This window comes from Dromiciops gliroides, chromosome 4 (genome assembly GCF_019393635.1).
Source record: "Dromiciops gliroides isolate mDroGli1 chromosome 4, mDroGli1.pri, whole genome shotgun sequence".
NCBI lineage: Eukaryota > Metazoa > Chordata > Mammalia > Microbiotheria > Microbiotheriidae > Dromiciops > Dromiciops gliroides.
In genome coordinates this window covers 175,998,568-176,070,656 of record NC_057864.1, presented here as the reverse complement: position 1 = coordinate 176,070,656, position 72,089 = coordinate 175,998,568, and the positions used below count along the sequence as shown (strand labels likewise).

Genomic DNA, 72,089 nt, shown 5'->3' with positions numbered 1-72,089 from the left:
ACTCCTGGCGGCGCGGCACAGACGGTCTCCTTCACTCCAAAGGTGGCCTTTTTCGGTTTGGTGAGTTTTTATAAGGAATATAGACTAAGCCTAGATTTAAGACGATTTGTACTGTATTTCTATTTTCCTATCCTTCTAATCAACAACACCTTATATACAATAAAGGCTCTATCTAGAAAACCAGAAGCTTCTTCCATTTACTAGTCTGGGAGATAAATTAAGGGAAGGGTTAAGTAGGGGAGATTTATGATCTAATATCCAATTTTAAATCTCACAAGTCACTTCAGCCCTGTCTGTATAACACTAGAGAAGGAAATGGCAAACCACTCCAGTATCTTTGCCAAGAAAACCCCATGAGGAGTCAGGTAGGTGGTGCAGTGGATTAAAGCACAGGACCTGGATTCAGGAGGACCTAAGTTCAAATCTGGTCTCAGACACTTGATACGTATTAGCTGTGTGACCCTGGACAAGTCACTTGACTCTAATTACCTCACCCCCAAAAAAACACCCCAAAACAAGCATGAACAGTTGGTCCATGGGATTAAAAGTTGGACATGGCTTAGTAACATTTCAGGTACTGGATTGAGTTTGGGGAATACAAAAAGAGCTAAATCCCTGCTCTCAAGGAGCTCTCAACTAGCTCTCTAGAAAAAAGAACTCTCCCTACATATTTTTATTTCACTTATTTTAATTTTTTTCATAGTCCAAGGGTCCTTTTTATTTTTATTTTCTTTCTCTGAATAGAATTTTATTTTCCAAAATATATGTAAAAACAAATTTTGACATCAATTTCTTAAAAAAACTTTGTGTTCCAACTTCTCTTCCTCCCTCCCTTCCCACCACCCACCCACAAGAACTCAAATAATTCAAAATAAGTTATACATGAGTAGTCATGGAAAACATTCCCACATTAGCTAGGTTGTGAGAGAAAACAGTAAGAAAATAAAACTTCAGATTAAGGAATTGTCAAAAACAACAACAAAAAAATTTTTTAATTTGTTTCCATCTGTTTTCAGATACTATCAGTTCTTTCTCTGTAGATGGATTGCAATTTTCATTAGTCCTTCAGGGTTATATTGGATCATTGCCTTGCTGAAACTAACCACATGCTTCCCCGCAGATCATTTTACACTATTGCTGTTATTTTGCATACAGTACATTTCACACTGCTTCAGTTCATGTAGGCCTTTCCAGGTTTTTCTGATAGTATCATGTTCATCATAACCTGTATATAGTACCTTAAACTTGACAAAGAATTTTATTCATATTAGCCCAGCAAATAGATCCCATATGTTTTGCCATTATAATCAATCATCATAACTATTTCCCTCCATCCTATCCCCTTCCATTGATATTTACTCTATTTTCTATCTTCTTTTAACCTATTGCTCCTCAAAAGTATTTTACTTCTGACTTTCCCCTACCCTGCTCTTCATTCCCTTTTTTCACCCTTCCCTCCTTCTCCTCTTCCCCTCCTATTTTCCTTTAGGGTTAAATAGATTAGTCCTTCCTATTGGGTGTGAATGATATTCCCTCCATAAGCCCATTCTGATGGAATTAAGGTCTTAGAGCTAAATCTGTGTTCTAAATTTTTCTTCATCCCTCCCTTCTCAACCCTCCCTATGAAATCAAGCAATTTAATATGTCATACTTGTGCAGTAATGCAGAACATCTTCACCTTACTCGAAAGTGTTTTGCTTTTTACTGCTCTCTCCCTCAATCTGTCTTTCAATCCTTCCTTTCTTCTCCCTCCTGCTCCCATCTCCCTCCCCTCCCTCAGGGCAAAAATATATTACTATACCTACTTGAGTATGTATGTTATTCCCTCTTTGAACCAATTCTGATGATATTAAGGTTCACTCACTCCCCCACTCCTTCCCCCTCTTCCCCTCCCCTCTATGAGCTTTTTTCTTGTTTCCTTCATGTGAACTACCTCTCCCCAGACTATCTCTTCCCTCCATCTTACCCCAGTCTATTCCTCCTAAACCTTAACCATATTTTAAAGATGTCATAGTAGCTAGGTGGCACAGTGCACAAAGCACCAGCCCTGGACCCAGGAGGCCCTAAGCCCAAATCTGGTCCCAGACACAAGACACCTCACCCTGTTTGCCTCACAAAGAATATAACATAAATGCTTTACAGATATCAGCCCTTCATATTCAGTTCAGATCTGTGTCTTCTGTGAATTCCTTACTGAGAAAGTTATTATGAGTTTGAAGGATTATCTTCCCATATAGGAATGTCAATACTTAGATCTTCTAATATCCCTCATAAAGTCTTTTTTCCTGTTTCCCTTTTTATGCTTCTCCAGGGTCTTGTATTTGAAAGTCAAATTTTCTACTCAGTTCAGGTATTTTCTTCACAAATGCCTGAAAGTCCTCTTTGTCATTGAAGTCCCACTTTTTCCTCTGAAAGTTTTGCTGGGTACATGATTCTTGTCTGTAGTCCCAGTTCCTTTGGCCTCTGGAATATCATATTCCTTGCCCTCTAGTCCTTTAATGTAGATGCTGCTAGATCCTATTTTAGCCTTATTGGAGCTCCACAGTATTTCAATTCCTTTTTTCTAGCTATTTGCAGTATTTTCCCTTCACCTGGGAGCTCTGGAATTTGGCTATGATATTCCTGGAGGTTTACTTTTTGGGATTTCTTTCAGGAGGTGATCAGTGTATTCTTTCAATTTCTATTTTGCCTTCTGTTTCTAGAATATAAGGGCAATTTTCCCTGACAATCTCTTGGAGGATGGTTTCTAAATTCTTATTTTGGTCAGGTTTTCAGGTAGTCCAATGATTTTCAAATGATCTCTCCAGGATCTGTTTTCCAGGTCAGCTGTTTTTCCAAGGAGATATTACATATCACCCTCTATTTTTTTAGTCAGTTGGATTTGCTTTACTGTGTCTTGATTTCTCATAAGGTCACTAGTTTCCATTCATTTAATCCTAATTCTTAGGCATTTATTTTCTTGAGAGAGCTTTTCTATTTCTTTTCCCATTTGGCTTTCAAATTGTTGACATTTTTTTCATGACTTTCCTTCATTGCTCTCATTTCTCTTTCCATTGTTTCCTCCATCTCTCTAAATCTTCCTTCTATCTCTCCTACTTTCTTTTCAAAGTCCCTTTTGAGTCCTTCCATGAACTGAAACCAATTCACATTTTTCTTGGAAGCTTTGAATGTTGGAGCTTTGACCCTGTTATTATCTTCCTTCTTCTGAGCGTGGTCTACCTTTTCCCCAAAGAAATTTTTGATGGTTTGCTGCTTTCTCTGCTTACTCATCTTGCCTGGCTATTTCTTGGCTTTTAACTCCTTCTTAAAGTGTAGCACAGCTTCCAGGACACACTGTTCAAGCTACAGTGTGGCCCAGGGGGTGATTCAGCTTCTTCTCAGCCTGCCTGACTTGTGTGTAATCATGTCTGCTTTTTCTTTGACCCAGAGACAGAGAAGTCTGATTGAACTCTGATTCTCTATGATCAGAAGCTTGGCATGCCTGTGCCCCTCCCCCACTGGGCCACCACTACATGATTCAGCCCACTGGTTCAGAACCAGGGCACTTCACCCCAACTCCAGAAGAGACTGCCTCCACTTCAACACGGGCTATAGCCGAACCCCCTCATCATCCGTGATCAGAACCTCAGAAGCTGCTGGTGCTGAAGACTCTGACAGGTGCTGGAAGCACTGTCTGTTCCTGGCTGGATCTGGACTGTGCGCTGAGCTCTTTAGCCTGGTCAGTAGGTGATCACAATTGCCCTCTTTTGCTGAAAAATAGTCTCACTCAGTTCTTATGTGAATTAGGCTGCTCTGTTTTGTTGTTGTTATTGTTGTTGTTGTTTACTGCATTATTTGGGAGTGAGTGGACCAGTTTATCTGGAGCTTGTGGGAGTCACAGCCTCTCCTCTGCCATCTTGGCTCCACCCCACTCTCCCTACATTTTTAAGTTTAATCTGAATTATTAACATCTTCACCACCAGACTTTCTGTGTTTGAGCACATCACTGATTATAGAATGTATAGATAGAACTGTAGTTCAAAGGTGGATTGTCAAATCCAATAGTCTTTCACACCACACCCCCTGTTTCCTCTTGTGTAAAGTGAAAGGCTTGGTATCAATAAGCCCTGAGATTGCGTCTTATTCTAATGTCTTATGGTATAGTCCATGTTACTTTATTACTAATCCTCTTCTATTACAGGCCATCTTCAAGTGCATAATTGTATATAAGTCAAAATTTGTGCTCTATCCTATAGTCATCTTTGTATGGGGTCTAAAGAGATTAAAAAAACCAAAAGAACAAAAATGCCTAGGCTGTTGAAGGATTTATTATCAAGTTGGAGAGCCTTTTTTTTGTTTAGTCATTTCAGTCTTGATTGATTCTTTGTGACCCCATTTGGGATTTTTCTTGGCAAAATACTGGATTTGTTTGCCATTTCCTTCTCCAGCTTATTTTACAGATGAGGAAATTGAGGCAAACAGGGATGGATAGGAACTCAGGTATTCCTGACTATAGGCTTGGCACTTTATCTACTGCACCATCTAACTGCCAGAACTGAACATATAAGACATAATTACAAATTGTTGTGTAGCACACCCTTAGGGGCTACTTCCTTAAATCATATTTTCATTCATGAGTCAGGTTCCCAGAGAACAGTTGACTCCTACTCTCAATGCTTTAAGGGTAATCCTGAGAGTCTGGGCTTCTAGTACTGCTCCATCACAAGTTCCTAAATGGAGTGTTTTCCATTAGATCAATTGTAATTAACTTTAAACAAAGGTATTTATAAGATAATAAAACAAGAGCAATAGTTACACCTCCCTCCCCAGGCCTGGGGCACACTCCCAGAAATACACACAGGGCCCATAGGGAAAGTGGACAAAAGGTATTGATGCATATATTTAGAGAGAATACTTATGACAAAGGCGTAACTACCAACTCCTGAGTCCTCTTCTCCCTTTGTGGAATTTTCATGAAGTTCTTCTAAAGAAGAGTAGCTCTTTGCTGGGGTTTGAGGCCCAGTTTCTTTGTAAAATCCCTAACTGACACTTTCCTCTACCAGAAGTCATCATGCTCCTTGGAGATATCTTTTCTCAGGTGACTCCTGACAGGATGTGCTGTCACCTATTGGATAGATCTCTGATCCCAGTTCGATGTACCATTTGCTACTGATGACATGCCAATCAAAAATCTTGAGCAGAGAAACATCTCTCCTCACACAGTCTCCCACACCACTAAGAGTGATTCCCTCTCAGGCTCTTGGCTCTACTTCTTAAACTGGAATCCTCTGAAATGGAACTCTTTTTACCATTCACTGGTTTCTAGCTTGTGTTCCTGAATGGCTTCCTCTTTTTATAGAATGGCCAGGAAGTGGGGCTTGATCTTCTCAACTAAATACAAAATGCTTTCTATGTAGCTACATCTGCCTTTCATCCAAGGATGAAAACATTATAATACTCTCAAATTGATTAAGGACTCATTCATATCTAGTTTATACTTGATTGATTATTCAGTCTAACCATCTGAACATTCTTTGGTTACATTATTTGGATGTAGTGTGGTATAACTAAAACCTGATAGCCACAAAACAGAATATAATAATATACCTATAGGAATTCTAGAAGAGTGGATAGGGGATTAGCTTTGAAATCAGAGAGACCTGGGTTCAAGCCCTGCCTCTGACATACTGGCTAGGGGTTGATGGACAAGTCACTTAACAGCTCATTGTCCCTAGCAACTCTCATAAACCTTAAGTAACAGATGATTTCTATATGACCAATCTGCATGAGTAAAAGGAATTCCCACACCAAAGAACTCATTACCAATCATAGATTGTAAACAAAATAAATTGCTAGGTTATTAGAAAAGCAAACATTTCTGCAGTACTCTTTAGCTGTAAAGTGCTTCACGCACATGATCGTGATCTAATACTCCAATCGCAGTGATTCATTTTCTCTACCAAGTGCTAGGTTTTCTATCTGCCACACTGTCATGGACACTTACTGCAGAGTACTCATTAGCTGATGTGCCCTGTTGCCCAGTCTACCCCTCTTCAGCTATGTTTGACTAATTACTGTGCATCAAATACCCAGATCCAAGCTTCATGGTTAATTGGTGAGTTAACAAGCCCACTGCAATCACTAATTAATTTCTCTTTCAACACTGACATTATAAGAGACTATATCCATGTGTTTCCATTGGAGTCATCAGGGATCCTGATCTCAGAACCTGAGCCACACCTGATCCTGATCAGGGAGAGAACTATAACTATTTTCTCTGTGTTAGTATTAGGGATATTTTAGCTCAATCATCAAGTTTCAGGTAAAAAATTATAGTGTGGTCCCTTTGGTGATGTCCTTCAGAATATAAGCACAACTCTTCAAAATATGTCCCCTAGTAATAGCACATTCCCAACAGTGGTATACATTCTCATAGAATTTAAGTTCCTTGAGAACAGTCCTATTTTTTCCTTTTGTCTTTGTATCCTTGGTGTTTAGAATAGTGTCTTACATATAGTAACTACTTAAAAATATTTGTGGATTGGTTAAATACATGCATGACAGTTACTGCTTCGTGATCTATAGAAGTCACTTAACATCTGTCTGCCTCAGTTCCCTCATTTGTAAAATGGGTATAACCCAGTCCTATTTCTCAGGCTTGTTGTGAGGATAAAATAAGAGTATATTTATAAAGCATGTTGTAAATGTTAAAGTGGTATCCAAATGCTATCTATTATTATGCAATGCTTTATACTAGTCAAAGCACTGTTACATTATTTCATTTATTCTTTATAATATCTTAGTGAGGAAGGTAGACTGGGAATGTTATTTCAGATTGCAGAAAAGAGTTTTTGTTGTTGTTGTCTCTAAAATGAGGAGAGTTGGATTAGCTGGTCTTTTCTACACTAAAATTCTATGATTGAGGAAATATAAAGCTTTTGTGATAAACTCAAGTCAGAGTCACACAGTTCATTAGTAGCAGAGTTAGTCACAGGACAAATAAAAGCAGTTTGGCATAGTGGAAATATTAATGGGATGATTGAACAAATTTTAGAATATGAATGTAATGGAATATTATACCATAAGAAATGAAGAATAGTATGGAGTCATAGAAACTTATGAAGACTTGTATGAATAGATACAGTGTGAAATAAGCAGAATCAGGAAATCGATGTGCAAGACGACCAACCCCGATGATGTAAAATACTGATATCCAAATAAAAATAAGAAATGGATCCCTTGCCGGGGGCATATCGCCTTACACAATTACTTTGTATTATACTTCTACTTCTTTACCACCTCCTGGACCTGGGGTCTCTAAGTTTTGGCCCCTTTGATAAAGAAGAGAAATGTTGAAAGACTTTATTTCTGGTCAAAGAAGTGACCAGTTAGGAAATTAAAAGCAACATGCTTTCCACCTCTTGGCAGAGAGGTGATGGAACAGATGTAGAGAAGGAGACATTCATTTTCAGATATGGCCAATATTTGGTTTGAACTATTACACGTTTTTTATAAGGAATGGGGCATTCTTACTTGGGAACCAATATGTGAGTTGGTAGATAGAGGTTGCAATGCAGAAAAATTTTATAGAGAAAGAATATAAATAAAAAGATTGAAGAATTCATGGAAAACAAAAATTTCAGAAAAAAGATGACAATTGTATTACTATCTTGTTAATTTTTTTTTTGCAAGGCAATTGGGGTTAAGTGACTTGCCCAGGGTCACACAGCTAGTAAGTGTTAAGTGTCTGAGGCCAGATTTGAACTCAGTTCTTCCTGACTCCAGGGCCAGTGCTCTATCCACTGTGCCACCTAGACGCCCCTATCTTGTTAAATTTAATATAGATTTTAAATGAAAATAAATTTTACATAAGATGATTTGTATATAATTATCTTTTTTGAATATTGAAATCTTTGTTGAGTAAGTCATTAAAAAAAAGAAAAAAATCTTAAAAGAAAGAATAATGTGTTTAAATTCAAGTGTAATCATATATTACCTGTGCTATCTTGGAAAAAGTCATCTTGAGGGCAGCTAGGTGGCACAGTGGATAGAGTACTGGCCCTTGATTCAGGGGGACCTGAGTTCAAATCCAGCTTCAGACACTTGACACTTACTAGCTGTGTGACTCTGGGCAAGTCACTTCACCCTCATTGCCCCACCTCCTCCACCAAAAAAAAAAAGTCATCTCACCCCTTGTTTGTAAAATGAGGGCTTTGGACTAGATGATTTCTAAGATACCTTCTAGCTTTAAGTCTATGAACCAAAGTTTCCTGATCCTTTCTGAGTTCTCTATATACTAGACTACCATCCCTTAGTCATGTGTATTAACATTTTTTTTTCTTAATGTTCAAACTATTAAGACCGTTGAGAAAGTTTAAAACCAAGGGAAAGCTTATAAATTTTGAGAGTTTTGAAAAACAAGTTGCTCATGATAGAAAATAGTTTAAGAACCTTGCAGGGTGGTGGAAAGAGAACAATCATTACTTTATTCTCCCAAATCCAGACTGAGACTAGCAATGTGACTGTGGGCAAGTCACTTAACCTCTGTTGGCCTCAATTTCCTCACTTGTTAAGAGGGGATAATAATAGCATCTACATCCTAAAGTTTTTCTGAGGATTAAATGAAATAATGCTTGAAAAGCTTTTAACACAGTGCCTGGCATGTAGTAGGCACTTAAAAAGAACCAACCTTCCTTCCTTCCTTCCTTCCTTCCTTCCTTCCTTCCTTCCTTCCTTCCTTCCTTCCTTCCTTCCTTCCCTCCTCCTGCCATTCCTGCTTATAGCTCTACCCAGATAAATACAAATACAGGATGTAGTAAAGTAGTAGCATGTATTCAGATTTACAATGTTTGAAGTTATACTTATGTGATGAAATAATGGGATTTACCAGATACTCAAAGACCCACCTGGAGATTAATCTATACTGATTGAATCAAGTGAGAGTGATTAACTGCTGATTAAGCCTACTTCAAGTTAATTGGATTGTAATCACACCTGGCTATCCCTTAAGAAGGTATTGTTCTCAGAAACTAGACTGTGAACTCACAACTTGAGAACATCTTCAAAGCCAATGGATTTGGATGACTTGCCAACCAATCACCTTGAAGCAGTGTGTAAGGACCGCTTCTGCTCCAGAACTATAAAAAAGCTTCCACAGTCAGCTTATAAAGAGTTCCTGATTAAAGCAGGCTTGTGGAGGATACTTTGGGAAGAACCCAACCAGGCTGGAACTCTAGGCTAGGTAGGACTTCTTTTTCTTAACTCCTTGTGAATACCTCTATGCTTTAATAAATGTTTAATGCCTAAAGACTGGTGCTGAAGCTTCTGATTTAAGGCGACCACAATTTTAAACGTCACACTTACATAAGTGTGGTTACACCCCAATGGAATTATATAGTGGAAATTTTAATAATATTAATATGACCAGTACACAGGATTCATTATTTGCATTAATTGGAACATAAATATAGACAGAAGCAAGGTAGATTGTCCTTAACTATATTAAGTTTTAGGCCCTCATACTTTCATCTCTATTTTATATACAATATCTATATTGGGAGCCATTCATCATCACTTAAGAAATGGTCTTTACACCAACTCCAGGACAATTAAGTAATTAATGGAATTTCCCATTTAAATTCTTTTTGGTCCAAAGACAAGTTTTGGGAAATAAGAATTTGACAATAAATAAATACTTTGTCACATTTAGGAGGATCTGTCAGAATTGTGGAAAGCAAGGACAATAAAGAAAATGTCTCAGGGACCTAAAGGGTAACTAAAGAATCTCCAGAGTGGCTACCAAAGCTTTAGGAAGGAAGAGCTAGCAAATTCTGAGACACTTCACAGACATGAGAAAACAGGATGATTTTAATGGATTTACCTCTACACCTGGCTGCATATTACTAGAACAAGGGCAAAATGACTTTGACCTTTGATTACTAGACAAAATCCCTTGGTAGCTGTGTAGCTAAATTACAAAGTTTTAGCACACAAGATAGTAATAAACAATATGCATTCTAGGGAGGGGGAGGAGAGAAGAGACAGAAATTTGGGTGACAGGCAAGGTGGTAGTTGGGTGGGTAAATATCATTCACAGGAAAATAACTTGAAGGATGTAAAATGCACATATAGGAAATTCATCATTAATTAGCAAGCTATGGAGAAAGCTAGTATATTAGAGAGAGAGAGGGGAGAGGGAGAGGAAGAGCGGAGGAGAGAGGAAGGAAGGAAAGAAGGAAATTAGGAAAAGAGGAAAAGAGGGAGAGGGAGAGGGAGATGGAGAGAGAATATAAACATTTATTGCTTACTATTGTAAAGCATTGTGCTAAGTACTAGAGATAGAAATGGAAAAGCAAGATTGGCTGCTCTCAAGGAAGTCACATTCTAACAGAGGTTAGGGGGAAAGAAAGGAAATATAGGACATAGCATATGATCTTTAATGTCATCAATTTCTGATGTTAAACCATTTTGTAGCACCAAGAACTTTGGTGGGAAGAATTTCCTTTTCCTTGTCTTGAGTAGTTATGGCTACTGAGGAGTAAGGGGTTTCAGCACTTAAAGAGACAGGTATCACCATGAGGGTCCTATGTCTGGATGATGGGTGTGGGACTTGGCTGGAAGCAAAGTTGGTAGTATATGTGTATGGGCATGAGGGTGGCCCCATAAATTACTTGGACTAATATGTCCATTGTGGTATTGGGTGAGTGTTGGTAGTGTGGCAGAATGGAGGGCCCCTCCTCCACAGTGATTGTTATCCCCTCTGTGATGGCTTCCAAGGTTAGGCTGGAAGCAAGAGCAATGGAATGGGGCGGGGGGGGGGGGGAAACACTGATATTCTTGGGTTCTTGGGCTCAAGGTTCTTGATGGCTTCCAGGTCAGAGGGGAGGTTGTTGTTGAGGTGGTAGAAATGGTTTGTCTCCCATGACAAATGCTGACTCCTGTGCCTCCTTCAGGGTGAGTTGCTGCTAAGGAAGGAAAAGAAAGAGAGAGGAGAAGAAGGGATGGGAGATAAAAGGAAGAGAGGAGAGGGAAGATTTTTTGGTGGGCGGGAGGTTCAAATGTTTCTTCAGCAAGCCACTCTTCTTTGCCTTAGGATGATCAATACCAATTCAGTTTATAAACATTTCCCAGGCCCTCTTTCTCTCTCCTGTTCTTGTCCTCTTCTGGTCTCTGGAGTGCCTGTTAATAAAGGCTATGGTATAAAGATGACTAAGCCTAAGAACCATACCATGGAAATGACACAGAAATGGCATTAAGCAACCTAAGTCACAGAGATATGAGTTTTTGAAAGTGCTTGACCCTAGATTTCTGAGAAACATGTACTTTGCTAAGAAATACAAGAAGGGGCTGAAGAAGATGGAGGCCAAACAACCTCAAAGCCATCAAGACCTGAGAAGGGGCCAGCATGGCTCTGAACAACAAGGCCTCTAAGGCCAGGCTCCTCAGGCCCAAGATACCCAAGGCCAATTTGTGGCATGCTGGCCAAAATATGGCTGCCAAGTGGCCAGGTCCTAGGGTCAACACCCAGATGCCAGGATCACAAAATCCTACTCTAATTTTGCTAGACCCACTAACCCCAAGGCTGCCAAGCCCCCTGATACCAAGGTCACAGTCTGACACCAAAGTCACTAAGTCAGATCTCAAGGCTACCAAATCTGATACTAGGGTCTCCAAAGCCACAAAGACTTACATCAAGGTCACCAAGTCTGATCTTAAGGCAGCCTAGTCTGAAGCCAAAGTCACCAAGTCTGATCCCAAGACCACCAAGTCTGATTCTGAAGGACATGAATGCCAGTGGTTCCAAAGCTGCTAAGCCTTGGACCCCAAGCCTGTCAACTCCATTGATCCTAAGGACACCAAATGCAAAAATGCTGAGGGTAAAGCTGCTAGTCCCAAGCCTTCAGAATAGATGCTTCAGGATAGAAAGACTTCTTTAAAACCTAAATCACCATTTTGTTTCTCTCCGCTAGTATATGGTTATTCACTATTTTATACAAATAAAGGAAATGGTGAGTCATAAGGGGGGAAAAATCCCGGAATCCTTTCTGAAATCTTATGAGATGAATGAATAGGGACAATATTATTACTGTAATTAGTGCCCTAGAAACAAGGTCATTGTCTTTCTGACCTTTTCATATGCAAATGATCTAGTTAAGAATGAGGTCCTTTCTAATATGCTGAATGACTTTTTCCAAGTTGAAGGGATTCCTTTTTCTATTTTTATGTCTCTTTCTTTTAGCCCTTCCTGATTTCCAGCTTATTCTGAAGTCTCACCAGGGTTCCTTGTTTCATATATGAATAGTACTTATTTATGTAGCACTTTAATATTTGCAAATTAACTATCATCTATCTATCTATATTTCTACTGAGAGGCATTCATTGGTAAATAGTAATTAAAAGGTGAGCTTCACAGAATAAAGTAAGATGAAGCAGGAAATATCATAAGCCATACTCAAAAGGATCTGTGATCTCATTGATTTGGCTACTGCCTCAAATCATGCTGATAACAACTATATGTTAAATAGAATAGCCTGCTCATATCTACTATGTGCTTTTCTATTGTGCTGCTGTTGACACATTTTTTTTTTTATTCCTCAGAGGCTATAATGTTCCAGGACTCATAGGCATACTACAATAATTACAGAATATTGACAAGGGTATGTAGGAATTAGCTTGAACCCTAAGGTGATTGCTAGATTTTCAGTGTGAAGATTTATGTCTCTGAAATTGTCAAACACCACAAGTCAGGTCTCATTTTGTTTTGTTGATTATCTAGACTTAAGAAGCTAGTGGAGGCAATGTTAATTATTTAAATTAAACTTAAATATATACCATGTGTACATTTTTTCCCATAGAGCTAGTTGTTAAACATTCATCAGCACATCTTGAATATTTGAGTTAAAAAGATCAGTTTCTGAGGAAATTGGAAACCATCGAAGAAGTTTCATATTTCCTGAGGGATAGTCTAGCTTCAGTCATATTCCTTTTATATTTCTGGGGCCCACCCATTTTTTAATTTGAACTCTTACTGCCAGTTGTATGTGTGTATATGTGTGTATAGATAGAAAAATAGATAGATATACACACTTTTATACATATACACATTTATATGTATATACACCTCACTAATTATCAAAATCTGGACAACAAATATTCATCATCCACATAAAAATGTTGTCTTCAACAAATAGTTAGACCAAAGTATTTTGAGTGGTTATGGGCCTCTTTTAGGAGATACTCCAGTGTTTTACATCTTGGTTCAACAAGCAGGATATTATCCATAAATGGGATGCTGTATCTCCTCTATTACTATGGTCCATGCCTTTGTTAAGTTTATGTCTCCCCCTTTTTTGCCTGTTATTACTAAGGAAAGGGTCAGTGAACAAAATTATCTCTTTTGTTTTGTCTCTCAATGAATTTTGAGTAATTTTAATATATGGATTACACACATTTTATTGAGAGAGCAATTTAAAATAGAGGGCTTTTTGCCAATGTTCTAGCTTTTCTTTTATGATCAGCAAAGAATAAGCACAGTGGGATTTTGTTTTCCCAACATTTTTCAATAAATTATGTGAGAGTGAAGATGTGGTCTAGGAGGGAATACTGCCTAACAGTCCTTTAAGGTAGGAAGACCTGCGTTCATCTCAGACCTCTGAGATAAACTGAGTGACTCTGGGCAACTCACAACCTCTCAGTGCTTTAGACAACCCTCTAAGACTTTAAAGAAGGTGCTAACCTACATTGAAAAAGTGAGTTTCCTCATATGGAAGTTCTCTATTCTAATGAAGTTACAAATCTACCCTTTATCCCTTCAAAGACAGTTCAAATGTGACTTCTTCTATCAAGTCTTCTTATAGCCCTAGATTTGGAAAGACCCTCTTTTCTAAAACTCTGAGGTTCCATTTTGCATGGCTATTCAAATTCCCATAAGCTTCTGAAAGGTAGGTTCTCTATCATATGCATTTCTGTATTTTGCTAAGGGAATGTGTATGAGTGTGGGGGGGATATGCCTCTGTGTGTGTGTGTGTGTGTGTGTGTGTGTGTGAGAGAGAGAGAGAGAGAGAGAGAGACACAATAAAACAGTAAGACAGTAATAATAGATCTCTGATTGCATTGATGTCATCAGTCCTATTACCAACATTCATCATAAATCTCTAATCCCACTACTAGTACCTATTTGGATGATTGCTATTTTTTCAGCTCAAAGTATTTTTCTTAAAATGAAAAGTATTGATTAATTGCTCCCACCCAAATAAATTTATATATTTGGCAACAAATGCCTCCCCAAATGTATGATTTTATGACATCAAGGGAATTAAAAAGAATATATACCTCCAAATCAGATTTGTTGAAGGATATTTTTTATGAACATGACAGGAACACATGAATGAATGAATGAATGAATAAAAAAGCCTTTAAGTACGTGTTATCTCCAGGTTCTTTGAGAGATGCTGGCAATACAAATATAAAAATGAAACAATGCCTGTCCTTAAGAGGCTTACATTCTAACAGAGAGATAACACATATAGGAAAGAGCAAGGATAGAGAAGGTAGCTTTAGTCTGGAGAGTTCCATGGACTGTAAGTAAAGTTATAAGGCAGTGATACATCATATTTTTCCCCATTAGCAATGAGGTATAGATTTGCTTTACTTACTTTTCCTAAATCAAGAGCAAGGGGTGTGTGTGTGTGTGTGTGTGTGTGTGTGTGTGTGTGTGTGTGTGAGTGATGTGAAGAAAGGAGAAGAAGGCATTATTAGGACTGGAGATCAAGGTATGTGTAGGGTAGGGGTAGTGTGTATAGGACCCTGGAGAGTAAGGTTGTGTGTGTGCTCTGATATGTGCTTATCTGTCTTCTTCATTTAGCAGGAACTCAAGAGAAACAGCATTTTGTAGGGAAGGGCTTATCTTCGACCTTGCTATCAAATATTGTGATTTTGGATCTTTGAGCATTTGAAGAGATTGAACATACGGAGGAGGGAGAAAGGAAAACAAGGGGAAAAACTAAATAAAACAAAACCCCAAAAGCCTGATTCTCCCCATGGTTTGGTCTGAGTTGTTTTCATAAAGATAAAGGGCTTGTTGTTCATGACTCTGAAGGACTCCCCTATATGGAGGGTCAGAAGCTCAAACAAATCAAAGGTACCAAAGTTTGTTCACAGACTGAATTCCTAACTTAACTCTGAATGCCTCTGAACTCATTTCTAGGTGAGTCTAAAATATTCCATAGGCACAGCAAACAGGCCCATATACTTTCATGGCTTTTTGTTCATTACTTACTACCCTTCCAATGAAGCATACAGTATTTTACATACTGTTGCATGGGGCTGTGACACTGTGGACCTGTGTGAAGGTGGAATTGGTACCATCATTGCTTGGGGAATAATCATGTGGTTCCCAAACATTTTGAGAAGAGAAAAACTTTGGAAGCTGCACACATATTGGAGAGTGGGTTGTCCAATGTGTCTCTAATTTCTAGTTTATCTCCTTAGAGACTTTGGGTAAGATTGGAATTCTCTCTTGCTTTGAGATATTTGACTCCCAGAGAGACCATATACACCTGTGTATTTTCTGAAATATATCAGCTTAAACCAAGAGAGAAATCTCAAGACTTAAAACAGAAATTGATGGGAAGAGGTCAAGATGGTGAGTATAAGCATAGTGCTTCTCCCTCCCCTTCCTATTACACCTAAGTATAAGGGTTAGCAACCAGGGAAGTATCTTCTGAATCCGTTGTACCCCTAGCCCAGAAATATTTAGGGGTATGAGAAAATGATTATTAATAATGTATTTCTTGGGGGACCCAGAAATCAGTTTCTTAGTCCTTTCTCTTTCCCACCCCCAACCCCCAACTGCATAAAGTCCAGTTCTCCTTAAATCCGGGGGTCAAAAAAAATGGAAATAGACTCTTTTGTCTAGCTCAGTGAAAGACTGATGGGATTAAACCACAGAAAGTTATAGACTTTGCCTTGAGCAACTTCCCTGATGTCATTTGTAGAGTTCATTTTAATGTAGACCACCTTCAAATCATATCAATTAATGGAATTGAATGATGCTAACCAATTAGCTTTGATCAATGTGTAATGACCCACCTCTATCAAAAGAGGACATAAACCCTTGGAAGATGCCATTAGAACCATTTTTGCATTTTAGAGACTCTCTTGGTTCTCTCCTTTAGGACAGCATTGGTCTTGTAGGTCTTCTGAACTTTCTTGGGTCTCCTTGAGACCATGGGCTGTCTCTCTGGGAGACAGTGTGGGTCTTTGGGGGCTTTTCTCCATCTCTAGCTAATTGGCGTACTGAAGCTCCTTCCCTATTTTCTCTACCATGTGGCCTGAGACCATGAGAAGTTAGGGAGACAAGTGGTCAATTCTTTCCTGCTATATAATATTAATAAATTAAAATTTGCTTGCCCCAAACTGATAGTAATAGTAATTATTTTTTTAAAAAAGGGGGGACAAATATATGTCTAATCTAGTGTCCCTTTCAGAGATTGGAGAAACAAATGTCTAACTTCGGCTGTTCTTCCAGTTTCCCTCAAAGTAGATATTGCTATCTCCCTCGGAAAGGAAGTGTATGGAATTAATTGTGATTTGGGGTTTCCATGACCCCATTTTCGCTTCATCATGGTCAGACTGAAAAGATGTAACCTTGAAAAACCCAAGAGAAGATGGGTGTGTACTTGAAGAGATAATAGAACAAACAAAAGGAACTCTGATCAGATTTCTCATGTAATTAGGTGGGACATCCAACAAAGTACCTAAGCCCCACCTAGGAGTTCCCCCATGCCCACATGGGCCTGGCCAAATTATAATGGGGAGATCCCAGGGGGTATGTTGAACCAATTGGAGACTCAGCATAGCTAAGAACCTCCCTTCCTGTGGGAGAGGCAGGAAAAGAAAGGGAGAAATCCAGAGGGAAGGAGGAGAAAAAGGAGGAGAGAGAGAGAAGCTGGTGGTGATTGACCTTTGGACTGAACCAGAAGACACTGCACAGCTGATTCTCCTTAGAACTACAGATTCCAGGTGGTGATGAGTTCATGATTAAAGCAGGCTCATGGTGGAGGACTTAAGGAAGAACCAGACTAGGATGGGACTCTAGGATAGATAGGCCTTTTTCTTAACTTTCTGAACTCTATGTATTTTCCTTTTTACTAATACCTAGTATGCTTTAATAAATGCTTAATGCCCAAAGACTGATGCTAAAGCTTCTAAGTTAAGATGACCACACATCAGAACTTTTAGACAACATAACTAGAATTTTAAACATCACAGAAAGAAGGAAAAGGAAACAAGCATTTATTGTCTACAAGGTGCCTGGCCCTGTGCTAAACACTACAAATATTATCTCACTTGATCCTTACAACCACCCTGGGACGTGGGTACTATTATTTTCCACAATTTATAGGTGAGGAAAATGAGGTAGATAGGGGTAGAGTGATTTGTCCAGGTTCACACAGCTAGTAAGTGTTTGAGGGCAGAGCTGAACGTGTATCAGCTTGACTTCTCTAGCCATGTTAAATTAAGGGTTAATCCCTAATCCTGTGTATTAGAATAATTAAAGTATCATTAAATATTCAGACAGCAGGAGATCTTCACAATCATATATTCTAATCCCTTTATCTGTTTTGTAGATGAGTAACCTATTCCGTGAGAGGGGACCTTGTCTAGTATCAAGCAGCTAGCTAGAGACCAGTGCTAGGACTGAGGCTCCTGGGCCAGTGTGCTTTCTCTATCTCAATGGCATTCAGTAACTTGAATGCTGACTAGAATCAATTCATGAGAAAAGTAGTGGACGGCAAGTACAGTGAATATCAAGAGTATTTTGTTTCATTAGTGTTTTCCTTAAGGGATCTTGTTAGTTGAAGAGAGAGAGGGGAAAGATGGCAGGAAAATTGTTAAAGCAACCCCCTGACAAAATCCCCAGATCTCCAGAATAAGGAATCTATGTAACAATAAATACCAGATTGGGGAGAATATTGTCTAAAACCTCTGCAGATATCTAATTAAATCAGCCGAGGGTGATGAGTCAGCTAACAATATAAACTGAGTGGCTTCAGGCCCATGGAGGCAGATCCCAAAGGAGAAAAAAGACAATATCTGCTTTCAAGGAATTTATATTGCACATTGTGAGAGAAGCCACAAGTATAAAATAAAGTTAAATGTGGTTTTAAAACAAAATCTATCAGCAAGTATATGTCAACATGGTACAAACTTAGGACTAAAATACTAATCAAATGCAAAAAATAACCCAAAACAGATTAAAGTCACCTCAGAATGGTAGCAACACTATGACTGTTCCTTTGTCCATGTTGAATTTTAAATTAGGGCAACTGGGCAGTGGATAGAGTATGAGGCCTGGAGTCAGAAAGATTCATCTTTCTAAGTTCAAATCTGACTTCAGATACTTCCTAGCTGTGTAACCCTGGGCAAGTCACTTAACTTTGCCTCAGTATCCTCAACTATAGAAGAACTGGAGAATGAAATAGCAAACCACTCCAGTATCTTTGCCAAGAAAACCCTAAATGTGGTCGCAAAGAGTCAATCACAACTGAACAACAACACAAATTTTAAATAAATTGCAATGTGAGTAGTGAGTAGAGTTCTGGCCTTGGAGTCAGGAAGATCTGTTTTAAAAGTCTTCCTTGAGTGTGGGATCTTAGGAAAGTAAGTTAATCTTTTTTAGCCTCAGTTCCTCATTTATAAAATGAAGAGGTTGGACTAAAGCCAATGGGGATTTTTTACAGCTCTAAAAGATATGATCCTATGAAACCTTGGTTTATGTTGGGAAAAGTTTTGCTTTTCAGCTGGCAACAAAATGAGAATGAATTACTTCTGGTTTTTTTTTTTTCTCTTTTGATTTTGCCAGAGATATGGTAGACCACTGGGAACTAAAATTAGGATGTGGAGAGAGAGAGAGAGAGAGAGAGAGAGAGAGAGAGAGAGAGAGAGATTTAAAAAAATGTTAGGAGCTAGATTAATGTTTGTTGCTGCTGCTGCTCTTTCCCCCCCTCTTATAGCAACATTTCATGTCACTGCAGTTGACTTTTGATTCAACTTGCCTTGCCCTGTTCCATCTGCAGAACTATGCTTCTAAGCCATAACCTGGATCCAGAGTTCACTTGATGTATCTACCACTATGGGGCTTTAGGTCTCAAGGCCAGAGTTTTCTTACTTCACTTCAAATGAATTTTCCTTAAAAAGTTGATTTGAAGAAACCTTTCATGATGGTTTTCTTGCATGAGGAATTGATCTCTTTGGCTGATATATCAATGTGTGTGTGTGTGTGTGTGTGTGTGTGTGTGTGTGTGTGTGTGTGTGTGTGTGTGTGTGTCCTAAAGTGCTTTGCTTTTAATATGTCAAACCCACTAAAGTATGCAAATCTATTCTGGTCTACATTGTATGGAACTATGTCATGGCAGCAAGGTAAATAATCATGCTCTGCTTTGCTCATCCTTTCATAAGCCCCAGGGAATCCATGTTAATTGCAACTTATTTCCCATCTCCTATTTGAGACATGAATAAAGTTGTGCACAGTAAACTCTTACTCTATGTGGCAATCTACTTAGAAGGAAGAGAAAAGTCTCATATCTGGAGGAGGAAATCATCTCCAGGTATAGTTTGGGTATGGGAAGAATGGGTTCAAGTGTCAGAAGAATGCTAGGAAGTCAGACAAGCACAAGAAAGTTGTCATTCTCCACAGTTCCCTGAGGTTCTCTTTTTGTGGAAGGCTGTGAAGTCGATATGAATGTCTTAGAGTCCTGGGTGGCATGCTCAGGGCTCCCTAGGCCCTTGTAGTAGAAAGCTGCTCAGGCTTCAAAGTGAATGGCTGGATTCTATGTTTGTTGTTGGGGCACAAGTTTAGGTCTTTGGGGGAAATTGTGCATGAATGATACCTGCAGAATCCAGGTCTCTGGAGAGTCAGAGAAAATCTACACTCAGTGTCTGGTGGAAAAAATACAGGATGGCATCTGTTTTTGTAGTCTTCAATTTCCATGAGAACACATAATTGAGGGACTTATGTGGTCTCTGTGTTGCTGCCTGATGGCCTCTTCTATCACTGTATGTGATGTTCACAATGCTCCTTTCTTTTGCTTTCAAAGACACAGGACCCCGATGCAATTCCTGGGAGGTTATACAACATAGACTTCCTGAAGAGAGAGGACTCAGCATGAATACATAGCCAGTATAGTCTTTCAAATATTGGATCTTCCAATTGGCAAAAAGTTGAAGTGTATTTCTGTTTGTTGTTGAATCATTTTTCAGCCATGTCTGATTTTTTGTGACCACATTTGGGGTTTTCTTGGTAAAGATACTGAAGTGGTTTGCCATTTCCTTCTCCAACTAATTTTACAGATGAGGAGACTGAGACAAATGGAGTTAAGGGACTTGTCCAAGGTCACACAGTTAGGGAAATGTCTAAGGTTTGATTTGAACTCAGGAAAATGGGCCTTTAGACTGAGCTCTCTATCCACTATACCACCTAGCTGTCCATTCTGAAAATTAGGATGGAGAGATCTTCCTTCCTTGGGAGTTCCCCATTTTAATAAAATCACAAGGGGGAGGGTGGAGTTGGTAGAGGAAAGGGAGTGGGCGGATCGAAAATAAGTATTTACATAGAACCTACTCTTTGCCAGGCATTGTGCTAAGCACCTGACAAATATTTTCTTATTTGATCCTGCAAGGTAGATGCTATTATAATCATGTGAGGTGGGTACTGTTATTATCCTCATTTTACAATTGAGGGAACTAGGGGAAACTGAGATTAAGTGAATTGCCTAAGATCACAGATCTTATATCTGAGGGCAGATTTGAATTCAGTCCTTTTGATATTAATTAACACAAATTGGGCAGCTAGATGGCACAGTGGATAGATCACTAGGCTCTATCAAGAAGAAGTGTCTTCTTGAGTTCAAATCCAGCTGGAGGCACTACTTCTGTGACCCTGGGCAAGTCACTGAATGCTGTTTGCCTCAGTTTCATCATCTGTAACATGAGCTGGAGAAAGAAATGGCAAAACACTCAAGTGTCTTTGCCAAGAAAATGCCAAAATGGCACCATAAAGAGTTGGATACAACTGAAAAACAACTGAACCCCCTTCTTCCATTTATGACACCATAAACTCCTTGAAGGCAGGTTGTGTATCACATTAATTTCTGTATCTTTCTCTATATCTCCTCTCTTCAATGTTCTCTCTCTTCAATTGTTATATCAATCAAAAAGTCATTCTGCTCTAATTCTGTTGAGTAGCACTGAGTATGCTGAGTCACTCTTGATTTAGGCCAATCAAGGTTTGGGGTTTGAATCAGGGAGTTACTAGTAGACTATCTAATAAACTAGTAGTAGATGAATATTTAACAAAATATTTACTTAATAAGGTAAACAGGTTTATTAACAATTGTATGGAAGAGATATGTAACAAAGAATCACCACTGAATCAATTTGGCACAGAACCCCTTCCTTCACACCTTTCCATAGAGTTCAAGCATATGAAAAGCCTGAATAACCCTCCTCTAGGTTCTCCTCTCAACACGCTCCTCATTGTGTTAATATTGAGCTGATATTACTAGGAAGTTATGTTAACAGCTTGAACCAATTACATAATGACTTCTTACATCTTGAGAAGCATTTACTTATATTTTGGGTGAAAAAATAACTTAGCAGAGACACTAGTAGTTGTTCCATTGTTTTTCAGTTGTGTCCAACACCTCTTGACCTCATTTGGGGTTTTCTTGGCAAACATACTATGGTGGTTTGTCATTTTCTTCTCTAGTTTATTTCACAGATGAGGAAACTGAAGCCAGCAGGATTAAGTGACATGCCTAGGGTCACACAGGAAGGAAGTGTCTGAGGCCAAATTTCAACTCAGGAAGGTGAGACTTCTTGATTCCAGATTAGGCACTCCATTCATTGTACCACCTAGCTGCCAGAGATAATACAGTTCTGTATTAGGATAGTCACAAAAGTGAAGAATGGGCTTCCAAAAGATATAGGATGTGGCAATTGATTGAATGTATGTAGGAAAGATGGGGGACAAACAGGGAAGGCTCACAGATGATTTTGGATTTCCAAGGATTGATGACAGAACAGAATAAAGAGTAACAAAGATAATATCAACAGTTTGAAATATTCCCCTTGCCTAATAAAAAATATTTATTGTTCATTTTCTGATTATGTATCTTTTAATCTTGGTGGGTTTTCCTGGATTATAATGAAAGGGGAGGGCATGATCACCAGGCTTTGATGAAAGACTCAAGATGACCAGGGTGGGGCATCTAGGTGTCACAGTGGCTAAAGCACCTACCCTGGATTCAGGAGAACCTGAGTTCAAATCCGGCCTCAGACACTTGACACTTATTAGCTGTGTGACCGTGGGCAAGGCACTTAACTCTCATTGCCCAGCAAAAACAAAACAAAACAAAACAACAATAAAAACAGATGACCAGGGTAAGATGCAGATGAGATGGTTAGCTTTACCCCTCTGGAATTAGGAATTTTCTAATTCAGGATTTCTTGAAATGTGGAATCCAAGTTTTTTGTTTGGTCACAATATTCTATGTTTGGATTATTTAAATTATTTATCAGATTACATAGAATACTTATAATATAGATTATTTAGAATCATATATTTTTTAATGTTTTGTTTTAGTTATAATATTTTCTGCTGTATCCTGGAGTCATTAATTTCTCTTTGTTCATTTCTAATTTTCATGTAGTCCACTAGAATAACATTTCCACTTTCAATTCTAAAGTATTGATTATCCTTCCATTTCCCATCCCCCCTTCCTCAAGAGCCCATTTCATTTTCTAGCTCTCACTTCATATAAGTGCTTCTGGAGTCTTTTGGAGTTTTATTTTTTCATCTTTGAGAGTCTGCTTATAGTTATTAATGAATTACTTTTGGGTTTATCTCTTGGGCATTTCCTAATGCATAATATTTGCTCATTTGATTTTATTTCTTCTATTTACTCATATTTATAGCCTAACTTCCTGTATCAGGACTTTATGCCAGGGTCAGGCTCTGCACCTTCTTGCATTCTTTGATGGGATAGTTAACCTCTGCTTAGTGTCCTGCCTCTGATTTTATTTTTGTCTCCTGTCATGGGCTTCCCTCCCTCTTGTTATGTCTATACTCAGAACGCTAGAATGTTTTATGATCTTTTAGATCATATCAGTGCTTCCAGGGCTCTGCAATCCTGATGCTACCTAGCTGTCCACTACAGTTTCCCAGTGAGACTGTTATTGGCTTCTGGGTCCATGAAGCATTCTCATTCAGAGCCTTGAGGCTCTGAATGTTCCCCAAGCTTCCCCTTCAGAGTATTCTGACCTTTGGTGCCCCTCTAAACTGAATGCTACATGCTTCAGGTGTCCGTAGGGCATTCCTGGTCAGAGAAATGGCTATCTTCTGGCTTATTTCTGTTTACTTGTTATTGTACTGTTTTCTCTTATAGGATTCCTTTGCTAACTCCTGCTGTCTTCTCTTTGTGCATTGCTAGGCTGGATTTAGGTGTTTGCTGTTGTTTCTCTTTGGATACCTTGATCATGGTTCAGTCTGATGCTGCTTTTACATTTTTGCTGAAATATATATGGGAGAGCTGGGGCCTTCTATAGCCTTACACATATTCATCTTAACCAGAAATTTGACCCAAAGATTTAAAAACACATCAAGCTTTGTAGAGGCTAAAAAGGCCTTGTTTGGTTTCAAACATTCATGGAGCATTTTCTTCTGTTATTTTCTAGGAAAAGTATTTAGGTCTGTCTTTAGGCAATGGGACCTCCTTGCAACTCTTGTTCCTTTTTATTAAAGGGACTTGGACTTCATAAGTTATTACCTGGTTTTATTTATCCCCATAGATTGTATTGCTTTCATATGTTCTCCTGAACTCTCTCCTCAATACCCTCTACATGACCTGCTCCCTCGACATTTCTCTAAAGAATCTATTTCCTTAAACACTTATCCAGGGAATAAGTACATTAGACTGATATAGTGGGAGAAAGATCCTTATTTACTTTTTTTTCTTCTTGCCTTGCTATTATGATCTTTTTTTTTATTTGCCTATTTTTTCAAGCTTTGCTCAGAACAAGACCACACTGTATTAGTGCCCTCCTGGGTGCCCAACCCCTTTTGTAATTCAAGTCTGCAATATGGCATAAATCCAACATGGTCTTTAGAGGTAAACTTTCTATATTTTTGTACATAAAAGGATTTCTAAATTTCTTTTTTCTTGAGATCCTCTAAAAAAGTAGCACTCCATCAAAATAGGTGACAAGTTTTCATATACTTAATAGTGCTTTGAAAACCATAAAATGCCATGTATTAATATTTTTAATAATTGGGGCCATCAATATTGTCAAACCAAATACAAGAATTGTAGACTTTTTAAACATTATTGTATAGTTAGTGACAGAGGTACTAAAGCAAAGTTAGAGGTAGCATGCTGTAGTAAATAGAACTTTGGACTTAGGGTCCCTATCGCAGGTCCTTAATGGCTGTGTGAACCTGGACAAATCACTGAACCTCTCTGTGTGTTAGTTTTCTCATCTATGAAACAAGGAAGTTAGACTTTGTGGCCTTTAAGGCCCTTTACGATTTTGAATCTATGATCACAGGATGATACTTTTAGACATTGATGTCTTTTGGCACAGTTCTTTTGTCAATATCATTGACCATAGCATAGTTTGTTGTCAATCAAGAGTTTGGAATTGACAAAGATTGATTAACCCCAGACAATTCATTGGCCTGGGAATGGGGAGTAGGTGGGGATCAGTCAGTTTTCAATATATTGTGGTTATCAGGTCAAAGGGTATAAGTAATTTAATAACTCTCTGGATAGAATTCCAGATTGCTCTCCAAAATGATTGGATCAAGTCACAATTCCACCAACAATTAATTAGTGTCCCAATTTTTCCACATCCCTTCAAACATTTGTCACTTTCCCTTTCTATTATGTTAGCCAATTTGGTAGGTATAAAATGTCTCAAAGTTGTTTTAATTTTCATTTCTCTAGTAAATAATTATTTTGAGCATTTTCCATGTGACTTTAAATTGTTTTTATTTAGTCAATGGAAAATCATCTGTTCATATCCTTTGTCTATCAGTTGGGGAATGACTTTTTTTTTTTTGGAGTGGAGGTGGCAATGAGGGTTAAATGACTTGCCCAGGACCACACAGATAGTAAGTGTCAAGTGTCTGAGGCTGAATTTGAACTGAGGTCCTCCTGAATCCAGGGCCAATGCTTTATCCACTGTGGCACATAGCTGTCTGAGAATGACTAGTATTCTTATAGATTTTATAAAGTTCTTTTTGTATTTTGCATATGAGACCTTTATCTGATAAACTGTCTATACACATTCCCCACACAATTTTCTGCTTTCCTTCTGATCTTGGTTACATTTATTTGTACAAAACCTTTTTAAATTTAATGTAATTGAATTTATCTATTTTACATCTAACTTCGCCCTCTATCTCTTGTTTATTCATAAATTGTTTGCCTATCTCCTAGTCTGATTAGTAATGTGTTCCACATTCTAATTTCCTCATAAAATCTGCCTTTATATCTAGGCCATGTAGCTATCTTGACCTTATCTTGGTAAATAGTGTTATTGAGATAATGGTCTATGCCAAGTTTCTTCCATACTGCTATCCAGTTTTTCCTACTTTTTTTTTTTTTTAACAAATAATGAGTTCTTATTTAATTTGTAAGATTATTGGAATTTGGCAGACTGATTGGGATGATCCTCTCCTGACCTGCCCTGAGTGATGTGTGCTGCTGATGTGAGCAGGAGAAACCACTCTCCACAGGCAGTTTTGAAGGACCTCCCCTTTTGGGAGAGGAAGAGTAAATGCTTGCTGGGGGGAGCTCATTCTCTTCTGGTGGTGTGAGCAGTAAGAGCAGATGAGTCCTGCAGGCCCTGGCTACAAAGCTGGTTTTCCGTTGGAGCTATGGACCCCAGGCGGTGAGTTAACATATGAGACCTGCTTTTTTGAATTAGCTGAACTAGAAGCAAGTTTGGGGATTTTATAGACTTAGGTTAGAGTTAGGAGGATTATCCATATTTCTTTTTCCCTATTCCCTTGTCTTTGATTTTATTAATTTCACCTTTGTTGCTTATTTTATTCCCATTAATAAAATCTGATTCATTTGTGGAAAAGAGGCTGTTAGGCTCCTTTCTTATTGGCCTGGGAGAAATATCTAAAAAGGTAGTTCAGAGGGGAGGGATCTTTGGATCTAGAGGTCCCTCATTATTTCTGGGACCCCAATATTATGGTGAGCCACTCAATTAACTCTCCATATATTAAATTTGGCACTCACATTTCCAAACCCCAAGTTTTTACACTTCTTAAATACAAGATTGTTATATTTATTTGCTGATATTAATTGTGTCTACTGTATTCCATTGATCCACCTTTCTATTTCGTAGCCAGTATCAGATGGTTTTGATAATTACTGTGTTATAATATAGTTTAAGATCTGGTGCTCCTAAACCTTCTTCATTTACACCCCCCCCATTATTTCCTTTAATATCTTGACTTTTTTGTTTTTTCAAATGAATTTTTTTTCTAATTCATATTCAGAGCTCCAATTACTATTTGGAAATGTCCCTCCATCTTATTTTTATTCAATAATTATGAAAAGATTTGCATTTCTCTGTTCAATAGTGATCTAGAGCATTTTTCCTATGATTAAAGATAGCTTTGATTTCTTTGTCTGAAAACTGCCTATTTATATCCTTTGACCATTTTTCAATTGGGGAATGACTTGTCTTTTTGTAAATTTGACTCAGTTCTCTATATATTTGAGAAATGAGGGAGACTTCTGGGGCAGAGCCAAGATGGCGGAGGAAAAGCAGTGAACTCCCAAACTCATGACACGATCGCTCCAAAGAACATTCTAATAAGGCCATAGGAAAATGCCCAGAGCATCAAAACTCACAGAAGAGTATGCTGAAATCATCTTCTAACCAAGAACAGCTTGGAAGGTCAGAAGGAGGGAGCTGCTGTGCTGATACAGGAGTTGGGCCCAACCCCACAGTCACCCTGACACAGATCCAGTCTCAGGAAGTCCTCACCAGAGAAGGAGACCCCCAGAACCTCTGAATCAGCTGAAGCACCAGTGTTGTCTGGAACTAAGCTCACAGTCTGGTGAGTGGGCTGACCCTGGGCAGGGGAGAGGCTACAGGGGTCTATGCTGGTGCTAAGGCAGAACTTGGATTTTATACCCCTACTGAGAACCAGGTGGTAGGCTCTAGTAGAAGTGGCCCAGGTGGGGGAGGGGCACAGGCTCATTGGAGCTAACAACCACAACACACTGGTTGATTAGCAAGTTAGTCTGGGATCATCTAAGGACCAGGGAACAGGCCGGCAGAGTGAAGAACCTGATTCTCCTTAAATCATACCACCTGGGATTTCTTAGGCTTATGGAGTGGGGGAAGAGATGGGAGAGGAGCAGGGCAGTAAATGAATTTTACACTCATCAGAAAAGGCTCAAAGATCTTACACTCATCAGAGCTGCCTCAAGGAGGGACTAATAGACATACCCAACTGGGTGAAGTAATCTATTTAATATGGGCAAAAAATGAGCCTAACACTCATCAAAATTGGCTCAAAGACCTCAATCTCATTAGAATTGGCTCAAGTTGGGAATAATGTACATACTCAATTGGGTGGAGTAATCTCTATAACCCTGCAGTAAAATAGGAGGGGAAAGGGATAAAGAGAGAGGGCAAAAGAAGGAAGGGCAGAGTGGGGGAGAGGACAGACAGAAACAAATCTCTTTTGAAGCATGATAGGATGAAAGAAGATGGATAATAAAATAAATAGCATGGGGAAGGGAACAGGATGGAAGGCAAACAGTTAACAATAGTAATCAAAAGAGAAAAGGGGGGAAAATTGTACAAAAAATATAGCAACTCTTGGTGGAGGCTAAGAATTGAGAATTGAGGGAATGTTCATCAATTGAGGAATGATGGAAAAAGCTGTGTTATATGATTGTAGTGGAATGGTCTTGTGCTACAGGAAATGACAAACAGTATGATCCCTGAAAAACCTTGAAAGACTAATGAACATTAATGTATAGTGAAGTGAGCAGAGCTGAGAGGACATTGTGCATAGTGACAGTAGTATTTTTCAATGAGTAATTGTGAATGACTTAACTAGTCTCAGCAGTGCAATGATCCAAGACAATCCCAAGGAACTAATGAGGAAGCTTACTATGCAACCCTATAGAAAGAACTGATGAAAAAAAAAAGAGAGAAATGAGGCCTTTATCAAAGATACTTGTTTCAAAATTTCTTTTCTAGTTTTCTACTTCCCTTGTAATCTTGGTTACATTAGCTTTGTTTGTGCAAAATCTTTTAAAAATTTGTATAATCAAAATTATCTATTTTCTATTAATCTCTATATCTTCTTTGGTCCTAGATTCTTCTTTTGTCCATAAATCTGACAGATAAACTATTCCATGCTCTCTTAATTTGCTTATGGTATCACCCTTTGTGTGTAAATCATGTACCCATTTTAACCTTATTTTAGTATACACTGTGAGGTGTTGGTCTACACCTAGTTTCTGCCATACTTTTTTCCAGTTTTCCCAGTAGTTTTTTTTCAAATAATGAGTTTTTGTCCCAAAAGCTTGGATCTTTGTGTTTATCATATACTAGATTACTATAGTAATTTACTGTAGTATAATTTGTACCTATTCTCTTTCGCTGATCTACCTCTTTATTTCTTAACCAATACCAGATTGTTTTCATAATTACTGCTTTATAATAAAGTTTGATATCTGGTATTGCTAGACCATCTTCTTTCATATTTTTAATTAATTCCCTTGATATCCTTTAGTTTTTGTTCCTATCAGATTTTTTAACATGTGAGAAAAGGAAAATGACAAATGCTGGTGGGAATGCAGGGGAAAATGACACATGATCATTTCAGTGTCAACTACTCCAATCATTCTGGAGAACAATTTGGAAATATGCCCAAAGCACTATAAAACTATGCATACTTTTTGATCCATTAATATCACCCTACTGATTTTTGTATCTGGAAGACACAAAATAAAAGGGGGAAGGACCAATTTGTACAAAAATATTTATAGCAGCTCTTTTTTGTTGTGACAAAGAATTAGAAATGAAGGGAATGTCCATCAATTGGGGAATGTCTGAACAACGTTGTTGATTATGATTGTGATGGAATTCTATTATGCCATAAGAAATTATGAGCAGAATGGTTTCAGAAAATCCTGGGAAGACTTATATGGACTGATACAAAATTAAGTGAGCAGAAGCAGGAGAACAATGTACACAGTAACAGCACCATTATAGGGATATTCAATTGTGGAAGATGTAACTACTCTGATCAAGAGAATAATCCAAAACAATGCCAGAGATCCCATGATGAAAAATATTTTCTACCTCCAAAGAGAGACCTGATGAACTTTGAATGCAGATTGAAGCATATTTTTTAAATTTTTATTTTTATTGATTTTTGATTTCTTTTGCAACATGGCTAATATGAAAATGTTTTTCATGACTTCACATCTATAATTGATCTCAAATTTCTTGCCTTCTCAAGGAGGAGGGTAGGGTTGAAAGGTAGGGAAAGATTTTGAAACTCAAAATTTTATAAAAAAAAACATTGTAAGTTTTTGCATTTACTTGGGAAATATTTAACAAAATAAAGATATTTAGCAGAAAGTCAAGTAGAAGATTGTGTAGTTGATCTTTAAGGTTATCTGAAGCCACAGGAATTGATTAGATTGAATAGAGGGATGACTCGTTCTATGGAAAAAACAACTTTACAGTTCAATAGAGGATGAAGTGGAGAAATACTTGAGTCAGAGAGATAATTTATTTATTTTTTACAATAGCCCAGGCATGAGGTGATGGGGGGACATATCCCTGGGTGAATAAAAACTTAGACACAAGTTAAGAAAATAAGCTTGGTGGGTCTTCTTTAAAATCATTGATTTTAAAAAATAGAGGTTAGAGAAATTCAATGTTGCAAGGTCATTTTGGCCTGAATTATTCTCATTCTCTGATATGACTCCCATCCCAGAGGTTTTCATTCCACAGGAGATAGAACATTATGTTGATTATATTAGGCCCCAGAATTCTGATAAGCCTCCTGAAAAAGATGTGTATTCACTCCAATGATTTTTTTTCCTCATTATCTCTACAGGAAATGTCAATTGATTGAAGAATGTCCATTGTTCATATTTCAACATGCATTTGCATTGACCAACTTGCCAAATTGATTTAAAAAGCTTGTATATCTAGGAGAGACAAGAGAAATGGACTTTATGATGGGATCAGAGTCAAATATGAGGAGATAACCTGCCTGGATTTCATTTTGGAAATTGCAAAGCTTTTCTAGTGACTCCAATCTTCCCATGAAAGCAAAGACCCATCTTTTCTAAGGTCAGCATTTTACCAGTATTGCTAGATAACAGCAAAGTACAGAATACAACCACCTCTGACAAACCAAAATTGATATCAAGCAGAGAACAATGGAAAAGAGACAGTCTGGGCATATTGGGTCATACATGATGTTCCTAAAAACTTTTTACAATTTTTAGATTGAATTGTTATAATTTTAATGGATATTTTAAGCTATTAAAATTTAAACTGCACTAAGATAATAGGGGTACAATGTATATTAAATGAGGGATACTGAAAGAAGAAAACAGTACAAATCTATCATCAAATCACAATGATAGGAAAAGAAGATGGCCTGATCAAATGACAAGAGTAAGGAATTACAGGTAGACAGCCCTCATTTTCTACTGCTTGTCATGTCTGGAGAAATTGAGGAACCTATCCCCAATGTTAATAGATTCTTTGTGGCAAATTTCTGGGAAGTCATGGGCAAGTCATAAAAATTGAATAGAAGTGGATAGGTGGTGTTATGCTTGTAAGAGGGAATTTGTGAATCATTGAGATCTATTTGATCATGATAATATAGAGCCAATTGGTCACATCATTAAAAAAAATTAAACTTGTAACTTCCTGGTATGAAGCAGTTCCATAAATTATCTTTCTATAACTGAGCTTTCTTGAACATATTTTCTTTCAATTTCTTTTGGTAAACAAGCTATTGAAAAAGCACATTTCTCTATGTGTGCTTCTGCATCCCCAGTACTAACATTTAAAGTAAGATGCCTCAGTAGGACATCACTACCCTAACCTTTGAAGAAATACAGAGAGAGATGATGTTTTTATATGTTTTAACCAGTGGGAAGAGGTAAAATTAAAAACATAGTCACTAGGTTGAAAGCAAGTTACCAAAGTAACAGGACTCCAGGTCCTTGTGTATTCTTCAAGGATCTGTTTAGCACATACTATACAACCTGTAGCTGGCCTCCTCCTTGGACCTCTCTGAAGTCTTCCTGGCTTTGAATAGGGCTGAGCTCCCATTCAAAGAGCTTGTGTTTATTCTTTAAATAAGATGTTAAAATGAAAGATATGGATTCCAGAAAGGAAGAGATGACCAGGCTTATCAGATCCTTACAACAGGGGGACGTCACAAAGAAAGACAAAACAGGGTCTTTTGCTATACACTTGCTTTTGAAATGCCACCTTACCAGTTCCTTGATGTTTCCTCTGCAAAGGGCAGGCTTTATTTCTGCCAAAAATCTTTGCAACCGAGCGAACAGAATTTATCTCAACCTCGGCAGCCAATATACATTATCCGCAGGTTCCCGGCTAAACTATTAAAATTAATCAGGTGGCAAACTTTCATTACAGCAGCTCTAATAAACAAGAAAACTGGACTCCCAGGGTTGGAAATGTCAGTAAATACAACAGCATTAAAAAGGAAGAAATTTTTCAAAATGTCCAAGGAGACTCAAATTTTAGTCCAAATGAAATTAAACTACACTTATAGTCCATGCAAAACCATTCATTTTTATAGAGATGTTTCTCAGCAATGAGGATTTAAGTCAATCCTAGGCATGAGAACCAAAGCCAAGATTCCAGATTAAGTAATAAAATATTTCACAAATGAGTTGGTGCTTGGGGGAAACAGACCACAGACATGTGACCTCCTTTCTGTATACTATAACTGCTAAAACCTGGGCAGCAAGAACAGACGCTCATTCTGACACTGTAGCAAGGGAGCAAAATGAAGGGACCAGAGACACTATAGGATTGATGGAATAGGAGATGAGATTTTTGGTGCATCTATCCAGTAAAAATGAGAATGGGCAGTTAGTGGTACAGTGAAAAGACAGGCTTGCATATAGAACTCATCTGACCCACTAAACCTCCCTTCACCTAAATTTTTCAGTTTCTGTTGAGGCACCATCTCCAGTCACTGGAGTTCACAACCTCAGAATTATCTTTGAGTCTTCCTTCTCCCTTATTCTATAAATCAAATTAATTGCTATATCTCATTAATGCTACATCCACAACTTAAAATTTCATCCTTCTGCTTATTTCTACTTCCAAAGCCATTACTCTAGTCTAGGCCCTCATCCCTGCCCACTTGGACTACTGCGATAACCTCAACATTGGACTCCCAGGTCCTTGGCTTTCCTCTCTCTTCCACATAGGTGCCAAAATAACCTTCCTCAAGAAAATATGAGACCTTGTCACTTCCTTGCTGAATAATCTTTAGTGGATCCCAATTGCTTCTAGGCTAGAATACAAACTCTTCACCTTGACATTTAAAGCCCTTCACAATCTGTCTCTAATCAGCATTATTTCATATTTCTCTTTCATATAATCTATGATCCAATTAAATTAGGTTATTCAATTTTACCCAAGTATAGCACTCAAATCTTCTGCCTCAGGGCCTTAATACAGACAGTTCTGTACACTGCCACCATTCCTCCACTTCTTAGAATTGCTAGCTTCTTTCATGACTTAGTTTAAGTTTTCTACTGGAATACTCTTCCTAACATCCCTCTCTATCTCCCCCATTACTATTCTCTTTCTTTCTAAATATTATATAGGCACAAATGCACATATATACACACATGTATATAAACAGATATATATGTATATATATATATACGCATATGTTTCTATTATGCACTGTATTTGCATGTGTTTTCCCATATGTTTTATTCCCTTTTAGAATGCAGTTATTGAGGAGACTCATTTTGCTCCTTGTTCCTGTATTCCTAGCATTTAACAGTACTCTGTACAACTCAGTAGGTGCTTAATGAATACTTATTGGGTTAGATTCGACTAGGGTAGCATAGGACAGGATTGCACAGGATAGGACACAAGAAGACAGAACAGGACAGGAAAGGACAGAAGAGGAGAAGGTAGGTAGGATATGATGGGGTAGTTCAGGGTAGAAGAAGATAACACAGAATAGCTTAAGATATGATTCAATTGGATCATATTGACAGCCTGATATAATGAAAAGAGCAGTGTACTCAGTTAGAAGGCATTTTTTGGCTTTTTGCTCTGCTATTTACTAGGTGTACAGCCCTGCATAAGTTACTTTGTCATGAAGACTTCAATTTCCTCTTCTATATAGTGAGTGATTTGGGCTAGAGACTTTCTAAGGTCCTTTCTAGCTCTAACGTGCTATGACTCAGGCATCAAAACTATTACAAAGTAGAAGGAGGTAAGTTGGAAAATACAAAGTAGAGCTAGACTACAGGGGGCTTTGACAGGTCTCAAGGATCTTTATTTTTATTCTAAAGGTAATAAGAGTCCATTAAAGGTTTTTGAACATAGCTAAAGATGTGTTTTCAGATGATTAACCTGGCAGTGATATGCAGGATGGATTGGGAGGAAGGAGACCAGCACATCTATGCCCTCATTAGAGTCCACAGCAAAGGGGGGAAAAAGTATCCTGGAATGACCTCCTGCAGATAGAAGAAAGCAAATTAATTCTTTAAGTAAGATTAGGAAAGTATGAATGCTCACCAGTTTAAGGTACTAGAGGTGGAGAACAATGTTAATATTCCATTTAAATAATCATGTTACTTCCCAGTATAGTACTGTACAATAATTGCAATGTAACCAGAGGGGTCAGCATTCTTTGTTCTGGTGTTACAGCTGGTGATAAGTAAGACCACATCCATTCTTTTTTTTTTTTTTTTTTTTTTTTTTTTGTGAGGCAATTGGGGTTAAGTGATTTACCCAGGGTCACACAGCCAGTTAGTGTCAAGCGTCTGAGGCCGGATTTGACCTCAGGTACTCCTGACCCTTTTGTCATTGTGGCCATACTTTCTACCATAGTTCCTGGTATGAGGTAGGTGCTTAATGAATGGTTATTGATTGGTTGATTGATTGATTGACCTCTGTTGTTCAGTTCTTTGTTAACATAGTGCGTTAGATGTAATAACACTGAACTTTCCCCTCAGCCTCCCATGACTTGCACTTGAAGGTTAGACTTCCCGAACGGACAACTTCCCCAAATTCAAGGTAGTCTGTTAGTTTGTCACCCTAAAACTATAGCCAACAAGCCACCATAAATATGTCTACCTTTAGATTGTCAACCAGAGAAGACAATTAGTCCAAAGTAAAGAAATTTCTTAAAATGGCATAATAACAATAGCAACAAAACATCTCCATAAATCTTGGGGAGAATTCTTCAAGAAAAATGCCCAATACCAATAGGAAAAATAGATGCATATAGAGTTTTCTCAAGTAGAAAATGTTGAGCACTTACAGAAAGACAACAACTCTGTTGCTGTTGTGTGACAGATGTCTTTGCACTGCTTCTACTGACTTTGGTCTCATAGCCTCCACTAGATGCTGCTAGTGTTACCCATCTGGATACTGCTATGTGGGATGCTTCTAGATATAGCTCCAGAGCTCTATGCTATAGTCTCCATTACCTTTAGTTCCTGGATCAGTTGAAATCCTTAAGGAGGTACTACTCTGTTTACCATTTATTTCAATTTTTTAAAAATCTTTAAAAATTGTTTGGTTTTGGGGTGAGGCAATTGGGGTTAAGTGACTTGACCAGGGTCACACAGCTAGTAAGTGTCAAGTGTCTAAGGCCAGATTTGAACTGAGGTCCTCCTGATTCCAGGGCTGGTTCTCTATGCACTGTGCCGCCTAGCTACCCCTACCATTTCTTTTAGAAAAACATCAACGTTGACCCTAGAACAAGCAGAAGCCTCACCTACTGTGCTCACTCAAAATCTGGTCTCTGTGACCTCCAGTTGCTGTAGCAAAAGAATTTTCAGACCCAGGCACCAAGCCCCTTAGTACAAAGAACAAGCTCATCCCACATAATTCCCTTAATCTTCTTTTTACACCCTTCCTGGCATAGGGCTCAGAAACCTCAATCTAGTTTATGATAACTCTATTCTAAACTCACATCTCTACATGTCAGGTCATAACCGAGGAGGTAAAGCTGTAACTGAGGAGGTAAGGCCATAACCCAGAAAATGGTTCTTTTTCCAATAAATGCTAAATAGCTCTGGTGTTGTTTCACAGTTTTTACCTCCAAGTTTCTCCCATTCAGCTATGGAGGTGAAGGGACTTGGAAAAGGTCCAAGCCCAGGAGGCAATCACACAGTACCAACTACATAGAAAATTCTTCTTCATGTTGTTTTTTATTTTAAAATATTGCCTATAAAATATCTGAAAAGGACCAAGTCTGAAAGAGGTTTTTTGTTTGTTTGTTTGTTTTATCCCATACCTTGACATATAATAAGAACAGGAAATATCGTGTGCATGCATGTGTGTGTATGTGTTCTCAAGCAGGAGCTCACACATATATGTGTGTGTGTTTGTGTATGTTTGTGTGTATGTCTTGGGAAGCCACCTCTGCATTTCTTTAAACTAAGTCTGTTTATTAGCCTAATTTAAAAAAATTCATCAATTTAAGAGAACTGGAAAGAGCGCTGAATTTGGAGTCAAAGGATCTGGTTTTGAAATCTAATTCTGATCCTTACTGACTATAATTGAATCTATGGACCTCGATTTCTTCCTTTGCAAAATGAGGGGGGTGGAACTGAGGTTCTTATTGTATGAACAAGTAAATAGGTGTGGGTATCTAAGCAACCTTTTAAATTTTGGTGAAGAGGTAAACGTAACTAGGAAATAGAGTAGGCAAATTTTATTACTCAACATACTGTTTGCCTCTGGTAAATAAAAATGAATTATTAGCATCTTGGGCCAATACAAATGAGTAAAATACACTTTATTTTGCATTAGATAGATCTCTGAAAAAAGTCAGGTATTAATTAGATATTGGAAAATAAAATCATCTCATCTATAATTCTGGAGATTTCTTTCAGAAGGAATTCCCAGATGAAAATTTTAAGGATTACCCATCATTTAAATATTTTATTTGTCATACCCTTCCTTAGTTATAGGACTCTGGGTGGGGGTGGGGGGATGGCTAGCAAGTGTGCCTTGTCCATGTGATGCAGGTTATTGAGGCTGGTGTTTTTTAAATGGGCTGAATCTACTCTCTCCTGTCTCTTCTACTACTTCTCTGTCTTCTTTAATAGCTTATTATACATACCATTCCTCCTAAATATGAATGTCCCCAAGTTTGTATCCTAGACCCTCTTCTCTCCCTACATTGATTTTCTTGGTATCCTCATCAGTTCCATTGAATTTACTTTATATATATATATATATATATATATATATATATATATACATACATACACACATGTGTATATATATATATATATGTGTGTGTGTATGTATATATAAGTGCACATATGTATATATACACACATATATGTATATATTTATATGCATGCATGTACATGTATATGTATATATGCGTGTGTATGCATCTTCTATATTTGCAGTTCTTTATATCCAGTCATAGCCCTAGATTCTAGTCTTGTATCACCAATTGCTTATTAGACATTTCAAATTGGTTATATGGGAAGCATTTTGAATTTCACACATCCAAATAAGAACTCATTATGTTTTACTGAAAAACCCACATCCCTTCTAGACTTCCCTATTTCTAAAAAAAATTTTAAAAAATTAAAAAAAAATTAAAAATCTGACTATTCTTCTCTCTTAAATTCTTGGTTTTGGTATTTTCCTTAACTTTTCACTCTATTTCATGCTACCTATTCAATCAGTTGCCAAACCCCCCTATCTCAAATATATCTCAAATCTGACCCCTTATCTGTACTCATATCTACCATCTTAGTTCAGGACCTCATCACCCCTCTCCTAGACCATTGTAATGGCCTACCATATAATTGGTCTCACTGCTTAAGGTTTTTCCCACTCCATCTTTCAATCAGTTGTCAAAGTGATTTTCCTTAACTGTAGATTTGACATACTATTTCCCTACTCAATAAAATCTAGTTGTTCCCTACTCAATAAAATCTAGTTGCCTCAGGGATAAAATAAAACTCATCATTTTGACTTTTAAAGTCTTCCATAACCTGTTCCAAACCTATCTTTCCTCATTATACATTACTCCCTTTCCTTTGGAAGAAAATTGGACACTGTGGTCCAGTCAAACTGTCCTCCTCTCTATTCCTTACCATCTATTGTTTCTGAGACTTTTCACTGGCTAGCCCTTATTCCAGGAATTCATTTCCTCTACACTACTGCCTCATGGAATCTTTTTTTTTTTTAAGATTCAGCTCAAACATCATTTTCTACTTGAAGCATGCATTGATTTTTCCCAACAGCCAATACCCTTCCTCTCTTGCTAATAATGTTGTATTTACCACTTGTATGTATTTTGTATTTGTTCTTTTAATATCTAAACTTTATCTTCATATATACATGTTGTTTTTACCCAACATAATATAATCTCCTGAGAGTAGGGAATGTTTTATTCTCTGAATTTGTGTCCCCAGTGCCTAGACAGGAACTTGGCACATATTAAGTATCTAATAAATGCTTGGTGATCTATTAGTTCTTGGAATGACCACCAAAGAGAATATACCCCATTATGCTATTTACTTTTCATTTTGCTCCAATGTAGGACTTTATCGATGTAGACCTAGAATAGGAATTCTGTCCATCAATGCATATTAGTAACTCTTCTGCAACATACTTATAGATTTGCCTGGGAGCACTGAGACATTAATTGGTTTATACATTAGAGTACAGCTATCATGTGCCAAAGGTATGACTTGAATTCAGGTTTTCCTGACTTCAAGATTGACTCTCTGTTAAATACATTGCAATAATCATGTTGTTATTAAAAATATTATTAAATAAAGAATATTAAAAATTGAAGGGGCTTTGCAGATCATCTAAGTCAACTCCCTCATTTGATAGATTAAACAAAGATTCAGAGAAGTAAAATATATTACTAAGGTCATCTAGTTATTTACTAGCATGCTTATTGTGGTTAAGAAGGCCAGTGTGGCTAGAATGGAGATCCCTGAAAGGAAATAATGGGAGATAAGCAAAGAAGCAAAGGTATGGTGGTAAATGTTTAGTAAATAGTTGGGGTGGGGAGGGGAAATATGCAAAGCAAGCATTAAGTTTAATCTGTGTTATCAGCATTTACTCCATCACTTTCTTAAGTCTGGACAATCAACAAAACAATAAATCAAGCCACAATTTGTAGCATTTCTCAATTTCTGATGTGCCAATGTTCATACTGAAAGTTTAACAATTGGTTCTATTGAGTCTGTTGAAGCTGGCTCCAGCATACCCATGGGATAAGTCTGGCAAGGCAAGTTGACATCAGTTTTTAAAGGGTCTTGAAAGCCAGTTTAAGGAAATCAGATTTGATGATGTAGGAAATAGGGAGGGAAATGACATATTGAAAACAATACTTTGGGAAAACTAATAAAACAATGATCGGGTAGGATAGATTGAAATAGGTAGAGAATGAAGACATAAATGACAGTTATTCAGTCAGTCAACAAGCATTTAACTGCTTATTACATACCTGGCATAACGCCAGGGCATAAAAGAAAGGCAAAAAAAATTCTCATACCAACAACTTTCTAAAGCAGGTAACAATATGCAAATAACTAGATACCTACAAAATAAATACATAGTAAGTGGAAAGTAATCTGAACAGAAAAGTGTTAGTAGTTGGAGGTGGGGGTGGGACAGCACCAGGAAAAGCCTTCTTACAGAATGCAGGCTTTAAGTTGAGTCCTGATGAAAGCCAGAGAAGGTAAAATGGAGAGGATATGGGGGAGAGTACTTCAGGTAAGGGGGCAAACTGTGCAAAGATATAGAAATGGGAGATTGAGTGTTGTGTTCAATGAAATGTCAGTAGGCCAGTGTAGATGGATCACAGAGTATGTAGGGGGAGACAACTAAGGCTTAAAAAGAATGTAAAGGTAAGAAAGGGCCAGAATATTAAAAGCTTAAATGCCACCAGAGGACTTTATATTTGATCCTTGAGGTAACAGAGAAGCACTGGAGCTCAACGAACAGGGAGGAAATCATGGTGGTAAAGACTTGTCCTTTTAAAAGATCCCATTGTAGTCAAGGAGGAAAGAGAGTAGGGAGAGGCTTGACACAGTGAAATCAGTTTGAAGGCAATTACAGGGATTCAGGTGAGAAGTGACAAGATTCTGAACCAGGATTGTGGCTGTGTGAAAGGAATGAAGGTAATATATAGGAGATGGTGAAAAGGTAACCAAGTAGGTAGTACAGTGGATAAAGTGCTCCATCTGGAGTCAGGAAGACCTAAGTTCAAATCCTTTCTCGGATGTTAACTGTGTGACACTAGACAATCATTTAACATCTGATCACCTCAGTTTCTTCAATTGTAAAATAGGGTTAAAAATATCCTTACATTTCAGGGGTTGTTGTGCAGATAAAATGCAATATTGTTTGTAAGACATTTTACAAACTTTAAAGTGTTACATAAATGCTAGCTCCTGTTATTAAGTTAGGAAGCTATTCAAATAGAATAATCTTACAGTGGTCTTAACTAAGGTCACAACAATGCAAGTAGAAAGGAACAAACAGTTATAATAGACTTCTTGAAGGAAGAATGAACACATTTTGGTGACTAATTTGATGTACATGTGAAGGATGGAGAATAGCACAAGTGACTTGAAACCTAGTTTTGTACTTAGGCTATGAAAATGATGGTGTGACTGAAAATAAAGAAGTTAGTATAAGGTTTCTGAGGGGAGATGTAAGTTTAATTTTAAACAAAATGAGTCAGGTATCAGTGTAATATCCTTGGGTGGATTTTTGAGGCAGCAAAGTAGTACAGTGAGTGGAGCACAAAACTTAGAACCAGGAAGACCTAGGTTAAAATCTAGGTTCACTTATTAGTTGTGCAATCCTGGGCTAGTAGTAACTCAACTTCTGTTGGCACAGTTTCCTCAACTATAAAATGGGGATAATAATAGTACCACCCCTGGGCAGATAGGTGGCACAGTGGATAACGCACTGGCCTTGGATTCAGGAGGACCTTAGTTCAAATCCGGCCTTTAGACACTTGACACTTACTAGCTGTGTGACCCGGGGCAAGTCACTTAGCCCTCATTGCCCAGCAAAATTTATTATTAATAATAATAATAATAATAATAATAATAATACCACCCCCAGGGTTGTTGTGAGGGTCAAATGAGATAATTGTAAAGCACCTTGAACAGTGCCACCTGGCAATTAGTAAGTACTGTATAAGAAATCATCACCACCACCACCACCATCATCATGTGGGATAGGAGAACTGTGGATTCAGAAGACCACTTCTTTAAATGAGAGTTCTCTAAACCTCAGTTTCCTTCTCTATACAAAGAGAATAAGCATCTTTGTAATACCTATGTCAGCGGGCAGTTAAGGAACAAAGAAAATCACATACATGAAAATATGAAGATTTAAAGCTGGAAAATTACTCATAGATTAACTACTACAAACTAATAATACAGATGAAGAAGTTGAGGCCCAGAAGAGTCAAATGACTTATCTGAGGTCACACAGGAATACTCTTATATCCTTTGTTTCTCAAAGGTTGGGCCAGGGGGTCACAAGTTCTGCAAGGCATATGAAGTGGGAAAAACTTCAATAAACATACAAAATCCCTGCTATTTGAAGACAAGTCTAACAAAGCTCAGAGAGACTTGCATGGTCCTGGGGAAAGTACTCTGGATATGGAGTCTGAAGATAAAGATTCAGATAATGGTAGATCACCTATTTCCTATTGATTTTACTTTAGCAAAGTCACTTAAATTCTCTGTGCCTTAGTTTCCTCATCTATAAAAATGAGAGGTTGTGCTAGATGACTTTTAAGACCTCTCCCAAGGCCTTCTGGGGACAAAGCCTAGACAGCAGAATAGAAAAGCACTCAGATGAGCTCTCCCAACATTCCTCTTCAAACAACTTTAACATAACACCTCAAATTGAATTCTAGAATGGAAGAATTAGCAGGCCAGAGTAAGACATTCTTCCAGACTAAGACAATTTAGGAGGTCTGAAAGAGAGATCTGTGATGGGGTGGGGGTGATGGTGGAGGATGACTCAGATGCTTCATTGGTTGAAACAACAGTGGTGGGACTAAGTAGTGGTGACAGAAGCAATAGCATATTCAGTAGCTCTCAAGACAAAGAAGGTAAGGAGACATGGCAATTGGTCATAAAGAAACTATAGAGATCCACTGTGCTAGCATTGGACATAGAAATAGACACAGTTTGCCAATTAAATTGCCTATGTAGACTTCTAAGCCGTAGTTCAAGGGCAATGAGGGGAATTTTCAGTCCAGATGAAGTGGGAGCCCAGAGGAACAACAATATTGCTTTTCATCACAAAGATCAAGGATCCTGAGGAATAGTATCAATTGCAATCCAAAGAGCTCAGGGACCTTGCCTGGGTAAAAACCAAAGTTCAGACCAGAAGTGCAGTGACCACACCATTCTCCAGATTACACCACCTTGGAAGCACTGAAAGCTCTCAAACCCCCCGAACTAGCTCTGAAAATGGCGTTAGAAAAAACACTAAATCTCCTGACAGTGCCCTTTCTCCCACCAAGCCCAGAACAGAGTACAACTTTAACATGATAAGCAAAATCAAGAAATAAGGTGGAAAATGAGCAAACAAAACCCTGACCATAAAAATGTACTCCAGTAACAAGGCACAAACTCAAAAGAAGACAATGATGTAAAAAAACACCTACAAGTCTCAAAAGTTAAAAAAAAAGGAATTGGAAACATATCACAAAAGGATTCCTAGAAGAGAGAAAATGATTTTAGAAATCAAATGAGTGAAAAATAAAAAAAATCAAATGAGTGGTAGATGAAAAATTAGGTAAAGAAATAAGAGTAAAGGAAGAAAAGAATATGAAAAGACAATTAACAACTTGGTTAAAGAAGAACAAAAAATAAGAAAGAAAATAACACTTTAAAAACCAGAATTAGTAAAAAGGGAAAAAAAAGATAGAACAGCTCACTGAATTAAATAATTGCATAAAAGTAAAATTGTACAAATAAAAGCTAATGACTCCATGAGACCAAAACAATAACAACAAAACTAAGTCAAAAGAAGAAAAAATAGAAGAAAATATGAAATATATAATAAGAAAAACAACTGGGACACTGATCCAGGAAAGATAATTTAAGAATTATTTCACTGCCTGAAATCCATAATCAAGGACATAGACATCACCTTTCAACAAATTATCAAGGACATCTTAGAACAAGAGGGCAAAATAGACATTGAAAGAATCTACCCATCACCACCTGAAAGAGATCACAAAAAGCATAGTCCCAGGAAAATTAGAGTCAAAATCCAGAGCAATCAGGTCAAATAGAAAATACTTCAAACGGCCAGAAAGTATAGAACCACAGTCAGGATCACACAAAATTTAGCAGGTACAAATTTAAAGGAATGGAGAGCCTGAAATATTCCAGAAGGCAAAAGAACTGGGATTAAAACCAAGAATAGCCTATCCAGCAAAACTGATCATGATCCTTTAAGGGAAATAAAGGATATTTAATGAAATAGGGGATGTTTAAGCATTCCTGATTAAAAATAAAAACAGAACTAAATAGAAAATTTACTTTCAAATACAAGGCTCAAGAGATGAATAAAAAATGTAAACATGAAAGAGAAATCTCTAGTGGCTCAATAAGATTACACTCTTTACCTTTCTATATGGGAAGATGATACATGTATATTCTAAGAAGTTATTAATTATTAGGACTGTTAGAAGGAGTTTATGTAGAAGATGTGAGAATTAGTGAATTAAGTTAAGATGATATAAAAAGTGAATAGGTAATAAAGAGGGATACCCTGGGAGAAGGAGGGGGAAGGAAGATTGGGGGAAATTATTTGAAATAAAAAAGGTGTACAAAGAGGATTTTGCAGTGTAGAATGAAAAGGTTGGTCAGGGAGTGGACAATTCTTGAACCCCACTCCATCTAAATTGATTCAAAGAAGGAAATATCTATCTGTATCTGTATCTGTATCTGTATCTGTATCCATATCTGTAATAGAAATTTATCTTACCCAACAAGGAAACAGGAGAGAAAAAGGATAAGATAAAGGGTGTGGGTAAAAAAAGGGAGAGAAGATAAAAGAAAGCAGTAGTCAAAAGCAAAATGAACTTTTGAGGAGGGACAGGATAAAAAGAGAGAAGGAAAAACAGAATTAAATAAACTAGAGGAATATAAATGCAGTTATTAATCATAACTATGAATGTGAGTGGGATGAAATCCACACAATAGTAGTGGATGGTAGGATGGATCAGAAACCAGAATTCATCTCTCTCTGTCTGTCTCTGTCTCTGTCTCTGTCTCTCTCTCTCTATCTATCTATCTATCTATCTATCTATCTATCTATCTATCTATCTATAGAGAAAAAAGAAGACAAAGAAGAAGAAGAAGAAGAAGAAGAAAAAGAAGAAGAAAAAGAAACACATTTGAAACAGTAAAGTACACACAGAGGTAAAACAAGGGGCTGGAGCTGAATCACATGCTTCAGCTGAAGTAAAGAAGTTAGCAATTGTGATCTCAGGAAAAAGAAAAAGAAAAATAATTTTAACTAAAGGGTAATTGCATAGTGTTAAAAGGTACTATAGACAATGAAGTATTATAAATATTTGACATATATCCACCAAATGGCATAGCATGCAAATTCTAAAAGGAAAAGTTAAATGTATTAGAGGAGGAAATAGATGGTAATATAAGAAACAATGAGTAGGATGGTTTCAGAAAATCCTGGGAAGACTTCTATGAACTGATGCAAAGTTAACTGAACAGAACCAGGAGAGCATTGTACATAGTAATAGCAATATTGTAGGGTTGATTAACTGTGAAAGACTCACCTACTCTTATAAAGACAATAATACAAGACAATGCCAAAGGACCAAAGATGAAAAATGCTATCTGATTACAGAAAAAAGAACTGATAAACTCTTACTCTTACTGCAGATTAAAGCATACTTTATAAATTTTCTTTTGCTTGTTTTTTTTGTGTGTTTTGCAACATTGATAATATGGAAATATGTTTTGCATGACTTCACATGTATAATAAACACCAAATTGCCTGCTTCCCAAGAAAAGGGGAGGAGCAGGATGGATGGAGAGAGTTTGGAGCTTAAAGTTTAAAAAATGATTGTTAATTCTTTTATACATAATTGGTAATAGTGAAATATATATATATATATATATATATATATATATATATATATATTTGTGTATGGGTATGTATGTGTATTTGTGTGATCGATCTAAGATCCTATGATCTCCTGGCTCGTCACAGGGGGGATGATTTTTTTAACCATAGGATCTCTCAGTGGAATACTCTCTTACAAAGTAAATTCAGTCTACCTCTTTGAAGGAAGCATTTGTGCTGACTAAGAAAGTAGGATGGGGGGCAGCAAGGTGGCACAGTGTATAGACACTGGCTCTCGATTCAGGAGGACCTGAGTTCAAATCTGACCTCAGACACTTAACACTTACTAGCTGTGTGATCCTGGGCAAGTCACTTAACCCCAATTGCCTCACCAAAAAAAAAAAAAACAAAACAAAAACAAAACAAAAAAAACAAACAACAACAACAAAAATAAAGTAGGGGTGGAATAATAGAAGCATAAAGTAGACTTCTCTTTTCAGGCCTTTAAAAGGAGCAACCACTGTATTTTTTTCATGTTTGTTGTATTTTCTTTATTCCCTCTCTTCTTATTTACCACCTTGCTGACCTAAAAGAGAGAGAGAGAGAGAGAGAAAAGAAACACATACATAAAATACTGAGCCACAGGCTTTTTAAGATTTTGTAAAGACTTGCACTGTAAAAGGAAATAAGGGGGAAAACTCACTTCAACATCCTATTACATCATAGTCCTTAAAGCTGAAAGGTAATGCAAAAGGAGGCAGTGTGGTAAAGCAGAGAATTCCCAGGACTTAAGAGTTAGAAGATATGGAGATGATTCCCAAATATAACACTTATAGGCTGTGTGACTGGAAAAGTCAATTCAATTATCTAATCTTCAGTTCCTTTTCTTTTTCTTTTTCTTTTTTATTCCACAGAAGCCACACACTTTAATATGCATGAGTGCACACCCGATATGATTCAATTTGTTGGAAACCCTGTCTGGAAGCTGAACAGGGTGTGTGTGGGTTTGTGTCATGCTTCTCTCCCTTGTGTACTTTTTGTGAGGCAGATGAATGACATCAAAGGGGTAGGGTGTGTGCAGGGGACACAACAGAGGAGGAATGTTTTAAGGTTCCTTTGTAAGAACAAGGAAAGTATCATCATGAAATAGGCCCTTCTTCCACATTAACCAGATGAGGCAGTGGCAAGGGACCAGGGCTGAGGGAAAGTTCATCCCTGGAGGCCAATGAAAAAGGGCAGGTAGTCAGCTGACTTGGAGTGGTCCTTCTCTTGGTTGGGGTTTTGGAATGTACCGTGGGGTGAACAAGCTGAGAAGCAACAATCACCTAGAGTGTAGGGTTGTTACTTGCCAAGGAAGTGTTCTGCCTTCTCCAGAAATCCCCTTAGGCAGGCTAGTGGCCTGATCCATTCTTTTTGATAAAAGCCAAATGACTCCCATCCCCAAAACCCAGGGACTCTCAACATTTTTGCTTTGAAAATGTTTCAAATCTAGGGCCAGGCAACAGTTCATTAACCTTCCTCGTATATGGCAGCTGTATGGTATGCAAGTGGCATGAAGAGCATGGAAGGATGGAGTGGGGGTGGCAAGGGTGTGGTGGGCACAAGGAACTGGATGGGTTTGGTGATTAGTCATCTTTGTCCTTGGACCCATGTTTCAAGATCCAGCTGAACTCCATATAGTTGAAATTCCTCTTCTTCTTGATGGGTACCTCTCAGTATATCTCAATCTATCTTTTCATCCATGAATTGGTCACCCATGGGGATGAGCAGCTCCCAAAGGTGGTCATCATGGATGACTCCTGAGACCTCCTCATCAAAACAGGCAAAGGAATTTCAGAAAACATTCCTGGGGTCTATCTCATTCAGCTTCTCTCCAAACATGGTCAGGAACATGGTAAAATTGATGGGCCCAGGGGCTTCACTTATCAACCTTCCATGTATTGATCCCAATGTATTCTTCCCAATGGAGGCCAGCATGTCATGGAGATCTTCAATGTCAATAAATCCATCTTGATTATGGTCAATCATGTTGAAGGCTTTTATGAATTCCTGAATCTGAGACTGGTGAAACATGGTGAAAACATTGGACATGGCCTGCTGGAGACACTTTGTAGTCTTAGCCTTGGCTTGTTTGCTCAACATCTTGGCTTCTTGGGAGGGGTGTGCTTGGTTTGCAATCTTCAATAAGTCTCTTTCCTTCTTTGGGCCTCAGTTTCCTCATCTGTGATTGTGTTGTCTTCTAGGTGACTTCCAGTTTCTTCATCCTTTTATATTGTAGCTTTCCCTAAAGAGTCCTTTTCTGTTCCTTCACTATGGAGAGAAGGATCTTGGATTCACAGTGGCTGGGCCAGGGAGTATGGACTGGCATAGCCCTTACTAGTCTGGGACAGCTTTAGGTAGCAGGTAAAGCTTTAGGTAGCAGGTAAGGGGTGTGTGTGTGTGTGTGTGTGTGTGTGTGTGTGTATGTGTGTGTGTGTGTGTGTGTGAATATGCTGCATGTCCAAGGGACCACCAGAAAGCTGGCCAGCAGGAACCTTTTTATTAAAAACCACAGATACAGAAGAACAGCTTGAAAGGTCAGAAGGAGGAAGCTGTTGTGTTGAGACAGGAGTGGAGCCAAACCCCAAAGTCACCCTGACACAGATCCAGTCCCAAGAAGGCCTTACCAGAGAAGGAGACTCCTACAGCCTTGTCTGGAAATAAGCTCAGAGTCTGGTGAGAGGGCTGAGCCATGCTGGTGCTGAGGTAGAACTTGGGTTTTTCACCCAAGCCTACCAGAAGGTAGGCTTGAGTAGCAGTGGCCCAGGTGGAGGAGGGGCACAGGCTCCTCAGAGCTGACAACCACAACACACAAAGCTGGTTGATTAGCAAGTTCATCTGGGGTCATCTACAGACCAGGGACAAGGCCAGGTGAGTGAAGAACTGGATCCTCCTTAAATCATACCAGCTGGGACTTCTGAAGCTTGGGATACTGCAGCCTGGAAACAGTGCCCCACTTTAAGCAGTTAAAGTCAAGTAAAAGAAAGACAAGATGAGCAGACAGAGAAAGGAGAGGACCATAGAAAGTTTCTTCAGTGACAAGGAAGATAGAGGTGCACCCTCAGAGGAAGAAGTCAATGTTAGGGGTCCTATATGCAAAGCTTCCAAGAAAAATATTAATTGGTCTCAGGCCATAGAGGCTCTCATAAAGGACTTTGAAGATAAAGTTAGAGAGGTAGTGGAAAAAATGGAAAGAGAAGTGAGGGTGATGCAGGAAAGATATGAGCAAAAAGTCAACAGCTTGAAAAGTCAAATTGACCAAATGGAAAAGGAGGTACAAAGACTCTCTGATGAAAATAATTGCCTAAGAATTAGGATTGAACAAATGGAAGCTAGTGACTTTATGAGAAACCAAGACACAATAAAGAAAATCCAAATGAATTTAAAAAAAATAGAGGGCAATGTGAAATATCTTCTGAGAAAAACTGCTGACCTGGAAAATAGGTCCATGAGAGAGAATTTGAAAATTATTGGAGTACCTGAAAACCATGATCAAAGAAAGCTTAGACACTATCTTCCAAGATATTCTAAGGGAAAATTGCCCTGATATTCTAGATGCAGAAGGTAAAATAGAAATTGAAAGAATCCACTGATCACCTCCAGAAAGAGATTCCAAAAGGAAAACTCCTAGGAATATTATAGCCAAATTCCAGAGCTCCCAGGTCAAAGAGAAAATATTGCAAGCTGCCAAAAAGAAAGAATTCAAATACTGTGGAGCCCCAGGCAGGATAGTACAAGATCTAGCAGCTTCTACATTAAAGGACTGGAGGGCATGGAATATGATATTCCAGAGGGCAAAGGAATTGGGATTACAACCAAGAATCACCTACCCAGCAAAATGGAACATAATCTTTCAGAGGAAAAAATGGGACTTTAATGAAAAAGAGGACTTTCAGGTATTTGTGATGAAAAGACCTGAACTGAATGGCAAATATGACTTTCAAATACAAGACCCAGAGAACTATAAAAAATTGGAGTTGGGGGACATGTCTGAGGTTGTGCAGTGTGTGACTGTCTTGTGTCTGAGGCCAGGTTTTGGCTGGGATCCCCCTGGGTCCAGGGTGGATGCTTTGTCCACTGTGTCACCTAGCTGCCCCATGATGACATCTTTAGGGTTAAATTGAGGGATGAAGGGAATGCACTGGGGGAGGGGGAAGGGCAGAGGTAAAATCCCACATGAAAGAAACAGGAAAAGGCTTAGGGGAAGAGCAGGGAAGTAAATGAATTTTACACTCATCTGAAAAGGCTCAAAGACTTTAAACTCATCAAATTTGCCTCAAAGAGGGATTAACACACACACACACACACACACACACACACACACAACTGGGTGGAGTAATCTATTTAATCTGGGCAGTAAATGAGCCTAACACTCATCAGAATTGGCTCAAAGACCTCAATCTCAGCAGAATTGGCTCAAGGAGGCAATAACTTACACACTCAATTAGGTGGAGTAATCTATCTAACCCTACAGGAAAATTGGAAGGGAATGGGATAAAGAGAGTGGGACAAAAGAAGGAAGGGTAGATTGGGGGAAGGGACACACAGAAGCAAATCCCTTTTGAAGAGGGATAGGATGAAAGAAGATGGATAATAGAATAAATATCATGAGGAAGGAAATAGGATGGAGGGGGAACAGTTAACAATAGTAATCATGAAAGAGAGAAAAGGGGGAAAATTGTACAAAAATATTTATAGCCACTCTTTGTGGTGGCTAAGAATTGAGGATCAAGGGAATATCCATCAATTTAGGAATGACAGAAGAAGCTGTGGTATATGATTGTGGTGGAATGGTCTTGTGCTATAGGAAATGACAAACAAGATGATCCCAGAAAAACCTGGAAAGACTCATGAACTGATGTATAGTGAAGTGAGCAGAGCTGGGAGGACATTGTGCATAGTGACAGCAGTATTGTTCAATGAGCAATTGTGAGTGACTTAACTGCTCTCAGCAATGCAATGATCCAAGACAATCCCAACGGACTAATAATGAAGCTTACTATCCACCCTCATAAAAAAGAACTGAAAAACGAGCACTTGTGGATTGTACATATATAACCTGGTTGTTGTCTTGTGGAGGGGGAGGAAAGGGAGGGAGGGAGGGAGAAAAACTTGGAACTCTAAATCTTATGAAAACAAATATTGAAAACCACCCTTACATGTAACTGGAGAAAATAAAATAAATGTTTGTTGCTAAAAAAAGAAAGAAAGAAAGAAAGAAAGAAAGAAAGAAAGAAAGAAAGAAAGAAAGAAAGAAAGAAAGAAAGAAAGAGAGAAAGAGAGAGAGAAAGAAAGAGAGAAAGAAAGAGGGCAGCTAGGTGGAGCAGTGGATAAAGCATGGACCCTGGATTCAGGAGGACCTTAGTTCAAATCCAGCCTTGAATATTTGGCACTTACTAGCTATGAGACCCTGGGCAAGTCACTTAACCCTCATTACCCCCCCCCAAAAAAATAAATAAAATTAAATAAATAAATAGAATGTGGTAAGATAATGCCAAAAAATAAAATAAAATAAAACCACAGATACCATCTGATAAGACATGGGTGACAAGTTGGTGAAGGGAATAGCCATGCTCAGCAGATTCTGTATGCTTGCCTGAAGTACTTAGAAGAATGGGGTTGAAGAGAAGTAGGGAGAGAGCAAGAGAAGGAGCAAGTTTACAAAAAGGGTCAATGGGGCCCAAACTTGGCCCCAGAGAAGAGAGGAGAAAATGCATTTTCCTCCCTTTTCAGAGGTAAGTGGAATGGTGTATAAGCATAGGTTTGGCTGTGTTGCTTAGCTTTGTTAAAGTTTTGCCTTTTCTCTTTTCTCCCTTAAATCTTTGTTATTAGGGATGGCTTTCTGGTTAGGGAGAGAGAAGGGTATCATAAATTATCAATATAATTTAAAACAAAAAAAATAGAATGTGTGAGAATGGGGGGACATGAGAAAGAAGGAATGAGAGAAAACAGAGTGAGTTATCTGGAGGAAGAGTACAGCTAAAGGGAGAGTAAAGAGGGACTGTGTGAAAGATAATAGAACATAATGGATGACTTTGAGTGATAGAGAAAGAGAAAGAACAAGTGCAAAAAAGCAAGCAAGACTACAGCAATGAAACTGGAGAAAGATCAAATAAAAAAATTACAGAAAAAATTAAAACAGAACAAGTGAAAGGGGATAAGAGAACGAGGAAGGTAAATACTGAGAGCATGAAGTAAAAGCTATTCTTCAGTTTCTTGATCTGTGAAATAAAAATTTAAATACTTATCATACCTATCTCACATGACTGTTATGAGCAGAGATTTAACTAGGGACATTTTCATGTAGAGCAAAAGTAATTGAGATGGATATTTGGAGATATGTACCAGCAGATCAGAGTGTATTCTGGCTGAGAATGCTGTTGTTCCAGTAGAAGGGAAGTCCCAGAGGAGAATTTGCAAGAAAGACAGACCTATGGAGAAAGATATTATTGGTGTTAGGACCCTGCTGGTTCATTATACCTATACTGACAAAACCATTCTGGAGAGCAATTTGGAACTATGCCCAAAGGGTTATAAAACTGTGCATACCCTCTGAACCAGCAATACCACTACTATATCTGTATCCCAAAGAGATCATAAAAAAGGGAAAATGACCCACATATACAAAAATATTTATAGCAGTTCTTTTTGCAGTGACAAAGAATTGAAATTTGAGGGGATGCACATCAATTGGGGAATGGCTGAACAAGTTGTAGAATAGGAATGTGATGGAATACTACCATGCTATAAGAAATCATGAGCAGGCAAAGTTAAGAAAAACCTGGAAAGACTTACATGAACTGATGCTGAGTGAACAGAATAGGAGAATGTTGTACATAGTAACAGCAACATTGTGTGATGATCAATTAAGAAACACTTAGCTCTTTTCAGCAGTACAATGATCCAAGGCAATTCCAAAACACTTATGATAGAAAATTATCTTCACATCCAGAAAAAGAACTATGAAGTTTGAGTGCAGATCAAAATATACTATTTTCACTGTATTTGTTATTGTTATTTTTCTTTCTTGTGTTTTTTTCTTTTGTTCTGATTATTCCTTTGCAACATGACTAATATGGAAATATGTATAGCATGATTTTATATATATATATATATATATATATCACATACATACATATATATATACACATGCATGCACACACAAATATGCATACACATAAGCATACTCATGTACAAGCAGATACACACATACATACACATAATACTGACAAGACCTGGACAAATAGACAACATATAGAGATGTCAGAATACTGAAGGTTTAATTTTGGAATATCTGTCATTAGATGTCATTTGGGAAAAACTCCATTCACTTCATCTTGGCTTTAGACACTGGCAATTAGACTCAAATGAGTTAATGCAGATGAATTTAGATATGGGTGGGGCTTTCAAAATCATTTAATCCAAACATCTCATTTTAACAATAAGGGAAAGGAGCCTTAGAGCAGAGAAATACCATATCTAAGAGGTAGTAAGTAACAGAGCCAAGATTTGAATCTATAGCTCACAAAATCCAGTACTCTTTTCACTGTACTAACAGGATATAAATATATGCAGATAAACCACCAGTGGAGCCATTTGTTTCAAATATGGTCTCCCCACCTAAACTCAGCCTTTTTGTATTTATGAGTTTTACCAGTTCTTTTTTTCCCATGACAGAGAGTACTCATCATCAGTTGCCCCAAGTGACTCTGGAATAGCCCTGTGAGTATAGCTGCTTTTTACTACTCCACAGGTGGCCTTAGATCAAGTGATACCTGGAAGTAGCAAGGCCAGCTATTCATTGGGGAAAAGCACTACTGCCTTTCATGGGAAAACACCAACTATAAATTTATAGTTTTATACCATTTCCCCTTGCTGGTCTAAAGTTAATTCCCAAATGTTCAAAAAGCCCTCCCCTGGCTTTCTATGTGACAAAGCTTAATCAAAATGTGCTTCTCTTCATGCAGGCTAATAAAGAAATATCTCTATGGACAGACTGGCATTTCATTAATAGAAACTCCCTTTGGAAAGTCTCTTCCAAGGACCCACTGTACAAATACCACAACCCCACGTGCCTCCTTTCAGCTTATGGGCTCTCCATCAAATCAGTTGCCATGGATGTTCTTTGGGGAAAAGTATCCTTTGTCACTCTCTATGGGGGCATGAAGGAGGCTTCTACTGATTGCAAGTGAGTAGGCAGCTGAAGTAAAGGGGAAACTATTCTGAAATTCCTTGACTAGAAAGCCAATTTGTTATTAAGTGCCAAGGGATAAATACACAGGGAAGGTCTGATTTTTCCCCACACTTCCAAGAAACACTGAATATGCTTAATATACTCATTGTTCGTGTGTATGTGTGTGCATGTGTATGCGCGGAACTAGAAGGGACAAATGGAAAGCCTAGAGCTGGCAATTGAATGAAGCATCCATCTTAGTTTAAAATTAAGATTAGATTCATAAATAGTTCCATTTGATGCAAACCACTGCTGTAAATATCACTTTTACCAGGACCAGGTATCAAAAACTGAAGTCAGTGATACTTTATTTTCCAGCACCTAAATCAAGAATTCCTTTTTAAACTGTATTTTTGGAATTAAATTTTGTTTTCTTTTCAAATTCTCATCCTCACCTTCCCACCTATTCCCCATTGAGAAAGCAAAACAAACAAACAAACAAAAAACCAAACCAAACCCCGCCCCCCCAAAACCAAAAAACCCCAACACCTTATAATTTTGTATAGTGAAGTAAAACAAATCCCCACATTGACTATGTCCAAAAACAAAAACATTTGTCACATTGTGTTCTTATTTCATTTCTTCTCTTTCAGGAGCTTGGCAATATGTTTCATCTTGAATCCTCTGGAATTGTGGCTGGTCATTGTGTTGATCAGAGTTCCAAAGTCTTTCAAAGTTTACACAATAGTAAACTTTGAATACACTGGGATGCATGAACTATATACATATATATTCATTCATATATATGTATATATATATATGCATACAGATAGATATACACATACTATATTTGTATGTGTGTGTGTGTGTACACACAGTTATCCCTTCCACATCACAACTTTCCCTATAATAGTTTTGCTATATCATGAGTTGGCATGAGAAATTAAAAGGAATATATATTTTTTTAGTTTTACAGAAGTTTCAGATGATACTCAAAGGCCAGCAGATAGGAAAAGTTCAGAAACTCAGAAATTCATAAAATATATGTATAGTATATAATTTCAACATATTTTATCTTTAAAGAACAGAAATATAGCCAAATTTTACAATAAAATACTGTAAACACCCCATTAAAGAAAAATAAAAAAAGTCTGGCTTCCCCAGTATGAAGAAAGGGCAAAAAAATTTCATGGGAACTTTTCATACTAAAGAAGCACTATGGCTCTAAACCTCATGATTTAGAAGAGAGAACTGTGTACATACATTCATACACATGCACACACATGTATATATACACATGTATGTGTGTTTTTAGAGATTTATATTTTGCCATGTTTTCTTTGTAATTCTATATATTTTATTTTAATGTATCTAAAAATACTCTGAGAAGGGGTCCCTAAATTCCACCAGATTGACCATGGTAGGTATATCACACACACATACACATACATACAAGTTAAGAAACCTTGATCTTTAGACAAGACAGTACATTTAAACCAACATTGAATACCTGCATTATACATAGAATTCCAATATTTTCCTCTTTACAGAGCTTATTGAAATTCTTTGCACATAGTAGGTACTTAATAAAAATTTGTTGCATTAAATTGAAAGTTGAAGACTTTTCTCTAAGCTGATTATATTCTAGTCCCTCTTATGTAGTTTGTTTCAAACAGACTGACCTTGCTATCATCTATATAAAATATGTCATCCCTCATGAAGACCTGCTGACCTATGGCTAGCAAGGAGAATTTTTTTCTGCCATCCCCAAGCATAAACCATTCACTATTGAGCCCCATGTGTCCCTGAACATTGTCAGAGTAGTCCCTATAGGCTCACCACCACACATTCACAATGAGGTACAACCTTTGCTATTTTAGTTTAATGCATTAATGAAGAAGCCATTAGCCATTGAGGGGTGGGGGGAAGAGTGACATGCATCCCTTCAGAAGTCTATATGAAACCTGTACATCCCTTCTAGAATGATGTTTTAAAATTTTTATAATACAGTAAATTCCAATGAATTATATTGAAACACAGTTATCAATTTAAAAATCAACAATAATAATAAAAAAACAAGTTCATAAACACCAGCTTAAAAACTTCTACCTTAATAGAAATATGGTGTCCTTAGCAAGGATAGGAAAAGATCCATCATATTTTGTCCTGTCCAGGTTTCATTCGGACTACTACACTGAACATTGCATTTTAATAGGCACCCTGATAAAATTGACTTAATCCAGAGGTGGGCAGCTAGGTTGATGTGGAGACTTGAAATCGATTCACATCAGGAATAGTTGCAGGTATTAGGGATATTTAACCTTGTGAAGAGAAGATTTAATATAGTGGGCATAAGATAGCTATCTTCAAGTATTTAAAAGCCTATCCTATAGAATAGGGATTAAATATAATCTATGTAACTCCCAGAGGGCAAGAATGGGAACAGTGAGTATTACTTACAGGAAGGAGCTGGATTTCAGGGCAGTATAAGGAAGTCAGACAGGGAGGAGGAAAGGACATTGTTAATAATTAGAGCTCCTAAACACTGAAAAGGGTTGAATTATTAGCTAATGAGGATCTTATCTGTGGACATTTTCAAGCAAAGGCATTAAAAACAACCACCAACACAACAACAAACCACAACCACATGCAAGGGCTGCTGTTCAACAGGGATTCTCAATATGGGGCACTCAGCCCAATTCAGAGGGTTCATAATTAATTTTATAATGAAGAGTATTCTCATAATTATTTCAATAAAATTTATTTCCTTGATAATTCTACATATTTTCTTTTATGAATTTAACATTGTTCTGAGTAGGGGTCCCTAGACGTCACTGGACTGCCAAAAGTTTCTATGACACACACGAAAAAAGGTTGAGAGTGAATTCATGCTCTATTGATGACCTGCTACAAAGATCACCTCTAGAATGGGGATGTTTCTAGCTCTGTGTTTCTATGGTAATATGGTTTAATTTGTAAGCAGAAGAGAGAACACGTACACAGTAAAATTTACAAGAAGTATCAAAAAACCATCAAGAAAATGTGCTTCTTCACTCTTCTATTTGATTTCTTGGTTGGTCCTTGAATGGGATAACAAGATTACCTGATATTCATATTGTGTTATATATACATATATCTTAGTAGATGGATATATATATAATATAGTTTGATTTAAATGACATTTCTTATTATTCCATGTATGAATATGTGTACACATATTTATAAATACATATATATTTAATTATTCTTATATTCATACATGTATAACATAATATTCATATAAGAATACATGTTTATTTATTCTTATTTGATCCTCCCAAGAGTCCTATGAAGTTAAGTGCTAGAGTGTTAATACTGTTCCCATCATGCAGATGCTTATGATTATGAAGATGAAACTGAGCCTGAAAGATGGTTAATGACTTGCCCAGGGCAACGGAGCAAGTAGGTTTTTTTTATAATAAACATTTCTATTTAAAGTTTTGAGTTTCAAATTTTATCTCTCCCATCCTCCTTCCCCTCCCCCTCCCAAAGGTGGTAAGTAATGAGATATAGGTTATACATGTGCAATTATGTAAAATATTACCGTATTATTACTTTTGTATAAGAAAATGAATAAAAGAAAAAAAATGAAAATGAAAAATAGCATGCTTCAATCTGTGTCCAATAAATATCCATTCTTTCTTTGGAGGTAGATAGTACACTTCATTATTAGTCCTTTGGCATTGTCCTGGATTATTGTATTGCTGAGAAGTTAAATCATTCACAGTTTTCATCAAACAATATTTCTGTCACTGTGTACAATATTCCCCTGGTTCTGCTCACTTCACTATACATCAGTTCATACAAGTCTTTCCAAGCCTTTCTGAAATCATCCTTCTTGTCATTCCTTATAACACAGTAATATTTTATCACCATCGTATACCACAGCTTGTTTACCCATTCCCCAATTGATGGGCATCCCTTTGATTTCCAAATCTTAGCCTCAACGAAAAAGAGCTGCTATAAATATTTTAATACAAGTAGGCCTTTTTTCTCTTTTTGGGGATGTCTTTGGGATATAAACCGAGCAGTAGTATTGCTGGATCAAAGGGTATGAAAAATGCTATTGCCCTGTGAGCATAGTTCCAAATTGCGGGTTCTGACCTCAGGTCTAACTCCAAGGTGATCTATCTGTTCTGTACGTCTGCCAATTACCTCCAATCCCTGGAGATAAAAAAAAAAAGAATTTATAATTTTGTTGGTTTCCATGTCAAGAAAATGAGGCAGCATGATATATCTTTGCATAGCCTTTGTCATAGGATTAAGTCCTCTGTGTGTGTGTATGTGTATATACTTGTATGTGTATATACTTGTAAATATATATGTGTAATTTTAAGAAATGAAAAGGAAAACTATAAAATATCAAAATCCTTTTATCAGAAACCATCACAACCAACACAGATTACCCTCCCCTAAGCCTTTTGTTTTGTTTTGTTTTTTTTTAGTGAGGCAATTGGGGTTAAGTGACTTGCCCAGGGTCACACAGCTGGTAAGTGTTAAGTGTATGAGGCCAGATTTGAACTCAGGTACTCCTGACTCCAGGGCCGGTGCTCTATCCACTGCGCCACCTAGCTGCCCCGCCCCTAAGCCTTTTTGATTTAAGAAAAACTCAGTTCTGAATTCTCTTTTTTCCTCTTGTTTCCCCCTCCCCACCAAGAAGATAGTAAATATGATACTAATTATACATATGAAGTCATGAAAAACACATTTCCACATTAGCACATTAGTGTTTTTACGAAAGGAAAAAAGCAAGAAAAGTAAAGATATATATATATATATATATATATATATATATATATATATATATATATATATATATATATATATATGCTTTAATCTATATTCAGAATTCATCAGTTCTCTCTCTCTGGATACAACTTTTCATTATGAATCTTTTGGAATTTTTGTCAATCATTATATTGATCAGAGTAGCTAAGGCTTTCACAGTTCATTATTGTTATGATATTGCTGTTACTCTGTAACTTGTTCCCCTAGTACTATTCAACTCACTTTGCATTCGCTTATATAAGTCTTCCAAGATTTTTCTGAAACCAAGCATTCACTTTGTCATTTCTTAGAGCACAACAGTATTCTATCACAATAATATACTACAACTTGTACTTGAAGTTGTGCTCCAACCAAACTGCCCTTCTTGCTGATTCTCTTCTCAGGAAATCCTATTTCCTCCCTGTGTGCCTTTTCACAAACTGCCTACTGGGCTGATATACTTTCCTTTCTTATCCCTACCTCTTGGCACCCATTGTTCCTTTCAAGGATCATTTAATATATGAATTCCTTCAAAAAAACCTTCCCTGGTTCCCCTATATGTTAGTGCTTTCATGTATCCCTACCTACCATTACCACTACCACCAAATTATATCAATGAACATGATATATTCCCCTAATATAGTATAGCTCCTTAAAAGCAAGGATTGTCTCACTTTTGTATTTGTATACTGAGTGCCCAGTTCAGTGCCTGGGTCATGGTAGATATTTAATACTTGCTTCTCAAGTGATTTATTGATTATGAATATAGATTTTCAGAACTCCAGGAACTAAAAGAGTACATCAAAGCAAACACAAATAAAAATCAAAAAGTATTTGAACTGTAAAATTCAGACAGGTATATGAAAAGACATGTGCAAAATAGGGCAGCTCTTTTTGTGATGGCAAAGAATTGGAACCTGAAAGCATGTTGATTTTGTAGGGGAATATTTCTGCAAGTACTATACAAACTCATAAAATGACAAACTATCAGTCAGTGTTTCTTTTCTTTCTTTTTTTTTGGGGGGGGGGAGGCAATTGGGGTTAAGTGACTTACTCAGGATCACTCAGCTAGTAAGTGTCAAGTGTCTGAAGCCAGATATGAACACAGGTCATCCTGACTCCAGGGGGGGTGCTCTATCCACTGGACCACCTAGTTGCCCCATGACAAACTATCAATAGATGTAACAGAATAATTTTTTAATGAAATGATATAGGCCCCAGTATTGAAAACAAGCTTAGTTTCCTTCAATTTCTTGTGTTCATTTAAAATATATTTTGTGTGGTTTAATAAGCCAGCCTTAAATTCAAAGACCTGGGTTCAAATCTTGATTTTAATAGGCACAGTGTGGCCCTTTTCAAGTTGCTTAGATATTCAAGACTCTAGGAAATCTCTAAGAATATAAATTGCAGAGAAGGAGCTGATCTTTATTAGTATGTTGAGTTTTCTTCACCTGAAAGTACCCTAAAACTGTGAAATCACAGTCCAGTAGTTGTTATTGCTGTCTCCCTACTTGAATTTATGTATTTGCTTAAATATTATATATCCCAAGTGGAATGCAGACATTTTGATGGCAGGCATTATCTCTGTCCCCAGCATAGAACAATGGTCTGCCAATGGTAGCTCCATAAGATATGCTTGTTGAATGAATAAATCAATCAAAAGACATAGTGAAAGCTTTTGTAAGGAAGTATAATTCCAGAAAGCATCATCCTTAGTGAGTTCAGGGCTTGGTCAGCATGAAGGAATAAGGAGGTTATTGGGTAAGGGAATTAGGGGGATCCAGTGCAGACAGTATTACCTCCCCATATACTTATGCTAATGTTTTTATACAGCTGGGATTTGTTTAAAATAAATATGGTAGGGGAGGTTATGAAGAATGGAGAAAGTTTACTGAAGATTGTCATTGACTTGTGGCAATAGGTAGTTGGATTATGGCATAGGGTTTTGAAATTAGGGGAGGAGAGAGATTTCCTGTTGATCTAGCAGGCTGGACTTATCATATTATAGAATTTTGGATTTGGAAGTGGATGGAACCTTAAAATTAACCTAAGACTTCATTTTACAAATGAGGAGACTGAGTCTCTGAGTCAAAGTGATTCGTTACCTGAGATTTGGACCCAAGTTTCTATCTACAAAAAATCCTCTACTTTCATCAGCCTGGGTGGTCTTCATCTTTTCTTAGGAATAACTTCATTTCCTGTGAATTCAAGAACATTTTTTCACAAGTTTATGGCTTCAAGTCCTGCTTCTTTCCCTTATTGGCTTTGTGACCTCAACAAGTCACTTTACTTCTCAGCACTCTAGGCAAATCTATAAGAATGGAAATTGAAGGGAAGTTGCTTCCCTGCAATGATAATGGGAGTTTCCTCACTCATGAATTTCCTGTACCAAGGAATCTTGGTCCAGTCTCTATCTCAATCCCAAATTCCTTAGCTCTGTTTCCCCAAAGAGGGAGTAAGAGGATCTTTTATGGCATCTAGAACACTCAGAATCTCACTACCTTACCACTGCCCCTTAATTTGACTTTTTTGGAACTGATTCTGGCTGGAAGAATCTCAAAAAAACCAAAACAAACAAAATTCCCAAAACAAACCAAAACAAAAACCTACAACTATAAGAACCAATATTCTGCCTTTGTAAGAATTCTCTTCTGCTGTAGGCAGACTAGTAACTACATTTATGCAATGCTAAGCACTGGAGATATAAACAAAAGCAAAAAGTAAGATGGCTCCTGACCTTAGGGAGCTTGTATACTAATAGGGGAAGACGATATAAAAGGGAGTCAAAAATTGGGATGTTGGGAGAAGGATGTTATACTTTCTGTTGCACCTAGCCTGGAGGGAGTATAAATATGAAGGGAATCATAGCATGGGGATGCTGAAAGTGTTGGCATTAGATTAGGGCCATTCCAGAGTAACACATAAGAGAGGAGAGGACCAAAATTGGCACATGTCTGGATGACGAAGGAAGGAAGCTAGAAATGGCCTCATGAAGATATGGGATAACTGATCTATTCCCCAAAAATGATCAAAAGGAAAATGGTATGGCAATGGCTTTCCTTTTATGCTCATTGTATGATTTAAGAGCAGAGTCCTACTCTATTGGCATAATTCCTACTCTATTGCTCATAATCTTCTACTGGCAAGTTAATCTGAATAAGGTATAGTGAAGGGGCAAAAAGCCGGGTCAAAGAAATTTGTCCCTATAATTTAGACTAAGGAGAATTTGGAACCTTAGAAACTATATTCTAGGCAATGTGTGATCAACCTACCTCTATGCCCCAATCAGTTCTCCTGTCTACAATCACCCTCTCCTCCTACCTTGCCCAGGATAAAGCTTGAAAAATATGAATGAATCTCTAAAGATGAAATTTTTCCCTTACCCATGTGAAAAATAATCATCAATTCCTTCCTCATTTACATGATTAAGCTCATTAAGGAATCATATAGGAGTTGTTTGATGTCTGGAATCTAAGTGAAATAATTTTTTCTTTCTTCCTTCCTTTTTTCCTTCCTTCCTTTTTTCCTTACCTTCTTCCCTTCTTTCTTTCTTTGTTTCTTTGTTTCTTTCTTTCTTTCTTTCTTTCTTTCTTTCTTTCTTTCTTTCTTTCTTTCTTTCTTTCTTTCTTTCTTTCATTCTTTCAGAGTTAGCTACTTGGTAACCATCTGCCACAAAGGTCAATACTATGTAATTTCAATAAAGACTGGAAATAAGGAAGTCTTTTGTTGATTATCTCTAATTTAGCTTGTCTATACCTTGTTTGTACATAGTTATCTGATTGCTCTTTCCACTGAGATGTTAGCTCCTTGAGAGCAGGGACTTGTTTGTGTTACTTGTTTGTTTCACTTTTTCTGTATGCACAGAATGCAGCCCATCGTCTAGCACATAGTAGGTACTTAATAAATGCTTTTTGGCTTGACAATTAATTACTGAAAACAGTAATTAAATCTACACAATCTTTGCTACTAGAAAGGTTATGAAATTGACTTTTATGGCACTGCTCACACTCTTTGTGTCTCCCCAGACCAAAATTCGATTATCTGACTATTACTGCCCTGTATGTCTTGTCTCTACTTATTAGGCAACAAGGCGAGGTAACAAACATACATTAAGTGTTTACTATGCTAAGCACTAGGGATATGGATATAGGCAAACAGAATGACAGCCCCTGCCTTTAAGGGTCTTTAATTCAGTGGGAAAAGAAAACACACATAAGAGAGCTGGATAGAATTGGGGAATGAAGAAGCATGATCAAGCTTGGACAATCTGAAGGGGAATGAAAGCTTTGAGCCAGGGATTCCCCTCAAAATGGAGGAATAGGCCAAATAGAAAAGGTGCAATCTTCCAGTTTGCAAATTCTGCAGGGGCAATGATAGATGTCCCAGGTTGAGACTTCAGATGAGGCATTGTGCAAAAGTCTAAGAATTCAAGTCTTCCTGACTCTGGGCCTAACACTCTATACACAGTACCATCTAACTGCTCCATCTGGTTCATAGTGCTAAATAAATGCTTTTTCATTCATTCATTTTAAGGCTTTTTATAGGGGAGTAAAGCAGGATGTAGCTGTTCTAGTGAGTGCCAGCTTTTTTTGTCTAAGTTCATAGGACCATAGAGCTGAAATGGGTCTTAGTGGACAACAAGTCCACCTCTCATTTTACGGAAAAGTAAATGAGGCCCAAAGAGGGGAGACCATTTGCCAGGAGTCACATGCTAAGTAGCAGAGCCAGAATTTGAACTCAGGTCCCATTACTCCAAATTCATCACTCTCTCACTATACCATGGTGACTCTACTCTGGTCTTAGAAAATGTTTGGGAGCAGCTTAGTGTTGTTGAAAGACTTACTACAATTTTAATCAGAGTTCTGTATAAAACCTAAGCTCTTCTAATCAGCATCTAGTAACCTAGGCCTCTGTTTGCTCATCTTTAAAATGGATGAGTTGGATTAGTTCTTTAAGGTCCTTTCTGTTTGTATATACTATAAATACTTCCCAACTTTGGTGCCCATGTCCTCTTTCAGGTCATGCTTCTGTGTGAAGATCTTGAATGTAAAGCCAAAGATGGAGTGAAAGTTACATTATGCTAGCCTTATTGAGGCCAAAAGTTAGCATGGCCTAACTATTAAGTCAGCAGCCTTATAGCTCATGGGGCAGGAGGGAAGAAAAAGGCTATCTGTTATTGCCAGGAGAGTAAAATACAGATGCCCACATTTGGAGATGCCAACTGCCACAGAATACTCTGGGAAAATGTCCATTTATCCAGGTGGAGGACAAATTGCCTCAATCCGTCTGTTTCTCTGATTCCTCAGGGTCTGTGGTTTTCCTTTATCTCAGTTTCCAGAAGACCCATGCTTATCAAGAACAAGGAGAAGGGGAAAGGAATTGGAGATTTGCCCAAGGTTACCAGTACCCTTTTTAATACCTTATCACTGCTGCCAGGCTTCCCAGGCTTCTTTGGCATAGTTCTTATCTCTTAAGAGTGTTTTATTCAACTACCGAAGCTGCTAAATGATATCAGTTTTGCTCACTTGATAGCCTCCAATTGTCCTCTTGACTTCAGTACCTTGTTTGAGGTTTCCCCTTTCTGAAGAGGTGTTACCCATGATTGGTTCAATGTCCCCACACACACACACACACTTTCTGACTCAATGTAACTTCTAATCCTACCCTATATGCTTCTGTAGTGACATATTTAAAGATGATTTTTGGCAAATGAAAGAAATGTTGATTTCATTTTTCATAATCTCTTTGTAGCTCATGCGGAAGAGCAAATTTTTATTTCATCTCAGATCTTCTTGATATCATTTCTATGTCCACCTCTCACCTTTTAAGTCAACCAAAGTGGCATGTTACTGAGTCTGCAGTGTTGACCTAATTCTCTAATGGTTTGAGTTCTTTTGATGACATAATTCTTTTCCTCATTCACAGAGTTCCAGATTAGTGATTTAGAGCTAGAAGGAATGTCATTGACTCTAATGCTCATTTTATTGATAAGGAAACTGAGGCCTCAAGAAGTTATGTGATTTGCTCGAGGTCCTACAACTTATCACTTCCCAGGCCAGAGTTCTAACCCAAGACTTCCTGACTCCAAGTCCAGTGCTGTGGTCAGTGCTTCATGATGCTTTTTGTTCTTTCCTTGCAGGGGAAAAACAATAATAACAGCAATAATAATAAGAGCAGTAGATCATATTTAATGAGGGCATTTATTGTACATTATTTTCTCGTCCCAATCCACTCTGAGGTAGTCAACATAACTAATGTAATCCTCATTTCACAGAGAAGCAAACTGAGACTCCAAAAGTTTAAATGTTTTTCCCATGGTGACAAGAAATACAAATATAGAAGCTTCCAAAATCAGAGGGGAAGTTCTGGCATGAACATCAAGGATAAAAATGTCTTCTCATCATTTACTTAGTCTCTGACTTAGAGACACAGTGGTCATCACTCCTTAACAACTAATATTAAAGTCAAAGTGATAATTGCATTGGGAAACAAATGAGTCCCATTCCAATCAGTTTTGCTTGTGAATGTTTAGAATCTCTTACCAAGGGTTATTTTAAAAAATCATGACTCTCACTAGCTTCTAATCACTAGTAGCCTGGTTATGAATTCTGCCAGGAATTCAGGAACATCATCATTTTTAAATTTTATGTCCTTAAGAAAAGAAGCCAAAAGTCACAATTGAGAGAATGTCTTAAATCTTATAATTTAAATAGAAAATTATAGGATCCTAGATTTAGAATTGAAAGGAAACTTAGAAGGAATTGAATTCTATCTCTTTATTTTATGGATGGGAAAACACAGTTAAAAAAAAATCAAGTAATAGTTCCAAGTCACCAGATTAGTAAGTGTCAAAGGTAAGTTTTCAACTGTAAGGGGCTAAAATTCTAGTTAGTCTGTCTAAACTATCTAATGAGTGTTCAACAATAAATTATAAGCTTTAGCAAGAGTTAGACTTTTAAGCATTTATTAAGAAGAATAAGAATTTGGTGAAGAGAGAAAGAAAGGCCTAGATTCATCTATCTATTAAAGGGAGAGCACATTTCTAGCTCCACTCTCCAGCAGAGTCCTGACAAAGAGAATGAGTGAGCCAGCCTCATCCCCTCTTCCTCCCACAAGCAAATGTCACTTCCTGATGCCAAAGAAAAGTCGCATGGCTTGTCCTCAGACACCTTCTCCTCATGGCGGAGCTTTCCAACATTAAGTCTCCAGCAGGTAGTGTCATTCCAATCATTAAACAACCCAGGTCTTCCTGACTGTAAGGCCATCATATTCATTATTACATGCTAAGCAAAGGGTGTGGTGGATTATGTGATAATTATGAGGATACTGTGTCATGTTAATCTTTGGAATATGTTATTTAGGAAGGAAGTATAGATGCTTTCTATGGTCACTTTGTAAAATGGTAGATAATATGCTTATTTGTAGGTGTGATAATTTATCCATAGCACACTTGACATTTCCATCTTTGTTGTAAAAGCAAGGGCAATAAGTTTCCCAGGTTCATTTGAATTAATTATGTTAAGTAAAGTTTTAAATTTGAACCCTTTATTGGTGATGAAGAATGCTACCCACCTTCTTTCAGAGAAATGATGGAAAAAATATGTAGAAAAGGGACATAAAATTTGGGACTTGACCATTATGAGAACTTGTTTAACTTGACTATGTATATTTGTTACAATGATTTTGTTTTTCTTTCCTTTTTAATGGAAAGGGGAGGGCTTGAAAGAGAGAAAAATAAAAGCTCAAAAATTGAAAAAGATCATTGAAAATTTAAAAATAAAAATAAAATTAGATCTCTGTGTATTTAGTGATCATTAGAGGTTTTGTTCCAAGTTGATGTCTCACAAAATAAATAACTACATCAACATTGTAGAGCCTCTTAAATGAGATCAATCTTCAATCAGAATAATTTGCATTTATTATTTATCAGTTATTAAGGTTTATATAACAGATTCATGTTAATTATATTATTATACAATTATAGATTGTATAAAATATATGATTAATATGTTACAGTGATATAATTAATTGTTAATATTATAAATAATATTTATTATAAATATCCATTTACGAGAAAAGGAAAAAAGAAGTGAATTAAATGCTTATTTTCCAGGTTATGTCTTGCAGTTGAATAGATGAGCTACAGAGATGATAGAACAATGAGTGTTATAAGTGTAATTGCTTTTAAAAGTTTATTAAGGGGGGGGGGGCAGCTAGGCGGCACAGTGGATAGAGCACCAGCCCTGGAGTCAGGAGTACCTGAGTTCAAATCCGGCTTCAAACACTTGGCACTTACTGGCTGTGTGACCCTGGGCTAGTCACTTAACCTCAATTGCCTCATTAAAAAAAAAAAAAGTTTGTTAGGAGGGGCAGCTAGGTGGCTCAGTGGATAAAGTAGTGGCCCTAGATTCAGGAGTACCTGAGTTCAAATCTGGCCTCAGATACTTGACACTTACTAGCTGTGTGACCCTGGGCAAGTCACTTAACACCCGTTGCCCCTCAAAAAAACAAAACAAAAACTAAAAAGCTTATTAGGGGCAGCTAGGTGGCAAAGTGGATAAAACACCGGCCCTAGAATCAGGAGGACCTGAGTTCAAATCTGGCTTCAGACACTTGACACTTCTAGCTGTGTGACCCCAGGCAAGTCACTTAACCCTCATTCCCCTGCAAAACAAACAAACAAACAAACAAAAAAGTTTATTAAATACATTTTATTGATACCTTTTATTTTTCCATCACAGTCATGGGTGGCAGAGTAGGGAAGTTCTTACCATTGGATAATGAATCCTCCATTATGACAGAGAAAAACAACTCTTCACACAGTACCTCGCACATAGTAGTTGCTTAATATATGCTTGTTGATTTGATTTGATTTGACTCACCCATGATGGGCCATTTTCTTCCTTTGTGCCTTTACAAAGGCCCCAACTCCAGAATGCTCTCTCTCCTCACTTCTGCCTCTGAGAATCCCTGGTCTCCTTCAAGACACATTTTGAATAATATTTTCTACAGTAGTCTTCTCCTGCCTCTCTTTGCCTCCACACTGACTGCTGGTTCTTTCTCCATATATATTATGTGTGTATAATATATGTATGTGCATACAACTCCTCCATTAAAATGTTTTTGCTTTGACTTTGTATATTCAATGCTGAACACACTGCTTGGAACATAGTAAGAGCTTAATAAACACTTTGATGAGTTATTTAATTAAGCAAAAACATCTGATGCAGTGATTACATTGGAAAATATATTGGATATTCTTGTCTAGTTGCCCCCAAATTCTCTAACATGAGGAGGAAGGGGCATTTCTTTACATATTTTTTAAGAGCTTCATTGTATTTATACACTATATTTATGTAGTTATACCTATGCCTATACCTACATCCATATCTATATCTAGAATCTTATATACACATATCTATACTGCATCTACAACTCTATCTATGTCCACATTTGTATCTATACCTATGTGTTTATCTATATCTAAATCCATATCTCTGTCTTATACTTGTATCTCTATCTCTGTCTCTGTCTCTTTTGGTGCCTCACAACAGTAGAATCTTCTTCTGATTTTGTTGTGCTGCCATCTTGTAGCTAATTCCAACCTTTGGCCTACAGTTCCATTCTATGGAGACTGTAGATAATAAATTTCATTTTCCACCCACTACTACCCCTATCAGCCACTAGTTACCCTCATTATCCCTGGGTTATTTAATCACCATTTACTTAGGAGGAAACTATTACCACCCCCACCCTCCATTCTCTTACCCCTATCCTCCTCAATTCTACATAACCCATGTCCAACTTTGTATTTGACCCCCTTTCCACTATACAATCTGGAATTCCCTCCATAAAGAACAAACTTCCCTTAATTCTGGACCTCTTTCTCTCATCCTCCATCCATTTACTTGGTCTAACTGAGACATGGCTTTCCCAAAACAACGATGCATCAAAGATCATCTTCTTCAGTGCTGGCTAATACTTTTACTCCTATTGCTTTGATGCACTGATCCTAGGGAAGGAGTCAGAATACCTTTTGCTCCCCACTGCCCCTTCTAGATTCTTCCTTAGCTACTATCACTCAGTAACCTCTCTTTGGAAGTTCACTTGATTAATTTCTTTTATGGATCATGGTAGTGTGACAAGGAAAACTAAATGTATGGAAGCCTATTTCTGTCCCAAGTGTAGGGAAAACTAGCTAGGATTTACTTATAAATTAGAAACTTTAGCACAAAGTTTGGCATTAAGCATTTATTAGTGAGAAAGAGAACACCTGTGTCAGAAAGCCAGGAAAAGACCTATCTAACCTAGTGTCCTCTATTTCACCCACCAACAGCCTGTTGGGGAACCACACTGAGAGAGGCAACCTCACTTCCTGCCTCCCCTGGAAGAGGCCATCCTTACACACTGCTTCAAGCTGATTGGTTAGTGTCACCCAAATCCATTGGTTCACTGAACTTGAGGTGGTCTAGTTGTTGAGTTCAAAGTCCTCAGCTTCTGAGAACAATACCCTCTTGAGGGCCTGCCAGGTGTGGTTTCAATTTAGTTAACTTTAAGTGGGTTAATCAGCTAAGTTAATCACTCTCAGTCAGTCTCACTTAATTCAATCAATTAAGTCAATCTCCTCTGATTGGGGCCTTTGGGCTTTAACAAAAACTCATTATTTCTTACAGTAGCTGCTACCAAACAGGTCACCTACACTCCCTCCACCCTCAAGTGTTCAACATATGACTCACTGTTTGTTTTTTTCTAATTTTCCCCCAATTCCTGTCCTTATACTAGTGAATCAACACTCATGTTGATTCTCTCTCCCACTTCCTAGCTTCCAGATTTCTTAATTTTCTTCTAGATCTTAGGACCTACACCTCTATTCCTCAACAGACCCATCTAAGAATGGTTGTATTCTTGATTTCACATTTGCTAACAAGAGTTCTAGTTCCTGAATAAAAATCTCTGGAATTTCTCTATATAACCATAACTTCTTATAATCCATCTCTCTCTATTCCTTACCACACCTCCTAAAAACAGTTTTCATATACTCATGATGGTCTCTACTCTTCACCTTTCAGTATTTTCTCAGATCATTAGCTATGCCCTAACTTCACTTTCCTCTTTTCTTAGTTTTTATCAAAAAGTTAGCCAATTCAGCTACAATCTCCTTTACTCTCAAATCTCTCACATCATTGTTTTATATCTGTTCATTGTTTACACACCCCAAAATCTGGATCATTCCACCATCTTCCTCCTTTGTTCTTAGTAATGTACTACTACTAAATGGAACTGGAAAAAGATATACAACTATACTCAGTAGGTATATTTACTACTACTTACTACCTCAGTATTATTTCTCCTTCTCCTCTTCCTTTTACTACTACTATTACTGCTGCTGCTGCTGCTATTATGTCTAGATGTAACTGCCTCCTCAATGCAGCAAGGCAATCCTATTATCTCTCCTTAATTGTTTCTCTTTCTCATGCCATCAGAAGCTACTTTACTGAGAAAATAGCAACCATGAATCATGAACTCTATATTTTCACCTTCCCTTCATCTCAAAAGCCAGTGATATCACCTTGCCTTTTTTTCCCCTTTAGGCTCTGATATGAGGTAGGCCTTCATTTTTCGAAGGCCAATACTTCCATATATATCCTTGATTCCATCACCTCTGCCTTCTTCAGATTACTTATTCAATCATCTCAACTTCCTTCTCTAATATATATTTTTTCTGTATCTATTGTTCCTTTCTCTATAGCCTTAAGACATGTACAAGACTCTCCCATTCTTCAAAAAAAGAAAACTAACAACAACAAAAAAAAACAACCTTCCTTCAGCACTCCAGCCACTCAACCTACCATCCCATATCTCCCCTCCCTTTCTTAGTCAAACTCCTATAAAATAGCTATCCATCCTCATTGACTCCATTTCCTCTCTTCTCAGTTGGTCCTCAGACCTGTCTAATCTGGCTTTCTATTTTGTAACTTAAATAAAAGTATTCATTTTAATGTTTGCCAATGATCCATTAATGCCAGATCTGACAATCTTTTCTTAACACTTATCTTTCTTTAACTCTCTGCCATATTTTGTATTGTTGACCAATATTTTCTCACTCCTCTCTCTTCTCTGGATTTTTTGTAATATTACTTGATATGAATTCTCCTCCTACATATTTGACTTTTGACCAATTTATACTTACTCACAATGAATGCAGCAAAAGCTTCTGTCTTTGCCCCTCTTCTTTTCTCTCTTCATTCTTCTAGTGACCGTGTCACATCCCACTTATTTACTTATTATCTCTATGCAGATGGTTCACAAATCTCTATGTCTCACCTCTATAGCTTCCCTGATCTTGAGTCCTATATAATCTCTTGGGTTTTCCTGCACTCAATCCAAATTCACCCCTCTAAAATCATATTTTAAAAACCTGGCTAGTTATCTATGTACACCATATTTCCATAAGTTCCAACTTCAGTGTTTCTAAGGAAGACTGAGAGTAATTAATGGTATTTGAAGACACAGGTACAGGACTTTTGAGAGACCTTATAGACCTACAATTATGTCAAAGAAAAAGAGAATGTTCCTTTATAAAGTGAGTATGAAGTACTATGAAGTAAAAAGCTCAGTGAATTGTCCTCAGAGTATGGGGGATTGAATTTGTCATGGCATGTGATGATGAAATAAAATGGGAAGGGAATGTACATCCAGTTAGTTCAACCTGGAAGAAACAAAGTAATTACTTGGTTCTGAAAAGCCATCAGTGACATGTCCCTTTTGATCTAATGAATAGAGGAGAATCCAAGTTCCCAATAAGATGTCAGCTTTATTGGTATATCCTCAAAGCAATTTCAGGAGGTTGATTTCATTTTCTTTTATTAAAAAAAGAAAGAGAGAAAATCCCATCATGCCTTTTTGCCTCATAGCCAGAATTCTTTTAAATGTGCTAATTAATGCCAGGAAGCTTTGTACTTAAAGCCCCTGTGTCCTAGAAATTGGCTGGATAGAGTCATTTCATCCCATTAAATTAACTAAATAGTTAGGTCTTTCCAATAATAATGAGTTTCACTCACTACTGTCCTGAGCCACATTTGAACTGGTGACCTGGAGGTGGAAGGCTCAGAATCTCAATACAAACTCCCAAAGCTATCTATTGTGATGAGTTGGAGAAGGACTAGCTTAATGTCTCTAGATATTATTCCTGAGTTCTCATGTCATCTGTATTGCTAGCATAAAAGTCTCTTCTCAGAGATTTGTAGAAAGTGCTTTCATTTTAATTAACATTTCCAAACAATAATAATTGTTATTTAGGGATGTAAAGCCAGCCACGTACCAAATGCTCAAATTCTAAATATTTTATACCTGCAAAATACTCCTTTGAGAAAAGGAGAGCAAGTGTAGCTTCAATTTCTTGCTTAGAAATACTAGATCAAACAATGTTTCAAAGGAGAGAAGCAGTGTGACATATGTGGAAATGGGTCTCCTTGTGTTCATTTGCCCCTTGACATACAGGGCCTTTACCACATTCTTAACATTAATTAAAACTGTATTTTTTTTTTAGTGAGGCAATTGGGGTTAAGTGACTTGCCCAGGGTCACACAGCTAGTAAGTGTTAAGTGTCTGAGGCCGGATTTGAACTCAGGTACTCCTGACTCCAGGGCCGGTGCTTTATCCACTGTGACACCTAGTTTCCCCCAAAACTGTAATTTTTGAAACGAGTCTGCTGTACAAGAGCACAAGTTAAATAGAACCTTAGAACAGGCCTTGAAACAAGGAGTAATGCAATAATATTTAAGAGATGATGGGTAAAACTTTTATGCAAAGCAGTCACTACTGCCATCTACCCACCTTCCCTGATCTGTTGACATCATAGCTTAATCATCAGAGGTTTAGAACCTACTTCTGCATCAAAGATCACTCCCACAAAGGAGTGTCCTTGACATGGAAGATGGGCCTTCCCTTTCCATTTTTTCTTCTTCTTTCTTTATCATACTGTTAGAGAGGAATTTTATAATGAAAAGGGAAGGAAAAAAACTGACCAATAGATCATAGGACTAGAGTTAGAAGGAACTTTAAAGATCAACTATTTCCTTAATTTCACAGATGAGGAAACTGAGGTCCAAAAATGTTCAATGGCTTACCTATGCTACAAAGTTAGTAAGTAGCAAAGTCAAGATTTGAACCCAGGTCTCTAGGCTCAAAATCCAGTGGTCCTTAAATTATACCAGCAGTTTGCAAACTTTTTGGTCTTAGTACTCCTTTATACATTTTAAAAAATTTTGAGAACTACCTCCCATAAAGTGTTTGTTTCATTAGGTCATATCTATCACAATTTACCATATTAGAAATCAGAACATCTTATTATTGTTATGCAAATAATTTTAGTTGAAATATCTTCTGAAAGAGAATTGAGGATTGGGGGCAGCTAGGTTGTACAGTGGATAAAGCACCAGCTCTGGATTCGGGAGGACCTGAGTTCAAATCCAGCTTCAGACACTTGACACTTACTAGCTGTGTGACCCCGAGTAAGTGACTTAACCCTTGAGGAATCCCAGGAGTCCCCAGACCATATTTTGAGAACTTCTGTACTATATGTCTGATTGTTTTGACTATCTTTGTACCACAGAGAGTAGGGGAGTAAATATTAGGGGGACAACTAGCAGAACCA

The 72,089-nt window shown here is 37.6% G+C and overlaps 1 pseudogene; it reads right to left on the bottom strand.

Moving 5' to 3' along the window:
• Positions 1-46,040: 46,040 nt before the first annotated feature.
• LOC122756198 lies at positions 46,041-46,557 on the bottom strand (annotated as a pseudogene).
• Between the last annotated feature and the right edge of the window lie 25,532 nt (positions 46,558-72,089).